The following is a 50835-nucleotide window of genomic DNA, read 5'->3' on the forward strand; positions in this document are numbered from 1 at the left end:
TCAAAAATTTAGACTGGGAAGAAAAAGGTATCAAAATATGTGGACAATACTTGAATCACCTACGATATGCGGATGAAGTTTGCGTTAATAACAGAAAAGAAAGAGGAACTGGTAGAAATGCTGGAAGAACGGAATACAGCAGCTAGAAGAATAGGCCTAAATATGAACTACACTAAAACTAAAATCATAATAAACACAGATGAAAACATAACAACCAGAATAAACCAAGAAAAAATAGAACAAGTTGAAGAGTATATATATATCTGGGACAAATGATTAAACTGAAAAAAGAAAACCAAACAGCTGAAATAAAGAGAGGAGTAAGACTGGCCTGGGCAGCATTTGGAAAATTAAGTTACATATTAAAAAACAAAAGATATCCACAGTACCTCAAAACCAAAGTATATAATCAATGTGTACTGCCTGTACTTACTTACGGATCCCAGACCTGGACACTTACAAAATAAAATATGGATAAGGTAACAAAAGCTCAAAGATCTATGGAAAGACAAATGCTACATGCTACTGGCAGATAGAAAAAGGAATAAGTGGATCAGAGGTAAAACAAAAGTAAGGGATGTTAGAAGTGAAGTAGCAAAATTGAAATGGAAGTTTGCCGGTCACAATGTCAGAGAGAAGGATGTTCCATGGAACAAATGCATCGTAAACTGGAGGCCCTGAGAGAATAGAAGAAATAGAGGAAGACCTCAGATGAGATGGGCGGACGATCTGAGGAAACATGCAGGCACAAGATGGATGAGCACGGCGACAGAGAGGGCAGAGTGGAAGAGATTGGGGGAGGTATATATCCAACGATGGACCGAAGAAGGCTGAATACATAGATAGAATAGATAGATAGACCTTTTGACATTATCTCTCTGCAGTAATAAAATCTATTATTTACCTACGGTGTGATGTCGTTATTTTACAGCTACTCCAGTTTTTAGTACCATATACGAGATGGGATACCAATTTATTGGTTAGCTATAAGCTGCGCTCTGGGTCTACAGTTAATTTTCTCTCGATTTTGCCTCCACTTGACCTCAAAAAACACAAAACACATGTAACAACACGAATCAAAATGCAAAAGCAATTTGCAAATATTTGCCATAATTTGACACAAATTATAACCTATAATTTGGCAAGAGTTTGACAAGTCTCAAAAATCTTAAGTCGAGTTCGTACGCATCTGCATCCGTGCGTCGTTCATCGCTCCGTCACTCCAATCATGTTGAAATATGATATATAATTTTGAAATGAACCTATAAGATTGGTTAAAAACAACAAGAGACGATGCATGACGATGGATTGGTATGGACGTCATCTGCTTTTTCCTGTGATCGTTTGTCAAAATCTTACCTGAGTCTAATAAACAGAGTATAATACCGTATGATCGAAAAAAATGGCGTCCAGTTGGCTTGGAAATGACGATCGATGACATTTCCCATCTTCATTTCATAGCCATCGCTGACGCCGTTTTTATTCGATCATACGGTAAATAAATCAAGAGTGGCACACACTATAAAAAAATATTAAGAAAAGCTATTGTTATAATTATATTGCATTTTGTAAAATTTATTTTCAAGTTGAAATAAGTAAAAAGTAAATAAAACCGCACGTTAAACAACGCAAATCTTTCTTCTATTTTAGTATATAATTTATTAGCAATGAAAGTAGTACGTTACAAAATTTAAATACCAACCAAAAACTATTTCAATGTTACTACGCTATTGCAAAATCTATAATTCATTCACCACAACCAGATCGAAATAATTTAAATATATCCAAATCAAATGGGATAATGTCTAAATTGTTGAGTACCAAATTAAGGAAGAAATTGAAAGTGAAATTTTGTTTTTTGTTTTCACTTTTAAAAACGGTATCTTTGATTAATATACGCTAGTACTGTATATCATTAATATTACGACATAGCCCTGAATTTTCAAGCCCGGCTGGTTAGTCCTGAATATTAATAATGAACGTTGATATGGCTAATTATATTATGGTATTATTAAAATATCATTATCTCGAAACAAATTGATGTAATTTTTAATTAATCGTTTTGCGTTCTCAATGACATTGTTTCGCATTGTACTATAATTTGTAGAAAAAGGTTACTATGAGAATAATTTAATAATCTTTATTTATGTCAATTTTAAGTATTAGTATTATATTTAAGTATTACTGGCGAACAATGGAAGTACAGTACAGAATTTTTCACATGGAAAATTTTACATGGTTTAGCTACAAAACTTTACGTATAGTAAGTGAAAATGCTGTATTATGTTGTCTCATTTTTAAGGTTATAATAAATGTTCTCAAACCACTAAGTTGCAGATCATGTTGATTAATAGAATATTTTAAAGTATGAAATAATGCTGAAAAATACTTTTATTTTAAATTATGAAATCTTACTGTAAACTACAACTACTAACATGTAAAAATGGGGTGTAAATGTCTAAATATACCGCACTTTCATTCGTTCGTTCGTTCGGATAATGAATACGGTACGTATTCATTATCCGTAATGAATACGTACCTTAAAGGTGCGTATTCATTATCCGCACGAACGAACGAACGAACGAATGTTCGCTAGTGGTATGGACGGGGACCGTACGATAGAACCGCACGAGAAGACCGGAGGCATTTGTTGGCGAACGCCTTTGATGTACCGACTCGAAACGGATGGTCGAGCGAACGAACGAACGAACGGCCGCATGCGTTCGGTCCCCGTCTAAATATTTCCGCACTTTCATTCGTTCGTTCGTTCGTTCGTTCGTTCGGATAATGAATACGCACCTTAACGGACAAACAAAGCACTTTTATATACAGGTAAATTGTGTCCAATGAAACTTATTTTGAACCCTAAAATACGTAGTAGTTCTGTATCTACCGAATATTGGGATCACTACAAAGGTTACATTCTTAATATGACAGATATTTTTTATGAAAAAGTAGCTCTCTGTTTATGATTAATACTGGGTGTTTCTCAAATGTGGCTCACCCCTATAACTTTTTATTTTTTTCAGATAAAAAATCCAGATGGGGTATATCAGTGTATGAGGTAAATCAAGATTGATTAACGTATTCAATTGTTTTTGGACACTTCCTGTTTTACCCGAAATTACTACAACTTTTAATTTTTAAATGGCATCCGGGTATTTTCTTACTTTATTCTATAGAAAATGACACTCTGAATAGAATGGCATATCATATGTTAATTTTTGTCATTTTCACTTAAAAGAAATCGTCATTTTTCAATCTAGAGTGCCGTGGCTGTGTTAACTCTAGTTTTTAATCAAGGAGCCTTGAAGAAATAAATTTGATCGTCTGATGTTTTTCGTGTCTTGTCCTGGCCGGTTAAAAGATGCCATGTTACAATTTCAAATAAATCATATGTGAAATTAGAATTGATTGACGTATTCAATTGCCTTTGGTCATTTCCTGTTATAGCGGAAATGACTACAACTTTTGATTTTTAACCGGCGCACTCAGTATATTTCTACTTTATTCGATTGAAAATGACACTCTGAGTAGAATGACATATCATATGTCAACTTAAATGTAAGTTTAAACTTCAACCTAGAGTGCGTTGGTTGTGTTAAAAACATTAATTTTTAATCAAGGAGCCTTGGAAAAATAGATTTGACCGTCTACTGTTTTTTATAATATCTTAATTTTAATTTTATATCTTAATTTTTAATAGATAACGAAGGTGGCTTATTAGCATATTTGAAAAAAATAATTTTTTTACAAATAATTTAGTACCGCATACTATACGGTATTTCGAGTCATATTATCGTTATGAAAATAGCTATTGCACTCTAGATTAAAATTTAAAATACATTTTTTTCGAAAATGTCAAAGGTTGACATTATATGTCATTTTCTATCTATTAAAATAAAAAAAATACAGAGGGTGTCATTTAAAAATCAAAAGTTGTAGTCATTCCCGGTGAAATAGGAAGTTTGGTTTGGCTAGTTCGGTTTGGTTCACACACTACCTAACCTAACCAAATCTCTTTTTTTTAATAATAAATTATAGTGGTGAGCCACTTCTGAGAAACACCCGGTATAAGATTTTTAAATACATAAAAAAGTATGTATTTTGTAAGGTAAAAAATTCAGATATTTTAAAATATCGAGGGTTTCTGTTCTCATGTCCTGTTGATGTCTCTTAAAATTATGTACAAAATTTTGTTTTATTGCTGTCGTATCTCATCCAAATGCACCAACTGCCCATTTAACCTCAAAACACATTTATTTTTATTACACGTATAATAGAAAATATAACCGTTTTCGCCTAAAATATTTTTATGTGATCTAATTAAAGAAATAAAGTGCAATAAAATCGGACACATCAGGTTACATTTACATTTACTGTGCCTTACACCTTAACGGTTCTATATTTAGATATTAGTCACTTTCCTTCAAACGGGTTATTTTATTCGTATATAACGGCTATCAATTATCAAAAATGTTTTTCTGGCATTGTTCGGCAATATGGGCGTATATCCGTTATTAAACCAAAACAAAAAGTTCAGTGATCTTGGATGATGTTTGCAAAACCTTGTGCGTAATTCAGCCTATTTATTTCCGAAATGGGCAAAGAAAGTGATGGCCTTGTATGGCAGTACCCATAAAAATATATTGTTTTATTACTTTTACTACCATGTAATGTTTTATACGATGTGTTTTATGGAATGTAATATAACGCTTGTAGTACTACTATGAAATAACATAGGAGCATAAGATTAATCAAATTTTATAAAATAAGTACCTCTAAAAATTAATTACTAATCGACCCATCAGAGTTCCGAAATAAATTATTTCTATTTTGTTTATTTCAGATTTTTACTGCATTTTTTTTTCGGAAAATATGCGGGTATTGGTAGTGCACAAAAATTATATTTTCATAGATACCTTGGTGATTCAAATACACTTTATACTAAAGTAACAGTTTTTTAAGTGAAATACTATACAGGGTGAGTCTTAAATAAGGATACGATCCGAAAAGAATTGGCTTATGAGTTTTTTTTTTGAGAAAAAAAAATTTAAAAAAAATTGGATTTTTTTTAGTTTTTAGTTAAAAACATAACTTGTTAATGTCATGGCAACGATTAAATTTACAAGAAAGAAATCCGGAAGATATCTAGTAGTTCTCAAAATTTTAGCAAAAAATTAATTTTATTAGAAATTTTCAAAGTAAAATAACTCAGTTATTTTGGATTTATTTGAAAAACGGTGAAGAAAAAATACTTTTCTAACCTAATGGAACTCAAAAACATATTCCGGCAAGACGAGGCACCGCCTCAGAACGCTGAAGTTATCAGCAAATTCTTGCAGCCAATTTCAAGAATAATTGAATAGCTAACCAAGATCCTAGACATTGGCCGTCGAGGCCGCCGGACTTATTGCCTATGGATCTATTCTATGGATATATTTGCGGAATAATAAAGGTTCTTATTTTTAAATTGTCCGGATAATCTAGACAAGAATTAGAAATACTTAGCAGTTATGAGAGGGTACCTTTCACCCTACTGTGTTCAGAAATGTTCAAAAACGGTCCAGTCTGTCCATAACAGAAGACGGTCGATATGTCGAACACCTGTAGCAAAATCTCATATCTTGGTTTGCTATTTATTTTTATTGTTATTAGATATTGTTTAAATGTGTTGATGTTGGTTAAATATAGTTTAAATCGTTATAAAATTCTGCATCTCTCATAGCAAATATTATTTTTGTTTTAATTGATGCTCACAGCTACAATTTTTTTTGCATTACAGACGGCGCCGTTCAAAGCCTACTTATTTAAAGTGGAAGAATTTTTATAAACCCTATATCTCGAAGAGGAATCGGGCAAAATATTAAGTATGCTATATTTTTGGAAAGGAAATTTTAAATTCTTTTCAACGAATTAAAAATATACAGGGTGTCCTATATAAAAAATCAAATTTTCGGTTGATAATTCTTAAAAAAATTATACTTAAATCATTCAATTCTACGTAAAAAGGCGCTTTGGAAATGTTCTTATAAAAATACAAAATTTGTTAAAAATGCATATTTTTAACGGTAGCAGATATCGATGTGCGGTTTTCACCACCATGTTTTTGATAAAAATTGAGACACCGATATTAGTTTTCGTCTATCTCCTATAGAAAAGGGTGTTTCCCTTTAAAAGCGTCCAATTTGACCCACCCTGTACATTTACCTTAAAAGACAACCCTCGTATTACGACGGCTCTATTTTTACTTATTCCTCTCTGGCCTTTACCAATGCGAAAACGTTACAAAGAAGTGTTTTCGAGCGATCTCGAATAGCCGAGAATCGCTGGCACCGAGTGGGTGCAAGAAGGTCGCCAGCTCACCACTATCTGGATCACAGTCTCGCTACTAATATGGTAAGTGATTACGTGCCAGCCGGCCGGAGCAAAGGGACCGTTCGCCGAGATAAGTGAAATTATGTGACTGTTGACCGGCGCGGCCGCTGGCCAAGAAAAAGCGACGTGAGATCGACGACGATCAAGGTTAGGTTGTGGGACTTCTTGTGCATAAAAAAGGCGATATACAGAGCGTTTTACTTATATATTTCTCTTTTAATTTGAACCACTTCTAAAAATTATGCAGGGTTAGTCTTAAGAGTCTATTACGCTGTACTTTCGGGTTGCTCTCAGGGGTCGGGTAAACCGGGTTTGTGGTCGAAGGAAATGCACCGCAAAATCTAGGGATATTTTTTCAAAACTGCCTCTAATGGCTCATTTTTGTTCGATTTCTGCTTTTTATAAAAATTTAGTGTTTTGTGGGATAAAATAAAATAATTTTATACAAAATATTGCTTTTTTCTAATCCAAAACTAAACTTTTGAAAAAAAAATAACTAATTAAGGAGCAAAAACATTATTTATTGTGTCACAAATGTTTATTTATTAAGTTGTATGACCTCCTCTGTTATTCACAACTGCCTGACATCGCCTGGGCATGCTCAAAATCAAGTTATCGATGTCAGGCTGCGGTATCTCATTCCAGGCATTTTGTAGAGTTAAGAAAATATTTCTTCTGTTGTCCCTTGGAATTCCATACGTAAAACCCTTCGTTGCAACATATCCCACACAATAACGTGGGATTTAAATCTGGAGATTGCGGTGGCCATGGTAAAACATCGATATTGTTGTCTTCCAAGAAGTCTATTGCAATCCTAGCTGTATGAGGTCTGGCGTTGTCATGCATGTATAGGAAATTGGAGCCAATAGCTGCCGCATATGGAATGACAACAGGTCCAAGTATCTGATCAACATATGAGCTACCCGTTAAAAAGTTCTCCAACAAAATGAGGTCAGTGCTGCCACCGATGCTTATTCCACCCCAGACCATTATTGTTCCTCCTCTGTAAGAGTGAACCTCCTGAACATTTTGAAGGCGAACCAAATTACAAAAAAATGCCAAAAGTTGACATATTATATGTCATTTAAATCACAGTGTTATTTTCTGTGGAATAAGATAACAAGACACCGAGAGTGTCATTTAAAAATCAAAAGTTATAGTCATTTTCTGTGAAATAGGAAGTGACCGAAAACAATTGAATACGTCAATCAAATCCTCACTTATGTCATATACTAACATATCATATCTCGATTTCTTATCTTAAAAAATAAAAAAGTTATAGAGTTGGGCCACTTTGGAGACACCGGGTATGGCTATTATTTTTATCATGCAGTCAAAAAGATAATTTTGGCAAAGAGATTTTTGAAAAATCTCTAACATTTAGCATTTACCCACAACATTTTCAGTTCTCAATAATATCATAATTTATTTATATTTCGTATTTCTAGACTTGGATGTAACTAATTTTCATACTGATTTGCAAAACTATTACAGGCCTGCATGGGTCAGCCCGTCTAGTTTAGGTTTGGGCCTGATTGATATTACTTATTCCTTCTATACGTTATAGGTAATTCTTAACATAGATGTAGAAATTAACATATTTAAAAAATGAAAACTTTGTTTTTTTCTGAGATTTGTAAATTCTTCTTTTTTTCAAATAAATAGAAGATATTCCAAATCCAAGCATAGATAGTGAACTTAGGTGAATTAAAGGTCATAACTAAAAAATTTTTTTTTTTAATATATTTTCGAAAATATATATTGTTAATAAATTATTCCTAACTCAATGGCATTTTAAAAACATATTTTTTTAATGTTTGATTGTGGTTTCAGTCGCACAACTCAGAATTTTTTCCAGAAAGCGATTCAGCCGCAAAGGTACTAGATAAGGTATTATTTAAATGTTGCTATTTTGTATTCGAAATTATTTTATTTTTTCTCTACTATAGGAATATTAAATAATATATTAAATGTTTTTATTCGTTAGATAACCAGTTATTCACAGAGGGTTTAAATAAAATGTCTAGAAACATTCTTTTATATTCTGTTAAATACAACTGACTTTTCACTACGATACAAGTGTTTTTTAAACTTTATGTAATAACAAAACACTTTTATAAATTAATAAATCTCATTCAATTTTATGATTAAGAAGGCTTTGAATTTAACATTATTTATATGCCACCCAGGAACAATTTGGCTATGGAATATTTTGATCACATTGTATATTGCCGTATTTATACTTATTTTACTTCTTGAAAAAAAAACACTATTTAAATAAAAATAATATTTAATCTTAAAATTTAAACTTATATCGAATTATAGGAATACTGAACTAGTATTATACATACAAATATCATCTTAAAGCTATTTCGTACATTTGTACCTACCAACATACATAATGGGACAAATATGAGAAGTAATGTATGTTATAATATCAAAAATATATATACACAAAATGTGACAGACATGATAAAAATATTATTTTTCTGTATGAATCGGGTACCAAACGAACTCGAAACTCTTGAGTCCAAATTTCTTCTCCGAATCTGGCTTTGGCGTGTCTTCTGATTCCAATCCTAAATTGATTAATTTGACTTTTGGCCTATATCCATTTTCGTCTGCGACATATGTCACTACTCTGCTAATACCATCACGTCCGTTCACGAAATACCTAAAACGGTTTAAGCATATTAGATTATCTTTCAAAAAATAGAGTATGCTCAGAAGTACAGAAATATCACAAATCAAAGATACCCCTATTGGTATACTATTTTTACAACTATACAAAACACCATTTTTAAAGTAAAAATTTTAATTTAAAATAATTTTATGACGCTTCTATTTTCTTTCTAGACAAAATTCAGAATACAAAATCAGAAAACTGAATTTTCTGTTACTAATTGACTTACCCTCCAACTTTGGCTCCATTTTTGTAACCCTTTTCGTAGTGTCCATGGAAACCTACAGTATAGTGGAATTTGTACAATAAGTCTGTTATATCTTTCTCTTCTATTCCTTCAGGAAGTCCATCTTGCATGCCTATAAAATATAATCAATATAAATATCGATATATTAGCGACACCATATTGTCAAGAACTAAAGAGGTAGCTTTTATTTATAAAATAAATTTCTTATTTTAATAGCAATAAATTGTTTACTCAGCTTCATGATATAGATTGAATAATTTCGCATAGAGATACCCCTCTAATTATTTTTGATTAATTTAAATCTAATGTGGTTAAATTTTCAAAATTTTAAAATTACTCTTGACTGAAAACAGTACTGCAGGTACAGATATTAAAAGTATCTTTTGATTTTATAGTGTATATGTCTAAAAATTATCCAGTTTTTGCGTTAAACAATCCCTACAGTACCTACCACTTTTTCAGAATAGCATTTTTAAAAAATTATGAAAAGAACATTTCTGGTAGCTTTTTTTCCAGTCGACTAGACTGCTGGGACTAATGCGCGCCCTTTATCGGCAAATTTAAGGTGACAAAAATGAAAAAAAAATTACAAAAATTTAGAAAAGACGCTATTAGTTCAATAATAAACAAAATATAGTCAATCTAGATATATTGCTAAATTATTTCAAATATTGACGTACTTTCTCATTAATATGAATGTCTTAACTATAATCTGTTCAGCGACAGTTCCCCTGACAGGAAAAGTTGTTCCTGCCATTTTAATTCACAGAAAAATTATATTTTCTGTCATTTTCTGGATGTCTTCTGTCAAAATATTCCCTGATCCGTTGGACAGACTAGAGAATGTCATAAATGACACACTGCCGTAGTTTCTTTTCCAATTTTTAATTTCGGAGATCAAATTTACAAGTATAACACCATCTAAATAACCATGCATATCTGGTTTGAAAAATCTTATAATTTTGAACTTGAATTAAATTTAATTAAATTTCGTAATTTTTCTTTACCCATTATAATCTGGCATTTTTTTCATCATTCCCGAGCCCTTTAATGTCTTAAACTGCCACAACATCTTTGGGCTGTGTAATTTTTTTGCGCTAATGAGTTTATATAACAGATTTATTATAATTATACGATTTTTTTTGTCTTAATCTCATGAAAGGTTTTAATCAAAACGCGCGACTTCTACTTATTTTTAAATAAACTAGTTGAAGCCTGGCGCATTCGCCACAACATCAGGAAAAAAAATACTTTTTATTTTTTGTTTAATTAAATGAAAAACAAAAAATCCGGCGACGACAGTTTTTAGAAGAACCAATAAGCTATCTTTTAGTAAAAAAAGCAACTTTCTAGAGCAAATCGTTACTTCAGTAGAGACGACACAGATAAACATCAGCTTTTTATGTATATAGATACTAGTATACCTTCACCATCAGTCAAGAAAATCAAGTGATGTAAACCAACAGGATTACTTAAAATTCCTAGCCTAACATAAGAGTTAGGAGTTAAAATGTTCTAATATACAGTATGTCCCCGGATTGTCTTTACTAGAGGAAAATTTTTGCTTGTTCAAAAATGGTTAATCCCGTTTATACTTTCCCAAATTTCCATACCGTTTTAGAGAAAATTAAAAAAAACACGAAAATATGATGGAATTTTTCAAGTACTAAAAATCAAAACGCGTTTCTATGGCAATATAATTTCGTTTTCATTCTTTGATCGATTGTTATTGATAGAATTTTAATTTAACGTCACATTTTTTGCTGTAAAGAAACACAAAATTTATTTAGTTCAATGCTACGGAAAGGTGATAATGGTTATCAGAAAATGTGATACTTTAACAACAGCAAATAATATGACATTAATTAAAATTAATAATAACCATCTATCAAAGAGCAAAATCTAATTTATATTTCCATAGAAACGCGGTTTAATTTTCAGGACACAAAAGAAAAAATTCAACCAGATTTTTATGTTTTTTTTTTAATTTTCTCTAAAACGGTAGGAAATTTGGAAAAGTATAAAGGGGATTAACCATTTCAGAATAAGCAAAATTTTTTATAAAAAATTCATTTTTCTCAAAATATCAATAATAAATATTTTTTTCTTGTAAAGACAATCCGGGGACATACTGTATATAGAGGGTGATCTAATAATATTTTACACTAAAGTAGTATTTTTTTAGATGAGATATATTTTTTTAAATTTAGAGCTCAAGAATGGGAAAGAGCAGTAATTATATATTTTGGCAGAGTTTTGCCCACAAAAAGAAACAAAATTTTACAGTTTCTAGTTGAATTGCAAATGCTTACTTTGTGTGAAATGTTATATTTTAATTCCTTTTATTGTTTAAATTTTTTGATAAGACAAGTTACTTATTCTCTTTCTTGTTATCTTTTTTTAATTTCAAATAGTTTACCTGGAAATTTGTCTTTAATAGGAATATGCTGAGGATTGTCTCCTCCCACATGAATTGCTCCATCTGCCACTGACACGGGAGGTAAAGCAGGAGCTCCATCAGCTGGTCCAGGATATTGAAGAGGATTTGCCTCACCACCTGCAAATCATTACTATTATTATTTAAACCACCAACCACCGTTAGACCTAAACCCCGTCACCTTCTGAACCAGGACCTGAAGCTGTATTTCCTAAAACATTATAAGCTTCTGGCTGATTATAACCACTTCCACCACCAAATTGTGCTGATCCAGATTCGGCATTCGATTCGGGTGCGATATTACCTCCAACTTCATTAGCTTGTCCAGATTGTTGAGACCCATAAGTATTGTCATTGTTATAAGCACTGTTACCTCCAAATTCGGATGTACCAGATCCAAAACCATTATTATTAGAATTACCACTAAAACCGTTATCTACTGCACCTCCAACATCGGTTTCACCTTGAACCGCCGACCCTGGTTGTTGTGACTCACCTGGATTTTGATAACTAGTGTACTGAGGTCCGTTGATGGCTTCGTAGGGAGAAATATTGCTTTGTGGTTGACCTCCTGCAGAACTTTGGGATGATTGTACATCTTGAGATACAAATCCTTGGTTTTGATTGTCCTGTTTATAAACTGCATTGTTGTTCGTTTGTTGTTGTTGGTTTTGGTTAAATTGTCCCTGTGGTGGCTGAAGCTGCTTATTTTGTTGATTCTGTTGGTCTTGTGCTTTAAATACGGGATTTTGGAACTGGAAGTTGTTATTTTGACCTAATGCCGGGTTTGGAGTTGTAACGTAACCACATGAGGCTAATTGTAAAGAAAAATAAAGCAATTAAAAGGACTTATCAAATTATCAGTTCTAGGGCAATTGAAAGTTCCAGGGAAAAACATGATAAGTTCCATTTTACTAATTTTACAGGAGAGTACCGGACGGCTGGTGGTTATCAGGTTCTTTCCGTGTATTCTATATTTTTAATAGACATATATCGTAGGATTTAATGACTTATTGCCCTGCAGAGTTCATACGTTTTGTAGGGACCAGTTAGACTAGGGTTGCCAACTTTCAAAACAAAAAACAGAGGGTAAAAGCGCGGGTAAAAAAGAGGCATAGACGAAACATTTTTTGAACCCTCGCCCAAATGTCTAGAATTTACCAAAAAGTTATGACAACGGTATGCGATTCATGGTCTTTCTTACTTCCTTAAAAATATTTATACTAAAAACAACTTAATAAAATAAAACAGACCGTTTTCAACAAAACTTCTTTTTTTCAAAACATAAGCTAACAGTAAGTAAACATAAGATAGGTGTTTAAACATGTTTATCGCTTCCACGAACATTTCTTGTACATAAATATTTATTCATTTTCACAGACTAACAATTTTTTAAAGCATTGTAGAGATAGACGAATATATTTTTTTATATTTTGAGTTTGATATGTAAAAATATATAATCCTCTGGGATAGAGGACGGTTGGCACCCCTAAGTTAGACCCACTATGATATTGTAAAATCATAAAATTAAGAAATTGTTGCTTATCAAGTTATTCTCCTAGACCCTTCAATTGTAATCAATTTATTATATTAATGTCGTAGTTATTTTAGCTATTTCGGAAGAATGGACTCTTTTTGGATATTTGTTAAAACTATACTTACCACAGGCTGGTTTAATTGTAGGTTGCGTGGTAAATCTAAATGGTGGAGCGTTACTTGGAGTAACATCAACTGCAAGGGGGTTGGCAGATTGTTGCACTGGAGCAACACTTGGTGGTGGAGCTGAAGATTGTTGTTTAGGCAGTGGTGCTAAACCTGCTTGTTTCCGATATTTATCGGCTTCTGGGGATAGTTCTCCCCTAAGAGGCGAACCGTCCAGCGCTACAATTTAAATAAAAAAGATACCTAAATAAATATGAAAAAAAATGTATCTAATACACACACATCCAAAAGTAAACGATACTATATAGGTATGAGTAAACAAATTTAAACTTCAGTAGTTTCTTAAAAAATGTAATATTTTGGTGTGACTAAAAGTGCAAGCCTAAAGTATGTACGAGGATGTATTTCAGGAAAATACTTTAACTTCAACAGGGTGGCTCAAAAAAGGGTGAGTGGATCGGGATGCTCTTTTTAAATGGAACACCCTGTATATTATTGCATTTTTGGCTCCCTTTCAGATCACTTTACATAATCCTAGGATATGAGTTCTAGCTCTAAATTTAAACAAAATTCTTAAGTTTTTTATTCTTGGAGTTACTGATGGTCGACGCACTTTTGTCGGATCCTGTATAAGTGACGCCTGGTTAACTGGATCATCTGTGTAATTCAGTCTTCTCATGATATCTTATTCCATTGTCCAAGTATCAGTCGTATGTCGTCGTTGAAACTTATATACTTCAAGACTCTGCTTTAGACGCAGTTGCATTCAAGAGTTAAAAAGAAAATACGGAATTCCACACGAATGCTTTCTATGCAAATTTTATTCTTTTGTTAATCTACAAAATTTGTGAAATGGGATTGTTTATCAATTAACTCAAATATGTAGAGATCTACATTTACTATATCCAGTGTGTTATTATAGGAAATTACAATAGGAAAGCATTCATTCTATTTGATGCCACAAGGTCCATTTAGAAGACTTGTAATGGTCGTTTCATAATTTTAAGAAACACGAATAAGTATGGTTTGGTCTAGTTTTTTTTTAGTTTTAATAGGGCATACATTTACATTATCATTAACTTTTGAACATAATTTTTAAATTTTTTCGATCTTTTATTATTGATGATTAGTTCTTATTTTTTAATACTTACGTGCACTAATTCGTAGATTCCTCATGCTTAAAATTTTGAAATTTCCATTCTCGTCTGTGGCATACACTGTCACGTGATAGATTCCATCTGCGGTTATAAATCCGAATTCGCCCTGAATAATTCCTTTTTCATCTGAAACAAAAGATTTTTTCGTGTTATTTAAGCAGTTGGGGACTTTAAATATTGTTTTTGAAAGTGGAGATTTGTGAGGAATATTAATAAGTCATTACTTAGAACACAGACTTTGTAATTTGCAAGTTAAAAAGGAATACAAGAATTTGCACTTTGAAATGAAAAAAAAACGTACTTTGAATACTAAAGATCCTATTTTGCAATAGTTTTTCACATTTAGTGAGCATTTTCAAATATTTTTTTTTCATTAAACCTAGTTGACAGTCCTTAAGCCATAGTCATTAAGCTTGTTAGACCTACGTCCATAAATTTGCCAGAAAACTATTGTTTTGACTCATTTACTTGCAAACAAAAAATAACATTTGTTTGAAAACCTCCTTATTTACCTTATTAATAATTTCTCACATGAGCTCTTATTTTGGGAAACATTTTATATTACTAGTTTGCATTTTTGTCTGGGTTATAAGATGCTTGTTTGCGGGTATATAAGCATGTTTCTAAACGACTTTTATATGCATGTTTAATTGTAACACTTCATTCAGAACCTCTCAGTTAGTAGAATAAATTAGTGGTTTCAATTACACTTTATACTTTTTAGTTTACGATCATTGACAATGTCTAAAAAACTGTTGTATCCATAGAGAAAGCCTAATAATTAGCTTATAAAACAATCAACTTTTGATTTCTAACCACAATTTCTCTTGACGGAAAATAGTCGAATTCCGAAATTATATTTCTTGCAAATTTTGAAATATAATTAGTGGAAAAGTTAAAAGTTTGATAATTTTTTCTACTAATTGAAAACGTCTACCACTAATTTTGACGTTCTGAATGCTTACATTGAAATTAGAGGAACAAACTTCTACGCTAATTGAAACCACTAATTTATTCCACTAATTGGGAAATTCTGTATGAAGCGTTTGTCTGGATCTGTACTAGGCTTTATAAAATTAAGTCATGCTATAGTATCACTCTTTATTAACAGATATTTATTATAGTGTTTCTAATATTGTGTTTTATTAGAAAAAAATGGAAAATATGGCACATTTTTATACCCTAGTACAATAACAACAGTTTATATCTAATAAATTTATAAAAAGTGTTTTTAAAATATTAAATAAATTAAGATATAATAATTATTCCAGCTGAACTTTAATACAACCTTTAACTCCGGTTTTCATCATTTTCTCCATTTGAAACTGTTTTAATTATTAAAATATCAATCCCAAATGTCACTTATAGTCAATACTACGCGAATATGTCTTATTACATAGATTAAACCCTGAATATACCATATGATAAAAACGGCGTCAAGTTGGCTTGGACTTAACAATTGATAAAATTCATTATAGGTATAAACCTATAGAATTGATAAATATTTTTGAGACGAAAAATGATTCTCAATTGACATTCTTTTTTGACAAATAGTGGTAAATTCTAAACCGATATGCCTGAATGATACTTTATGCTACTTGAATTAGGGATTAACGCAAACTTTTAAGTTTTCATAAAAGGGATCTAGAATATTAGTGGATTTTTACTCATAAACAAATTTACCTAACCAACAAAAAATGGTTGAAATTTTAGGAGGTATATGTCCGTCCCATTATATTATATTCATTGATGCGAATTATAATATTCATTGATATTATATTATATTCATGACCTGGACACTTAAAACGAACATTATGAGAAAACTACATGTCGCACAACGCTCAATGGAACTAAATATGCTAAGAATAACCAAAAAGACCGTAAAAGAATAGAGTGGATACGACAAAAGAGCCGGATAATAGATGTCATCCACAGAATCAAATCCCACAAGTGACAATGGGCAGGACATTTGGCAAGTAGAATGGACAACAAATGGACCATTACTGTATGGTACCAACGAGGAATTAAGAGACCTAGAAGAAGACCAGACCTGAGATGGGACCATGATATTAGAAAATTATCAGGGATAATAGTGCCCAACTGCAAAGAGATTATCTAAATATGGTAGGGAGGCTATATCATACATTTATATTCTCTCTTCAAGAGTATATAAATAATACCTGGTGGAGATGATATAATCCCCATCATGTTATATGGAAGCGAAACCTGGGTGCCATACCGCCGACACATGAACGCATTAAACAAGTTGCAACAGAGATATCTTAGACAACTCTTAAGAATCCGATGGTTCCATCATGTCTCAAACGTATCGGTCCTTATCTCAAACGTATCGGTCCAAAAGCTAACTGCGAGAGTATTGGTTACAAAATCCCACTTATGATGGGCTGGTCACGTATGCTGAATGCAAGAAAACAAGACATTTTTACACGAAAACATAAAGGGGATTAATATGCAGAACGTGTGAGAAGAAACAGCTCACAATAGAACTCCATGGATAGGTATTGTAAACTCAGTTAACAGCGACAACCAAAAGGCAAAGAGGCAACAAAGCAATGAGATTTTTGAATGTCCGGAGTGCGGTAGGCAGATAACATCACGTATCGGGTTTTCAGTCACAGAAAAGCTCATGAAAGAAAACGCCTTGCGTGACTATCTTCTGATGCGTGTCAAATGTCAAATACTCGTCAGCGAGTAAGTTATGTATGTAAGTATAAATAATGCCTAAATAAACAGAAACAAAATCAAAATCCAATATTTTCTCCTACAGTCTTTATTAATTTTCAACAAAAAATAATAGAGACCAACAAAAAACATCATAAACTAACAAAATTATTAGTGTAGGTATAGTATTTTTCTAACAAATATTATATTATAATCTGCCACAAAAATGATACAAAAAAACCGCAAAATAACTGTATCAAAAGCACAACGTCGAAAGCGTATTCAACCCGCTATTATGCCCGACACAAATAACCTACTGAACCCGAACAGATCGAGAAGGGGAAATATTAAAAAGAGCGACAAGAAAGCCTTTTATGATATTTTCCAAATGGAACAATCACTTTACGTGGCGCTTTTATACCGCGTTCCGCAGTCATCGGCGGCCGGCCTTTCTGCATTGAGTTAATATTGATTTTTTAATGCCTTTGTTCGTGGAGCGGCCTGAAAAGATTTCGATGTTTTTCTTTTTAAACGGGAAAAGGGGCCACAATGGGTTTTGGTCTGCGTGCTCGGAAAACTTGATCGGGAAAATGTTTTTACGCCACGGTATAAGTGTGACCTGGTCTTATAAGACAATTAATAACAATTGCTGATTTTTTGATTAATGAATAGCATGATTGAGGTTTTCTTCTTCTTTGTTTGGTGTAAGACAAAAGCAAAATTAATTTTATACCGTATGATCGAAAAAAACGCCGTCAAAGCCACAACGTAGGTAGTAGATTAAATTTACAAAAAATAAAACCCAGAAAAGATCTACACATGAACGCATTAGAGTGTTTCTCAAAATTTTTTTAGAAATTTTCAAAGTAAAATAACTCGGGTATTTTGGATTTATTTAAAAAACGGTAAAGAGAAAATATGTTTATTTAAGATTTTTTATTTTTATTTAAGATTCACCCTGTATATTGTTGTTAAAAACCTTAATTATCATTCGTCTATAGTTTGTGCCAAACAACATTTTCTTTTTATTTACTAACAATAATGAGAGTATACCAGTTAAGTTGACTATGCAACTATGTTAATATACCGGGTGCGTCTCAAAAGTGGCTCACCCCTATAACATTTTTAATTTTTCAGTTAAAAAAACGAAATTTGGTATGTTAGTATACGACATAAATTAAAACTGATTGAAGTATTCAATTGTTTTCGATCACTTCCTGTTTCACCGGAAATGACAACAACTTTTGATTTTTAAAAGGCACCCTCGGTATTTTCTTACTTTATTCGATAGAAAATAACACTCTGAATAGAATGACATATCATATGTCAACTTTTGACAATTTCGCATATAGTTTATTTGAAATTATAACTTGCGGTTCGTAACGAAAAGTAGACTCGAAATACCAAGTGTGTGGTATCAAATTATTCGTAAAAAATGCTTTTTCCAAATATGCTAATGAGCCACCCTCATTCCATTTGAAAAAAATGAGTTATGATTAAAAATACGATTTGAGAATTTTTTAACCGGCCCAGATAAGACACTTAAAACATTAGACGATCAAATCTATTTTTCCAAGGCTCCTTGATTAAGAATTAATGTTTTTAACATAGCCATGGCACTCTAGATTGAAATTTAAAATACAATTTTTTCTTAAACGAAAATGTTAAAAGTTGACATATGATATGTCATTCTATTCAGAATGTTATTTTCTATCGAATAAAGTAAAAAAATGCCGAGGGTGGCATTTAAAAATCAAAAGTTATAGTCGTTTCTGGTGAAACAGGAAGCGACCAAAAACAATTGAATACGTCAATTAATCCTAATTTATGTCATATACTAACATACCAATCTCGTTTTTTTTATCTGAAAAAAATAGTAAAGTTATAGGGGTTGTAACGTTGGTACTTTTGAGACGCACCCGGTATATGTTCTTAAAAGTTTGCATCAAATTGAAAAAAGTGGTATTATCGAAAAAACGTTTCAATTCAGCATGTGAAATAACAGAACATTATTTTGACAGATCTCATGTGACAACTGTCAAGTTGGTAAATTTGAAACAGTCCCCTTTATAACTTTGACTTGCATGTTACATGTCATTAAATGAGAGAAAAAGAGCGCGCTCTTCAGCTTGTTCCGGCACTAAAATCGTAAATTAATATTCAGCCCATAATTATTTTTTATAATATTACTGATATAGTTTTTGTTGTAACGAAATAGATATACCATAAAAATAAACGGAATTGATTAAATTACATTACATTACATTCCTTTTTTGATTAAATTAGAATTTTAGAAAAAGAAATGTTGTATCTAATTTTCGGGGATTTGAAAAACTAAAAAATAATTCACAACCAGATTAGGAACGCTACATTTCTTTGCAGATTGAGTTCTCAATCGAAATAGACCATTGTAATTTAAATAGGAATTAAAAATATCATAAGTATTTTAATGGCCTACTTGATAAAAAAATATAAATATACCAATAATTAAAAAAAATAGTCAAAATTTTATACCGAATATTCACAAAATACGACGGAATAAAAATATTGACAAATTTTAAAACCAAATTAATATTTGTGAACTAATGTTCAATTAAGAAACAAGGGCGACCCCGTACGTCAACCATTGATACTGATTGGTAGCGCCTCTGATAACTCTTCGCAAAATTTAACTTTAATTTCCTTAATGGAAATAAAAGTTAAATTTTGCGATTATTTTTTTATCATTAAGATTTTGTTATTATCATTAAGGAAAATGTTGTAAAGAAGGATGTTTTGTGATTCAAAAGTAGTTCTTTAAGAATATTGAAACTAATAACAAGGTAGAAAGAAAAGAAACTAAGAAACTAGAGAAAAAAAAAGAAATCATGATAAAAAATGTCATGACACTAAATAATTCTAACAAAAATAATAATTGGATACACTGTACATTAACTTATTCCAGTAATAAAAATACCTTTCTTCTCGTGCCTATGCTGTTCTCCATCAATGGTAAATCCAAATTCGTAAGGGCTATCTTCGTCGCTTTTCTTTTGGCTTGAACCTAATGTAACCAAGAAGAATGTAATAACAACCTGAAACAAACATTTTTATATCAATTTTAATTTTAAACTGATAAGATGATATTCCTTGAAAAATTGCGAGGACCGTACCATTCTCATTTACCAGTACTCTTTTAGCATAAGAAAAAATAATTTTATGTGAATTTTTGTAATAAATCGTGATCTATTAGATGAGTACAATAATATCATTAAATAACATCTATAAAATTTATGATCTAAATAAAATTCTTATGTCCATTGTTTCTTTATAGTTACTGTAATTTAATATGACATTTCGAATTCTTCTACAGGTAATATGAGAGTTTTATTGTAATGATTGTCATCTTTATGACTTGATATGCTAATAGTTCAAATAAAAAACATACTTAAAAAACAACTTTATTCAAACTCTATTTAATAGTCTGATATAATGAAAGAGATTAAAAGCATTAATTAAGCATGCTGTTTTCGTACGTTATACAAATGTTTAATCCGATTTCTTATTAGTCGTCTTCACTACCTTATTCATTCAAATTAATAATAATCTTAATGATCTGCTAACACCTGTTTACTTAATTATTTAAATATTCGAATATGTTTGATTTGTTTTCGGAAAATATCGCAAAAATCTTCTTGCGGTTTATTACATAATTCAAAGCAAATCCTTAATTTATTATAATTTTATTCCAAGTTCAATCGCTACTCAAACAGAATTTTTAGTTAAACAAATAAAAGAAAAATGCTTTTGTGATGATAGACTTGAAACTATTTTTTGCTATTAGCACTTTCGGTTTCAGTGTGACGACTTGGCAATTGATGAGTTATTTTTAGATATGGAGAGAGGTTTTTTGAACCAACAGATATACGGATCTGGTCATTGAAACTGCGTGGTCTGGATTTTAACGTGTAAGACGGTGATGTAAACAACTTAATGAAAAATAAAATCTATTAAAAAGAGATTAAAGTTGGGTTGATATATTTCTTCTATGCGGTATTGAAGGATTTTGCATCAAAATTTTTACGAAAGATGTTGCATCTACGGTTGGAACTTTGTTTTTCACAATTAGTTACTCATTTTACTACCGCACTAATAGATTATATTTAGCTTAGATATATTATCATCATTTCAGTAGTATGTATGAAAGTTTTTAAAATAGTATATTTTTGTCTACACACGTAAAAACCGACAATACTGTGTGCCGCTTTTTATCTTGTCTCTCTGTCTATCAACCGGTCATTTATATTTATCTTTGTAGCATGCATTAAAATAGAGACAACGCAGATGAAGTGTCCAGGATGGTATAATATAATTAAACCCAGTATTATACCGGGTGCGTCTCAAAAGTATTTCACACCTATAACTTTTTTATTTTTTCAGACAAAAAAACGAGATTTTGTATATTAGTATATGACACAAATTAGGATTGATTAGCGTATTGAATTATTTACGGTCACACCTGTTTGCCCAAAAATAATTACAACTTTTGACTTCCAAATGACACGAAAAAACCTTTTCAAATGACACCTTCAGTATTTTTTTTGCTTTATTCCTCCTTTTACCTAAACACTCCTTGGAATGACATATCATATGTCAAAGTAATGTACAGGGTGATGACAAACTTTTTTATTATCGCATAAATATTTAAATATCTAAAACATACTAAACCCTTATAATAAAGGTCTTATTTTATGCCCAAGAATCCAAAAATGAAATAAAATACCACGTGTTCCATAAGAAAAGATATATCTTTGGTATGGATCTTATTTCTGACACACCCTGTGCATTTGATAATAATTTTAAAATTATGCACATTGCCTCTCTACATATACCCATAAAAAATTATGTTTCTACTTTCTGTTTTCGTATAATCAACCGAGGCGAATGAGGTGCGCCACCCTGTATTTGTAGCGTGCCAACTACCTCTAATTTTAACAAAAAAAAATAGTTTGCATTATTAATAAATACATTTTAAAATTAGCGGGCATTAACTGTATTATACTTTTTTTTAAATACATTAATTACATAAAAATTAGTCGTTATACCCATCAAACGACAAATAAGCTTCAAAAAATTCATTCCTTGGTAAGTTATGTATGATAATATTACTATTTTATTCTTCCAAAAATAATAAAATTTGTCTTAATTTTTATCCGCAAAAGGATTAGATATAATAAATGGCAGATTTTATTTTTTTTTAACCAAAACAGGTGCAAAAACCTGTTTGGTTTCATATTTAATTAAACACAGGTTATTCGTATGAAAACATAAAATTTTGATAGGTGGCCAAATGAATAACCATTAATTTTACTAAAATAATTTAATTCAAATGATTATAACAAATTATCATGTTTAATGGAATTAAAAATTGAATATTATATTAAAATTTACTTAAGACCTAATAATATTACAAAAAATAATAATATGTTATGAAGTGTTTTTTTTACTCTGCCCGAGTCAGGAAAGGATAATGATTCTTGACATTTATTATTTATTTAATTCTGTCATTAAGTCATTGCTTCATTAATTAAACATATGGTGTAATTTTTAATAAGTAAATATTGACTAAGATAGTGAAGTGTCCTGTATAAGCTGAATGGTATATTATAAAAGATTAAAGTTTATTGGTGATAATTTATTTATACTACAATCAGTTGTTCAAATTTATTTATACACTAACAATCTATTAATCAATTTAAAGAATTTTAAGAATCCGTTTACATTTAATTTATTATTAATTAAAACCAATTTTATATTAAAAACTATTATTATTGATTCTCGTAGAATCTTATTTTATTAAAAAGTTACAAAATCTTATTAGCAATAATATCTCAATTTAATACCATTTTTATTAAAAATTAATTTAATATTGAATATTGGTGCTTTCAGTCGCTTTGCAAAATGCCTAATGAAGACTAGTCAGATTGAACAAAACATTTTACGCGGGATTGGTATAACTACTCTAAATTTATCTAACGACATTTCTTGATCTTCCCTTTCAAAATTTGGAAATAATGGCACAAAAAACGATAATTTTGTTAAATAGAGTATGGTTGTTGTTGAGGAGTTGAGGAGGATTGTTATAAAGATCTAAATTTATTTTATTCTAAAAGAAAGCAAAGTTACCTTATACAGGGTGGGTCAAATTGGACGCTTTTAAAAGAAAACACCCTTTTCTATAGGAGATAGACAAAAACTAATATCGGTGTCTGGAGCTCAATTTTCATCAAAAACATTATGGTGAAAACCGCACATCAATATCTGTTACCGTTTCGGAGTGCATTTTTTACGGTTTTTCAAAAATGTGCATGTTTTACAAATTGCTAATGGAAAATTTTGTATTTCTATGAAAATATTTCCAAAGCACCTTTTTACGCAGAATTTAAAGATTTAAGTATAGTTTTTTTTAAATTAATAATTTAAACACAAAAAAAGTTGAGTTATCAACAGAAAAATTGATTTTTTATTTGGGACACCCTGTATATTTTCAATTAACCGAGAAGAACTTAAAATTACCTTTCCAAAAATATAGCACACTTGATATTTTGTTACAATCCCCTTCGAAATACAGAATTTTTAAAAGTTCGCCACTTTTAACTAGTAGGCTTTGTACCCCTTATTGATGATATATGCCCTTAAATGGAACTCGAAAACGTATTTTTCCAGCAAGACGAGGCACCGCCTCAGAAAGCTGAAGTTATCAGCAAATTTTTGCAGCCAATTTCAAGAATAATTGATTAACTAACCAAGGACCCAGCCGTTGGCCGTCGAGGCCACCGGACTTAGTGCCTATGGATATGGATCTAATCCTATGGATATCTTTGCTGAAGAATAAACGTTTTTATTTTTAAATTGTCCGTATAATCTAGACAAGAACTAGAAATACTTAAAAGTTATGAGAGAGTATCTTTCACCCCCACTGAGTTAATGAATCCGCAAGAAATGTTCAAAAACGACCCCGTCTACATTTCGAACACCTGTAGCAAAATCTTGTCTCGGTTTGCTATTTATTTTTATTGTTATTAGATATAGTTTAAATGTGTTGATGTTGGTTAAATATAGTTTAAATTGTTTTAAAACTCTGCATCTCTCATTGCAAATATTATTTTCGTTTTAATTGATGCACTCAGCTAGAATTTTTTTGCATTACAACCGGCGCCGCGTCGTTCCAAAGCCTACTTATTTAAAGTGGGCGAATTTTTATTTTTCTATATCTCGAAGCGGAATCGAGCAAAATATCAAGTGTGCTATATATTTGGAAAGGTAATTTTAAATTCTTTTCAATAAATTAAAAATATGCAGGGTGTCCCATACAAAAATCAAATTTTCTGTTGATAATTCTGAAATTACTAATTTAAAAAAAATATACTTAAACCATTAAATTCTACGTAAAAAGGTGCTTTGGAAATGTTTTCATAAAAATACAACATTTTCCATAGCAAAAAAGTTACAGCAATTTGTAAAAAATACACATTTTTGAAAAACACCCCGTAACTCTGAAACGGTAACAGATATCCATATGCGGTTTTCACCATCATGTTTTTGACAAAAATTAAGCTCCAGACACCGATATTAGTTTTCATCTATCTCATATAGAAAAGGCTGTAAAAGCGCCCTTTAAAAGCGTCCAATTTGGCCCACCCTGTACTTGGTTGGGTATAGATTTTACAGCATTTACTTTGGATTTTGAGTTGTGAAATATTTGCATCATTCGGCCTGGAAAACTTACTTATAACAGCAGAAACGAAATAAAATTTAATGTTAAAGTGTCCACATTTTAATAGTTTACGACTACAGTTTAGCAACAGAAATTAACTTTCGATAAATAATTTATTCTAAATATGACATATATAGCTATTTAACAGTACATACTTAATTAACGCATGAAGACAAATTTTGTTATTTGTGCTTTATGCAATTATATGTAACATTTACTAAACACCTAATAGTAATATGACACCTTTACTAAAACTATTTTTACTACTATTTAGTTTAAAGATATTTTTGATCACACATTAAAGGTTCTAAAGTATTAATTTTGTTTTTAAGGAAATCATTACATTTGATTTAAAATATTTCACTTGAAATGATAAATTGGCAATTCTAATTCTCTTCCAGATGCATTTAAATATAAAAATTAAAAATGAAATACGATAAGTATTTTTTTTTCTTAAAAATCTAATTTTAGAAAATATTAATTTGTTATTGAACAATTATGTCAATATAAATTTATAATTTAAGAAATACCTGAGTAATCAACTTCATATTTGTGATTAATTAGGCCCAAATATATAATATACTACACTAAACACTGTCACACCAATATGAGATCACAATAAACTTCTAAATTTGTACTTCGGTGGCAGTGATGAACTTTTGGTCTTGTACAGAATTGAGTAAGCTTTTCTGATATTTTTTGCTTTTATCGTGCCTCCCTCCATAGATGAAGATTAGCTCTAAAGTTATGATGACCAACGAGTACGTATGTCTAGAGTGCGTAGTATATTACATATATATGTATTTTTGCAGACTACGTTAGGTTGCTTTTCATACATGTGATGTGAAGATAAGACTGATTTAGTATTATTGAACGGATAATAAATGTGAGATAACATTTTCAGTGAAAATAATCAGAATATTCATACTTTCAATGAAAGTGGGAGCTAGTTTTACTTTTCTTTATTTTGGCTAAATGTTTCCAGATTTTTGAGGCGATATTAAAGAATTGGCTTCCAAAACTAGTTCATTCAATATCAATTAATTAATCACACGTAACACTTTACGAATCTTAATCTGAGGTTAAGGTCAAAATCAGAACAGACAAGTACTTTTCGGAACCTCAATAATGCCTGCCGAGCTTGTTCGATGCGACATTTAATTTCCTTGTCCAATCTTCGGAGAGCCAGATGCCCAAGTACTTAAATTGATCTACTCTTTCTATGGCCTTATATTAAATGATATAATGGAGTTTATAACATATCTGGATTTCTGGATATTATCATAAATTTAGTTTTCTTGATGTTTGTTTATGTTCAAACCCATTGCTACTCTGTTTTCCTACCTTGTTGAGCAGTTGTTGTAGATCGTGTATATTATCTGCAATCAAGACCGTATCGTCGGCGTAGCGGATGTTATTAATCCACACTCCGTTAATTTTGACTCCCATTTCCACGTTCTCTAGAGCCTCTTGGAAAATAGCCTCTGAGTACAAATTGAATAGGAGTGGAGGCAGCACGCAACCCTGCCGCACCGCCCTTCTAACTTGTATGGGATTGGACATGGTATTGGCCAATTTTATTTGTTTTCGATGCATTGTCAATATATTGGTCAACTACTTTTTTTAAATGCGCTGACAGGCAATTTTCAGTAGAACTTTTTCTAGTGTCTTAGACTGTTGGAGAATTCCCATTCCATGCAGATTTATAACTAATGTATTCTTATGGAGCCAAGCTCACATGCAATCAAATAGTCGGCCGATTGGCTCCATAATAATGTATTGTTTTTACTTTTGCAACTAAATAGTTAGCCGACTAAAAATTGCCTGTCATCACAGATCCGTTAATTCCTATTTTTCTTTTATTTATATTCTCATCATTCAATTTATATCATCATGTAGATTAGCAATATATCTGCCCACTCTAATCATAGATCTTCGTTTCCAATAAACAATAGCGGAATATTAACGACAAAGTAGTAAATGCTTTTGCGCTAACCTTGACAACATAGTAAGTTAGCTTATCGTTCTTGAATTAGTAGAATGTGTTAAATGATAACACCGAGCTAATGATGTCCTGCAATTTTTTCCCGATTTTTAATTTACACCTTACACCTTCATGCGATCTATTAATGCATCTTCGGCATATTTTTTTCAATAGTAATATAAATATACTCTATACCATTGTATCGGGTTCATTTATTGAAAATAATCTTACTCTTTAGGAGGAGAATTCTTCAAAATAAAAAAAAATGTACACCAATGCATTGAATCCAAACGGAACCAGCTTGTCAGTAGCTTTTTACTAGTAAAACAGATTTCCCTAACCGAGAAAAATACTTCCCTTCGGTAGAAGAAAAAAATCAAAAAGGAAAAAGAAAGAACTCTTCAAAATATCTCAATGAAACTATTTAAGAGCATTTTATAGATATAGAAGATACATTTATTATAAAATGTCGACATTCTCTTTCGTTGTTTCTCTTCCAGTGGGAAAAATTCCCGATTTTTTTGAAGAAATAATAATACATAAATATAAATATAATTTTGCTATTTTTAATCAGTTTAATAAATAAATTATACTGTTGCCGGTTGTCAAATATATGCAGGTATTTTCTCAACTATTTTTAAAATACTTTGCTCCATAAAAATAAATTCAGTATTTAAAACTCAAATTTCATATTTGTGTTTTTTAAACTTATTCCAAAAGTGTTAATGTGGATTATTAAACATTTGACATTGATTTGTTTACAAATATACCAAAAAATATTCATGACGATTTTTAGGATATTTATTTGCATTATCATCTAATAATTGTTTTATCACGTTACTATATATTTTGGGTTATCCCATTTTTAACTGATTTAAAAGCAGAAATTAGACAACTAATGTCATGCCGGATTTACCTAATCTAATCATGGAAAAAATCTAACTCATGTCTAAAATAAAACATAAGTCAGAAGTGGCAGTATTATTATAATTAGTTAAGCATATAAATAACAACTATGAATAAAAATTAACTAATATGTAAAAAATGCTTTATTAAATGAAATAGTAAAAAATCAATAATAAAATATTTTAAAAACATTTTTGAAATGTGCTCAGCTCTCTTTTTAAGAGTGACACTCAGTGATTAGTAGTGGCTAAATAGCAAATGGGTATAATAAAGAAATTTGGGTATATGTATACCTGGTATATACCCAGAATTTTCAAAAAGTAGGAACTAAAGAACTTTTTTATCAGAAAGTTGGCTGGAAAAGAGTTTTCTTGGTTTTTAATTTTAATTAAAGTGAAACTGAAAATTATAGACAATCAGAAATTAAAAATATAGTTTATTGAGGACTTTTTTCTGGTCACGGCATTTGTCCTATTTTTGGGATATTTATGATTAATATAATTTAATATATAATTTAAAATATATCCTACAGCCGGCAGTTCAGCAGCCGACTATTTTTAATAAAATAGTTTGGGTACCTAGGTCGACTAGGCTTTAACTGAGTACTTAGGATTCATAATCCTGAGGTAATAGAAGACGGTTAAAGCGTATAGTACTAGCCACATTACCTTTCCTTGTATACCGAACGGCTCTAGCATGGCAAGCTGTACCTTGCCACTCCAAAGGCGTTAAACGCTATATACCGGAGCTATTATATTTATAAAATATGGACAATAATATAGTCGAAATCTTCCCTGAATCGTTTCACAGACTATATACTGTTATTAATATTAATTTATTAAAATTCAAGAAAAATATACCTATTTTATATGTTCTTATATGTTAAAACTTAAATTTTTATTACTTTTGTTTATCATAAAATATTAAATATATTGCATGAAAGAAGTCAATAAATTAGAAAATTTATATGGCAAATTTCGCCAAAGACAACGTAATATCAAATGTCCATCTAATATTTTTTTTGGTTTTTAACTTTTGACTTATATTCATTTCAATCCAGGGTCTTCAGTTTCAAATACAGGGTGTTCAATTTAAAATAGCTGAGAAAATATTACGTCAGGATTAAGGTAAGGTTTAGTTTTGTAAACAACTCTGCGTTAAATCCAAAGGGAAAGCACCTTGTCAGTGATTTGTCCAGACACACAAATATATTTCCAAAAAATTGTTTTTTCTCGAATTTTAAACTAGTCAAGTATACTCTGTTTTTTTTTCTCAGGTAAGATTTCGACAGACGATGACAGAACAAAAGCAGATGACGTCCCATACCAATCTATTTATTTTACTAAAAAAAGTTTCTAATATTTTTTAAGTTAACTATGGATGGGTTTAAATATAAATCCGTCATACGTCGCCTCTTGTTGTTTTTAACCAGTTTTATTGGTTTATTTCAAAAATGACAGATCATATTTCAATTTTATTGGTTTGGCGGAGCCTTTGGACGGAACGATGAACGACAAACGGACGCCGATACGTATGACCTCGCCTTTAGATTTTTGAGACTTGTCAAAGTCTTGCCAAATTATAAGTTATAATTTTCTGTCAACTTATGTCAAATATGTATCTGCGTTTTGGAAGATATCTTTCAATTTTATTGGTTTGACGGAACGATGATATGATATGATAAACGACAAACGGACGCCGATACGTATGAACTCGCCTTTAGATTTTTGACGTTTGTCAAAGTCTTGCCAAATTATAGGTTATAATTTATAATTTTGTGACAACTTTTGTCAAATACCCTGCGTTTTGGAAGATGATGCATTTTGATTCGTGTTATTACGTGTGTTTTGTGTCTTTTGAAGTCAAGTGGAGGAAAAATCGTAGGAAAATTAACTGTAGATCCAGAGCACAGTTTATAGTTAATACTCGCTGCCCAGGCAGAAAGTCTTATGCACCAATAAAGTTATCTTCAATAAAGTTTGTATACCATCTCGTCGAAGATAAGTGCATCTCGTATATGCTACAAGGATCGTACTAAACGTATACTACTGGAGTAGCTCTGTAAAATATCGACATAACACGATAGGATAGGTCAATAATGGATTTTAGTACTGCAGAAAAATAATGTCAAAAGGCACTGGTTTCATAAAATTAAGATTAAAGTTAATTAATCAACCTTTAAAGGTATAAAATTTGGTTAGTATTATTATTAATAAAATAGTTTGTTTTATTTATGTTGTTTTATTTATTCCTGTAGAATATTACAAATATGTATTTGTACATAAGTTATATTGATAAGTTTTTTGAAGCTTGAAGGTAAGAAATACCTAGTTCTTTTTTATATTTTTTTTGGTAAGTGGTGTTTTGTTCTTGTTTGTTTTGTATTAACACATACCGTTTTTTTTAATAAAACAACTCGATTACATTTTTTCAGTTTTATACAGTTTTTTTTCACATTATTTTGAAGTAATCACTTATCAGTCAAATTTTAAATATATTAATTTTCTGCTATGCGTTCCAGTTGTACCAACTTTTTTTTTGTAAAATAAAATAAACTACTTTGAAATTAAAATGAGAGACACATCTATCACTGTCAAGGATCTTGTCGTTGGACAGACTATAAGTTTTAATCTAGTGTGCTATTTAAAAATCATTTTTACTCAACAGAAAAATAAATTTTCTCTCAACCCTCTTAAGACCAGCTGGGAGTAAGCGCCATTAAAAATTAAAGAAGAGTACGGGCAAAGTAATGACGCCTAGTACGGTGTTTGTGTGAATTAAATCATAAACATTATACACCGCACAAAATCTGGTTGTTTTAGAATACGTCATTAAAAGCTGACGTTGTTGGTCTTGAAGATACACCTATATTAATTAACAAGCTTATCTCATAACAATAGTCGTGCCAAAGATTTTTTTTTAATTTCATTGCTGAGCGTGAGCGTTAATCGTACATCAGCATTAATTCTACGCAACACAGTTGTAGTATTTCATTGAAGTATCGTAAATTTTTACCTTTAGGCACATTCACCAAAAAAGGAAATAACCATTAATTGACGATATGGTTTGAATTTTCTACTTAGATACTTACGTCATTACACGTATTTATCAAGTGTTTCTCAGCAAGCTCTAACAATCTATACTAATATATAAAATCCTTAAGTGACTGACTCACTGATTAATCCCGATCCTGGTCAAACCACTCAACGTAAGAAGCTCAATTTTGGCATACAGGTTGATTCTAGGGTGTAGAGGTTCGATAAGAAGGGATGTTTCGAAATTCAAGTTTCAAGGGGGTGAAACCACCCCTCAAATATTACAATATTTTTTATTTAAAAAACGGTCAAGTTTCCGAAAAAACGCTTAAACACGTATATTTTATTTTGTTTTTTTTATTTATTTTAAGACTTTTTAAAAATGTATACAGGGTGTTTCGAAAATTCTGGTCATTGATTGATGCTTTCATATGCATCTAATTGCCTGTAATTTGAGACTTGTTTAATTAATTTTAAATTATTAAGATCTATACAATGCTCTTTATCTCTGATGCATATGAAAGCATCAGAATTAATAAATGTAAAGATAGTATGAACAGAGTCAACGGTCCAATTCCTTCAAGTTCTTTATTCCAACTACTCTAGTGGCGGAAATCTAACTGTTACGCTCAGTAGGCTCTGACTCGGTTGGCTAGATTTTGCCACGCCCACTCGGTGCCCACTGAGCGAGTATATAAACGCTCAACTTGTAGATTGTACTTTAGTTTATAATCATCTGCTGATGATGCTAACATGGTTAAAAGATGCTAACACGGTTAGCGAAACGCGCGTCCAGTGTAAAAGTAAAAGTGTTTTGGTGTATTGTGGTGATTTAGTGTTTTCATTTTGCTTTGTTCTAGTTGTTTTAGTTTTAGTTGATAGTTTACTAATTTTGTTTTCATCTTTTTATTTTTATATAATTATTTATAAATTTCCAATGTTTTTTTTTACATTAACGCAAAAAGGCATAAAATTTTCTTTCAAAATCCGATGGGCACATAACATTTTCCATTTAAGAAAAAACGTTGCACCAGTGCTGTCCCGATTTTTCAAATACAAAAGGTAGCAACCCTGGTGTAGATACCAGAAAAAAAACAAAAATGGTTTTTACCAAACAAATAAGATATATCTTCTGTGGATATATACGCTAACAGTTTTAATAATTACGTAGATCTATCTATCATAATCGGAAAATATTCTTTTAATTATCGCACACTTTAGTAATATTTAATTTTCATCGTAAGGTCACAGCTAATATTTTTATGAAGTGACTTAATTATCATATATATATTTTTGCGTTAGCTAAATAAATATCTGATTTTATTTACTAAATAAATTTATGCGTCAAAATTAAATAGGAAGCGAAGATGCGCATTTTTGAATGAAAAAAAAATACAAGGAAGTAACTCGTCATATTTATAAGTAATGGCTATAAACAAACACTTGAGGATGAAGAAAAATATTCTTTTTTATTTATGCCACTGGGCCAAATTTGTCCAGTATTTTTTATAAGATAAATTTTGGTAATCATTTAAATCAAAGTAGTACGGATAAAATTGATGTTATGGCTGATTTTAAACTAACCAGCTATCTTAAAAACAAACTGAAAGCGCTAAACTTTTTATAACTAGTAGTTATGTTGAACTAATTTGACAGCTATGTTGAAGTATCGTCATGCATATCACAGCCACCTAAACTTTATCAAATAATAAAGATCTACTGACACTAAATCATAAAAATGAAAATATCTTTGAAAATCTTTGTTTGACGGATAGGCAACCTTAATAGTATTTTGAAGAGCCATGAATTCCCCATTGAATATTGGAATAATATACTGGGTGTACCATTTAAAATAAAAGATTAACTTGATTTTAAAAGATGCCAATGTGCAATATTAATTTTGTCTCACCCTATATAACTTTTTGGGTCAAGTTTTAATTTGATTTAATGTACAATAGTTATTTTAAGTACATATTAGGTTATAACGGGTAAATTCCAATTTAAGTAGCCTTTATCCAAATTTAAAATTTGTTCTTCATTTTTGGAAAATTTTATCAGATATACATAAATTATTCCAAATAAAATCAATAAACATAAACATTCCATTAGTCATCAATTTTATAATTAAGCAGGTTTGTTGTAGATGCTGTAACCAGACATGTCTCCTTTTTTCAATTAGAGTTAACTACAAGGATGAAAGTCTTAATAAACTAAGGTAATCAAATTGCACTTGATCATTAGTCAATACTAGAAAACATGAAACAAAACACTATAATCTGAAAAAATTAAACTGCCATTTACAAAAATAATTATTAAGTTTAACCTTGCCAGAAAGAAATATATACTATAAATATTATCCATTCTTATTAAGTTCTTATTAACAATTATCAGAAACCTTTATAAAAAAATGTACTGAAATCAAAAGTTTAATAACGATTCCCATAAATAACTTACGGGAACGGTAGATAATTACAGTAAATTTATTAGTTTTTCAGTAAAAAATAAATTAGCAACAATAAGGTAGGGTACATGAGAAAAAATTAAACGTCATTATTAAAATGTGAAACTTTTAAATCAATGTTTTTTTTGAAAGGTTGATAATATTCACGAATTACATGATCTGTGAAAGAAACAGCCTTTTATTCTTGATAATTGAAATTGAGTGTAGCGGCTTTATGATATTTCAAATCGAAACAGAAACACCGTAGGTAAATTGGAACGGAAATTTTAGTTTAGGCCCAGATATACATATAAAGAATATTCTGTGATTTATCTTGTATAAAAGCCATTTAATAAAATAACTTAGGGTATTTGGTTAAGTGTCCATTTATAGAAAACATCCTGTAGATCAGAAACGAATTACTTTACGCCCTATGTTTCTATAAAAGTTTTTATTCTTAAAAACGTATGAGGAGTCACATCCTGAAATTTTTATACGACTTATAAAATACCCTGTATACAGCGTATTCCATTAAAAGAAACGAAAAAATTACTTTACATTTTAAAATTACATCTTAAACACCCTGTACGATTTACGATTACGATATAATCTGTATTAAAGTAAGTATAACGGGTGGCTAACTAAGAATGGACGCCGGCTGTATCTCAGAAACTTGGGAAAAAAATTGTAATAAGTAAATCGGCCAAGAGAAATTCCTGAAAATTAGTTTCAAATTCGAAAAATGTCCGCTAGAGGACGTATCTGTGATGGCCAATCAGAAAACAGGATTTTTCTCAAAAATTTGCACGTGAAGAGGAATTATTATATTAAATATTACTATTTTAATCATCAAGAAATTTGAAATTTTTGTGGTATACCGTATTTTGATCTGAATAAAGTGGTGGGGGAAGGTTAAACTTGCTTTTATTAAAATAAGGATAACTCTGGTTTAGGTGAGCCGATTTAAACAAACTTTAGCCCACGGCCACACAGGAAGCGTTTTAGCGTTTAGCGTTTTTTGCGTCTAAAGCGCTTTTTGCGATTTGACCGTTTGAAGCGTTTTTTTCGATTTGTGTCCATTACAAACACGCAAAAGAGGCGGCAGGTCTGCAGTTTCTATCAAGATGTCAATTAGTAACGTCGCAAGCTCGCGGATTCCCGGCCCGATCAACAATCAATCCTGTGAGAAAGAGAGGGGCGAGAAGGTTGAAGGTTGAAGAGACGAAGATAAAAGATGCTGGGATTGAATTATGGACGGGCCGTGTTGTGTGTAAAAATAATAATTATTATTTGCCATTTATTTTACGAATTTTTGGCCGGCTATGTTTTTTTTGCACAGGTAAATAGAGCACACATAGTATTTTTCTTCAGCCTTCCAGCTGAAGTAATGCGCAAGCGGTTTCCAACTGGATAGAGCGTTGGAATGCGAGAAGGGTTTTTTTAGTCGGGTAGGAATCCGACACTACCCAACGGTGTTTTATGCAAGATTTTTCCCCTCCTCAAAAGCAAATGTATTTTTCTTCACTTTTAAAAATGTAACTCCCTATATTTTACTGTTATAAAATACTTGAAATAAATAAAAAGGCATAAATATTTTTACGAAGGTACATATACGCAATATTAAATGTTGTTCCTTTTCAAATTGGCACCCTGTATATTTATCAAGTTATTCATATTTAGTGATGAGCATAACTGGTCTTTGTCTTGGTCTTGACTAAATTTTTGATATTTATGAAATGAAAATCGCTGTCATTTTATATGCAAATTTATATGGGAAATATCATTGATCCTCATTTCCTAGCCAACTGGACGCCGTTTTTTTTTCGACCATACGGTACCTTAAGGCAATCAAATTTATTATAAACGCTAGACCACAGAATAGCGTATATGTATATTCTGTGGCTAGACGCTAGGTGATTTTTTTTTTCATTTAAGATTGTTTTCTTACAAAAAGAAGTCGCCACCATAATGTCAAGAAATTATTACAATCCCTCTAATTTTTTCATATTCCATGCAAACACAATTATTTTGAATTATTATGTTAATATATATATATAATTACTAAATATTTTTATATACTTTTAAGATATATGTATATTCTGTAGAACCCAATTTGTAATTTGTAATTAGAGACAGACAACTAAAAAAAAATTTATTAAGTTTGACTGGCAAAGCCATCTATTATCACCTCCCCAAACTAAGCATAAGAACGTAAGCTCTGTGTAGATTTTTACTCTGAAATTGGAATTAATGTGCCATCGGCTTAGTAGAGAGCGGCAATTACGTTAAATCAAATATCTTTTTAAAGTGTAAGTTACTTGACATTATTAATAATTATTACCAGCGTTTGATTTATTTTATAGGACAGGCCATCCATAGATAAAGGAAATAAACTTAGATTAGAATGCCCGTCAAAATTTTCGGTCGCGAAATTGTTTTGGGTCGCGACCGTTGTACGCGATCTGGCGCGGCTATAGCGGTTGCTAAGAACAACCGCAAACAAAAACGGAAATAATTTTCTCTTGTCCATATCTCTTGTCGAAGTCAGAATCTTTAAAAATTATAAAATCTTTCAAAATCTAAACCGCTCTCATTGAAAAAATTCCGAAAAGTGTTTAAAGCGTCCATTTTCAAAGTAATTATTAGTATTGCTGTGTGTCTTGTGAGTTTAATTTAAGTTTTATTTACTCAAAGCCGTGATAATTGTGAAAAAGTGGCATTAAAAACTTAAAAAGCTGTGATGTGAACTGCAAAAACCATCGTGGATCGTGGCATAACGTCGGTTTCCAATGTTTCATAGGTATTTCATACATGTCCTTAAATAAAATAAAGTTTCTTGTATGCAACACACCGTATTTTATTTATAAAATTAAATAAAAATTAAAGGAAAATAATAATAAATTTGAATTAATAACATTTGGCGATATAATTCCGGAAAAAGCCTAACCGCTCTGAATTTTCAAAAGCTTTGGGTCGCGACCGTTGCAAGAATAACGCCAAATAGTGTTTAAATTTACATTGTCCTTATGGGCACTTTCCATTCTAAACTTGTTGCATTTATCTATGGGACAACATATTATGTTATATGTGGTTATAGGGTGGTAAATGTTCAGGATAGCACATTTCTGGAACAAAGATATTTGTAAGTGATGCAAAAAAATAGATTTTCTGATTTTTATTATAAAAAATGTTTATGTTTGTCTTGAAATAGTTTACAAATTAAAGTAAATCAAAAAAAAAAAATCTGAGTTGTGAATTTTCCCTAGACACACATTTTAAACTACAAAAAACAACTATGTATTACAAACATACTTACCTATATAAATAATGAATATTTTATGTAGAATTTAAGTAATAGACGGTATTTTTACGGCGCCTCTGGGCGCTATGTTCTTAATAACTTTATTTCGTAAAAAAATAAGAAAATTTCCTAAAACATATTTTTATAGCTTTATTTACAAGATATACAGTATACATAGAAAATTATTTAGGAAAATGTGCTCCTTTTGGTTGGAACCCGTTTTCATCAGCTATAAATTCGATGGTGTAAGGAGTACCGTCAGCTCCAATCCAAGAAATGGTACCGCGCATGACTAGAGCCTCATTGTCAGTTCCTGCGTTCTTTAATTCGCCAGTTTCCGATCTGGATACTCCATCGGATGTTTCAAAGCTAAAACAAAAAACAATTGTGTTGAATCTGTTATTTAGTTTAGCAAAATAGGCCATTAATAGTTATTTTTTATATAAGACGATAAAACGGTATTTCATCGTCGACCGAAGAGATTAATTCACGAGCGATGAAATCGCGAGTGAATTAATTTTGGGAGACAATAATGCAATTTTATCGTCGTGTACAAAACAATATTTTTTTCCTTAGCGAGTTACGTTTTAAAAAATATTCAGAAATTATTATTTCAAGGAATTTATTACGAGTTTTGCTGATGATGCTAACATGGTTAGCGAAACACACGTCCAATGTTTAAAAGTAAAGTGTTTTGGTGTATTATGGTGAATTAGTGTTTTATTTTATTAATTCTTATGCTGATTTTGGTCAAAATAATAATTATTGTTACATATAACATAGTGTATACTACTTACTATGATATCTGTGTCACTATATTTGTTATTTTCATATATTATTGATTACTGAACTGTTTGATGAACAACTGGCAATTCATAAATAAAAATCGATTTTTTTTTCGTAAAAGGCAAGGTGCTCCATTTTATAGTGAAGAAAAATTAAACGGCTAGTTTTGGTTTATGTTGTCTCACATTTCCTTGGCAGTCGCTGGCAGTCGTTGGCATCAGTCGACTATAATTATATGACAGACATAGGCAGTCTTCTTTGTAGTCATTGGCAGTCACTTGTCAGTAAAATTATATTTTGGCAGCACACGTACTTTTGCGTAGTGAATTTGGAATTAAATGGACTCACTTTTGAAACATTTTAGTAGAGCTTTAAAGGCCCAAAAAAAGTTTAAAATTAATCATTTCAAAAACTACTTGATATGTATTCTCGGAACACTAGATCGCCCTGTGTGCAAGTATTTAATAGAGTCTTTTAACAAAGTTAAATTTTATGAAGAATATTGTTTGTTGCCTATTACTTTCTTTATAAGCTATTTTTATAATATTATCAAATCAGAAACAATTATTACAATAATAACAAAAGTATGCTTGAGTATCAGAAATGTTTGTAGATATTTTAAGTTAGATTAGGTTAATCTAGTGGCGTGACAGGCCATAGGAACGAGCATAGGAATTAGCATCTTCTTGTAGGTAAATATATTTTATGAATGTTATTAGGGACTTGAATCTTTTTATGTAATCTTATGCAAATACTTAAAGAGATATCTACGCATCCGTGTGTTGATTATGCATGTTCAGAAGACTTATGTCACTGCAATATATTTGTTTCTATTAAAACAGTGAATAAATATAGACGGATAGTTATTGGCTGTTGTCATTTTATTCTAGCAGTCGACTTAGATTCCATTTACATGGCAAAAACTTTTGTTTTTAAATGGACCACTCTCGGTTTTTTTTACTTTATTTGATAGAAAAAGATATTCTGAATAGAATGACAGATATATCATATGTCATATGTCAACATTTGACATTTTCCCTTAAGTAAATTGCAAACTAAATTTTAAACTAGGGTATCACGATAATAAATATAATGACACTTTGAGTTCAAATACCAAGTATTTACCAAATTATTCTTGAAAAATATGCTTTTCCCAAATAAACTAATAAGCCACCCTAGTTCCATTTGAAAAAATAGAGTTATGCTTAAAAACGTAGACAATCAAATATGTTTTTTCAAGTCTCCTTCATTAAAAATTAGTGATTTTGACACAACCATGACACTCTAGATTGAAATTTAAGATATTATTTTTCTATAAATTGAGAATGTCAAAAATTGACATATGATGTAATTTTCTATCCAGTCAAGTAAAAAATACGAGTGTACCGTTTAAAAGTTGTAGTTATTTCCGGTGAAACAGGAAGTGACCGAAAATAATTGAATACGTCAATCATTTTTTCTAAAAAATAAAAAAGTTCTATCGGTATCTATCCATTACTATGACAGGATCATCAGGATCCCTCCTCATAACGTGACCGAAATATTTAAGCCTGACTGTATAGAAGTTGAGAGACGTTCTGTGATGGTCAGTTCTTGGATTATAGATTCATTGGTTCGTCGTGCAGTCCAGGGAATTCTGAGCATTACGTACATTTCAGTTGCGTCATTTTTTTTATTTCTGATTGTCTCATCGTCGGAAGGAGCCATACATTAGTATAGGAAGTAGGTACTAGACTAGGCAGTGAACTAGCCTCTTTTTAAAGTGTTTTGATATGTTTTTGTCTTGCCATATTTTTCGAACTTTCGAGAGTAAAATAAACTTTATTTTTTAAAATAATCAGGAAACGTAATGTACTGTTAATATTTTTATTCTATTTTAAACCATCTTGACTATCAAGGCACATATTAGATATAAACAAAATACATATAAATATGATTATAAAATAGAAGAATTTTTAAGATGGTTGATAGCAGAAACGTACAGATGCTAGAAAGCGATAAAACGCATTGGAAGATGAGTATTAAATACATGCCCTCCTCTAGTATATTCTAAAAGAGTAATAAACAGTGTTATGCAATAATGTATGTAAATCTCTCGTCCCGAATAGGAATTGCTGTATTTTTCTCTACGTATGTTAATTACGCAATAGACACGTTTCATATAATAATATGATTTTGCCACAGACTTCATTACATGCCTGTCGACTTAGCTAGTTTTTGAGTACCCGCGATACAATCGATAAGTACCCGCGATTAAAAAAAAACATGAAAATATGGTTGAATTTTTTCAAAGTCCTAAAAATCGAAAGGCGTTTCTATGGTAATATCATTGGAGATGGAGAACTACCCTCTATAAAACCATCCCAGATACTGGCTTTTGTCAAAGCCCTGGGACTGTATGATGAGTTATGATTCAAGAAAGGGGGACACAATGGATCTGTAAGGTCGAAGTGATTAACCCCCCTCCCACTCATTCTAAATTCTAATTCTAAAAAATGGTAATATCATGGTTCTTATTAATTTTGATTAATGTCATATTTTTTTCTGATGTTAAACTATTACATTTTCCGATAACTACAATGACCCTTTCCGTAGCATTGAACTAAATAAATTTTGTGCTTCTTTAACATATTAAAACAGCAAAAAATATTATGTGAATTAAAATTCTAATAATAACAATCTATCAAAGAATGAATTCGGAATGGTATAACATTAGGAACGCCTTTTAAATTTTAGAAAAGTCAAGTACATTTTCATGTTTTTTAAATTTTCTCTAAAAAGGTATGGAAAAGTATAAACCAGATTAGCCATTTTAGAACAAGCTAAAAATTTTACGAAAATGCATTTTTCTCAAAATGTAAATAATAAAAAAGTTTTTCCTCTTGTAAAGTCAATCCGGGGACAAAGTGTATATTAAAGATTAAAGACATCATAATATTTTAAGCATTTTTTGTTCATAAAGACAACTTAGGTTCCCTTCAAAACACTTTATTGTAGATTCTAAAAGTGTATTTCACTATTAGCAGAATATTAGAACTAATCATAACGTCAAAATGATTAAACTTATCATATCAGTTTTAATCATCGTCTTCTAACGGTTTTAACATTCAAAAATCATCTAAAGTCTACAATTCAAAATAAAGTGTTTTCCCCAAATAATCCTCAAAAACATGGATAACATAATATCTTGCTTAATTTTTAGAATATTATAGCATGATGAAGCAAGTACTGAATTAATTATTAAACTATGCTTATTTATATTTAAAATAAAATAAAACTTAAGTTAATGTAGAATTTTTAACATGTTTAGCGCCATCTCATTAGTAAACATTATTGAATTTATCTGATGATTTTATTTATGTCAAGGATAATCAATCTATCTTGTCTCTTTCTATATTTATAAATAAAATACAAGAACCTGTAGTTTTAAAGATTTAAATTTATATAAATGTGTTTCTGTCGCCTGTGTTAATTTTGAAAATGACAAAATGTCAAAAGTTGACATATGATATGGTATACTATTCAGAGTGTCACTTTCTTGTCATTCAAAAATTGTAACCAGTCCAAAAACAATTGAATACATCAATCAATCCTAATTGATGTCATATACTAACTGAAGTTATAAGGGTGAGTCACTTTTGAGACGCACCCGGTATACTCAATGAGAAATATTTTAAATATATTCCTGATATATACTGGATTGTGTTTTCCAGATTTTAAAAAGGAAAGTCCAAATATGATACAAAAATAATAAAAACAGATAAAAAGATACATGCTTTAGTATTTATTGGCAGCAAAGGGAGCAGATATAGTTAATGGTAGCAACACGATTAACAATAATGGAATATACAAAAATTATAAAAAAATCCTTATTTATTTCTGCTAGGAGATCTGTCTGGGCAGCGACCGTTATCTAATGAAAGCGAAAGTGAAGATGAACCGCAGTAGTGGAATCAAGGTAACTAGGATGTGACCTTGAAACCACTTTCGTTTGTTCATCCACGGCAGGCGCTCCGTTACAGGATGTGCCAATGACATATAACCGTTAGCGGAAAATAACACGCCGATAGTGATGATATTATAAGATAGGATCTAACAATAGAAGAAAGTTCAGATGGGTGCGAGATAATGCGAATGATCTAGGGTCTGCGAAAAGTTTACGAACTTATTAATGTGATCTGAATAATGACAATGCATATTTAAAAGGAACTTGGGTTGGGTACGGTATTATATATACTTTCTTTAGTGCAGTATCTTAAAGTTGTACAAGAAATTTTAAACAATACAGAGCTGTTACTATGACTGATGCTTTTTGCAGCTAGATATAAAGTATTGCAGTAATCCTAAATCTGAAGTACTGTAATTATGTTGATACTATCCCATGCAGCACACCAAATCAAATTTACTATGCAAGCACAGGATGACACCCCAATGTAAATATATTACGGTTACTATTGATGGGCATTACGATTGTTTTTCGTGAATTGAATCACGCAATTCAATTTCTCATAATGAATCAACTCTTACGATTCGTTCATTAAAATTTCCGGTGAAACCGGAAGTGACCGAAAACAATTGAATACGTCAATCCATCCCAATTTATGTCATATACTAACATACCAAATATCGTTGTTTTATCTGAAGAAATAAAAAAGCTATAGGGGTGAGCCACTTTTGAGACGCACCCGGTAGACACCAAAAATCTTTGATATTTATTTTTTCTTCCAGAACTCGTGTTACTTATGCAAGGTATTTCCCAAAATTATAATTTGAGTTAAATAACTATATCTACTCAACGTGTATTTTTGTCAATAATAACATCGTTTTATGGCTCAACAAATATACAAGGTATCTCGCCTAGTGATGAAAAAATACCGGTAATTTATAAATCGGTAATATTACCAGTAATATTACGTAATTTGTAAAAAACAGCTTTATAAATAACATTATTTTTCTTATTTCAAACTGTAAGTAATCAACCTGATTTGCTAAGCCATATTCCTCCTTCTGATGCACAAAAATGTCTTGTAGCTTTGACAAACAAGAACCTTCGTTCATTAAAGTTTTAGGTCTAAAATGGTGTCCAAAATCTGACGAGTTTACTTATTCTTTTAATCCAGTTGATCGCCAATGTACTAAACGGAATATACTTTCCGAAATTAGTAGAATATATGACCCTATTATAATTTCCCCAGTTATTCTATTAGCAAAATGTCTTCTACAAAAACTCTGGGAATCTAATATATCTTGGGATGAAACTCCTTCTACAGAAATATTGCAGGTCTGGAATAGGTATAAATCCGAACTATCTCAACTAGCTGGAATTAGAATACCTCGACGTGTAATTTCTGATAATGTTTCTTGTATCGAACTGCACGGTTTCTGTGATGCATTAACTGTAAGACATTAAAGATAAGAACGTTTTTTAAGGAAATGGTAAATCATTCTCAATTTTATCATATGGTTCTCCTTTCTCTTTCCGTTAATTGGGTCAAGTTTATTACTTCAAAATCGATATCTTCTTCTTCTATTTCTTTCTCAATAGCATCGCCCATTCTTGGATGTTCTTCTTCATTTAGTAAATTATAATTATGGGCAATAAAAATAAGAGAGATGAGCAGGTTTTAAACATTTACTGACCCCTTTTTCCAGAATTGCACACCATTCCTTGTTTTTCGACCTAGCAACGGATTAATCTGATACTTTGCTACATATCATAGACCTTATTTCAAAAAAGCAGATAAAAACTTTTGAGATTGTTGGCCCATTAGCTTCAAAAATCATTATCCACTTAGAGATTGGCTTAACCAAATCATAAGTTGCTTGTTCAAGCAAAAAATTCGTTACAAAGCAGAGGGCTTACTGTGTTTGATGAAATAACATCAGAAATAGCTGGGCTAACATCGACTGCTTAGCCTTTTAATGAGTGTTTGGTGTCCAAAAAGCTTCTTAAACAAGAAACAAAGCAGCCCCATCTTGATTTCACCAAAAAAGGGAAAGAGTAGAGCGGAAAAAAACAAAATATTTCCAAAGTTATCAATCTTGCGGTTATATTGTGTAATATTACCAAAATTACCGGTAATATTACCCTTTACATCACTAATCTCGCCATTCCAATTATTATAAACCAGATATTGAAGAAGTACGATTTAGGAGGCGTTACGATAAAGGCGATTTTTCCTAGGATTCAAGACATAAAATGTATAGGTGGTTCTATTTAAAAAAATTACAAATTGGTAGCAACTTTTTGTTAAAATGGAATTGATAGAAAGTGCATCACGATGTGCCTTTAAACTGAAATATATGGATTTGTTTTTAACTTGGAGTTTAAAAAGTCTTAGTGAACGGCTTGTGTAAAACCCTATAAAATATCAATATGTATTACAAGAAAATATCACATCCTGTATCGACCATTACACATAATTAACCACATTTATTTATATTCAATATACTTGGTGTTTGACATTAAGAATTAGAATGTTATTAAAGCTGTGTTTTATAATCCGAGCTTCGAATTATTTCAATGATTATTATCGGAAAATGTCAGTGAGAAATAGGATGTAAATTATATTGTTCTCTCGGTTCATCCTGTCACGGAAAACAATATGGAGAACTGACAATTTTTTCTCCTGGGTATTCGATTAAGAAAAGAATTTCACGAATGTTTGGAGACTCCCTGATATGTTTACTTGAAATGTCAACGACATTAAGATATACAGGGAGGTCCGAACTGTATGCCGGAAACTTGGACAGCATATTCTGCAGATAAAAGTAAGTAAAAAAGTTCGTGTAAATATATGTCCTAAAATGCTTAGTTTCGGAGATACAGAGTTGAGAAGTTTCATTTTTATTTAGATGTCTTCCAAATGGTTTATGAAGTAACGTCAATATTTGGATGGAAATTGGTGACTGAATAAAAACAATAATTAATATTGTTTAAATTTCCATTTCAGCGGCAGAAAACCAGCCTTTTTGTGAAAATTATTGTTTTAGAATTTGTCTCATGTTAACTTTGTTTTATGTAATTAAACATAACCAAAACAAATATATTTTTTGAAAGCATATACATTTTTAAAACCTGTAAAATGCTTTTCGATAACTCAAATAGGTATACAAAAAAGTTTTTGGTTTATGGGTCATAGTTACTTCCTTTTTGTTTTCTTTAGGTATTAGTTAAAATATGTGTCATGTATTCTCGGAAGCACAAATTGCTAAAGCACTTGGATTATTTAGAAATGGATTGTAAAATATTGTCGATTATGGCTGATGGCGTGTCTTCGGCTTAAAATACTAGCTATCTTCTTTTATAAAGTATGATCTTAAGGGAACAATGGCTTTAATAATTTTGCGTAATGGTATATCGTCAAAATACAATACTTGCTTTGTGTCATTCAATAAATTATCTACTTTAAACATGGGTAATATAAAATAATGTAATAAATTTACTAAAGCGTCACTTTAATCCATTACATAAGATTGAAATCTTTGACAGGGTATAATAAGTCTACCTATAATAACCCAATAGCGGTATCACATAAGTTTTAATAATTCAGCAGAATTTCTCTATTTTACAGAATGTAGGGAAAATACGAGTAAATAGTTATTTTTTTATCTAGTGCGCGAAGTGCTACTTTGGCGATCAATACTTGAATTTTTTAACGAGGCGTAGCCGAACATCCTCAAAAAAGAAATTTTGTCGAGATCACCAAAGTAGTTCGCGCACGAGTTGCAAAGAACATTTTTTCTACAAACATTAAAATCGGCATATCCCTAAAAATTAGTATTATTATATTATTGTTTCGAAAAAAAAAGCGTGATTAACATGTCACTGTAACTATGGAAATAAATTGGAAACAGTAATAATAATTACTCCTTTCAAAATTATACGTTTGTGCTCGTTAGTTTCGGAGGATGGAAATCTTCGACAGTAGGCGAGGGATACGTCGAGGATTTTATCAACAATAAAACTCAAATATCAAATAAAATTTTAGAGAGCCAAATACCGGGATCAAGTACCTCTACATCAAAACTGGATAGTGTCTCAAATTCCAAAACCCCCATATCTCAGGCAAAATCAGAACTATCCAGTTTGGGATTAAATATTGGTTCCTGTACTGGTTGTACTATTAATGTTAATATTGTAAATAATAACTAGAATATGTATTAGTGTTAAGTTTGATATTTGTTATTCGTTTATAAACTAATATTCGATTCTATTAATATATCTAGAAATTCATTTACCCACTAGTAGTTATATCGGACCTTTTTAAAAAAATTAATTTTATTTTTCAGAAACTATTAGAGACAGAGTTTACCAAAAATGCTTTTTATAACTACTAGTGGGTAAATGAATTTCTAGATATATTACGAATTTTTTTGAAACTTTAGTTTCGGAGATATTCATTTAATCGGACATTTTTAAAAAAATTAATTTTATTTTTCAGAAACTATTAGAGACAGAGTTTACCAAAAATGCTTTTTATAACTACTAGCGGGTAAATGAATTTGTAGATTTATTACGAATTTTTTCGGAACTTTACTTTCGGAGATATACATTTAATCGGACCTTTTTAAAAAAATTAATTTTATTTTTCAGAAACTATTAGAGACAGAGTTTACCAAAAATGCTTTTTATAATTACTAGTGGGTAAATGAATTTCTAGATATATTACGAATTTTTTTGGAACTTTAGTTTCGGTGATATTCATTTAATCGGACCTTTTTAAAAAAAATAATTTTATTTTTCAGAAAGTATTAGAGACAGAATTTACCAAAAATGCTTTTTATAACTACTAGTGGGTAAATGAATTTCTAGATATATTACGAATTTTTTTGGAACTTTAGTTTCGGTGATATTCATTTAATCGGACCTTTTTAAAAAAATTAATTTTATTTTTCAGAAACTATTAGAGACAGAATTTACCAAAAATGCTTTTTATAACTACTAGTGGGTAAATGAATTTCTAGATATATTACGAATTTTTTGGAACTTTAGTTTCGGTGATATTCATTTAATCGGACATTTTTAAAAAAATTATTTAGTTAATTATCGAAATAAATAATTAATTATGATTTAGTTCTTCATTTTCCAAAAATCAAAATTCCCAAATCCCATATAATTTACAAGCAGTGTGCGAAATAGGCATTTCGCGCATTACTTCACGTACCGTGTCATGGTAACGTAGGAACATGAAAAAAGGGTCACTTCGCACATTGCTATCAATTCGCGAACCTTGTCATTTTTTGACGTTTGTAGAAAAAAGTACATTTCAATGCCTTTCCGAATAAAATGATGAATTAATTTAACAAGTTTAAGTTTAAATGTGTACATTGGGAACCTTATTTGTGGACAGCTACAATATCAGATGTGTCTAGTTTAATTTGGAGGAACATCATCAAAAAACTATACGATTTATGATTTAAACCAAAAATGTCTGCCAAAACCAGATGGCTGTGGTTAATTTTAATTGTTAGATTTTAATTTAAGCTACTGACAAAATAATATGTTGTTTTGAATTATTGTTAATAAAATTTAAAAAAAAATAGAAATGCTATAAAAACACATCTTTTTAAAGTTTGCATTTTTTTAAAGCAGATATTGACATATAAACCGAAATCTACTAAAGCTACTTTTTTACCATTCACTTTTACTACAGGGTGTTTAGTTTTTAATGGTAAAAAGTAGTTTGTGTTTTCCCATATTATACATCAAGCAATCAGGTTTTTTGAGAAGTGGAGTTCAGAATAATAGTGCAAGACACATTTCTCCACATCACAAATTGTTTGACCAATATCTATAAATATACACGGCTGTCATTCTGACGAAAGTTAACTAAGTGTACAATTGATTGTCAAAAAGTGTTTTTATAGATAACGAAAGAAATGTGTAATATGTTAATACTTCACTAGTTTATGTTGATAATAATACTGATATACACAACCAATCTTGTACTTACTTAAACTTATATCCGCTAAATCCATCATTATCGGCTTCATATTTCACAATCGTTGCATCCCTCGAGCTTTGCTGAGGAGCAGCAAACACAGCTGTCAATCCCAATGCAAGTAATACAATCTTAAAATAATACAAAATATGTCAATGTTTTCAGCAAAAATAACTAATTTAAATTTTAGCAAATTGATTTATTGATTTTTAAAAACCTGCAATGCACTTACAAATTTCATTGTGATTATTTGCACAACCGCTTGCAATGACGTATAAAAAGATGTGACATTTTCTTCCTCAGTTGACTATTTATACAATTATTAATAAGTGTCTTCCTCTCTCCCACTATAAAACTCTATAAATATCGCCGATAAAGTGTTCATTATTCACGAAAAAATGTGTTTCTTGGCATATTTAAATGGTACTCTCCTATAGCCGTTTTCTTTGAGTAAAGGTGAGCTTCATGATATGTTGGCCACGATTAAGTCTGTCTTCGCGTCCTTGCCGTTGCGCAATGTGCCATCTCGGAAAATGATATTCGAAGGAAAATGTCCCAGGGCTTACCTTGACATCTTCATTGATAAACTTAATTGGGTATATGATGCTAATATGATTACTTTTTATTATTGTCTTTTTTACAATTATTTTTTTTTAATTATCGAAATTAAATATAGCGAATATACAGGGTGTTTTAGAAAACTAAAGGAACGTACAAGGGAAAACCTGTGCAAAATTCAGAGACTGGCAACTGCATCACAAGGGCCTTGAGAATCTGCCTAACAGCAGCAGTGGAGGTTATTCTAGACCTAAAACCACTGCGCCTTGTTATTGCTAGATATGCCAATGCGATAATGATTATTAGAAAGGTCATTGACGGAAATAGTACTGGGTGAATTGTCAGCTCAGGAGCTTGGAACATCCTCAAAAAGAAAATTCCACTTCTCTAACTCCCAGTGGATTGACCATCAATGGAACGGTGGAACGGTATACCATAACTTGGTATAACGATACAAGAAACACATATACCTGGGCATACGAGGCTTTGAGCTTTAAGCTGAAGCTGAACAGCTGAAGCTGAAACTTTAAGCTGAGCATTTGAGAAGAACTATTGGAATATGTAGCGGAATTTGATTACCTCGGCGCGGCAGTTTGATTTCGCAAAAGGCCAATGTCGACTCTGAAACTCAGCACAGAATTATCATCGCCTTAAGAGCATTCTGAAAATTAAAAGAGGGGTTTTCTACAATCATGACTTAGCGAAACCTGGGTGCCTTACCGCCGACACACGAACGCATTAAACAAGTTGCAACAGAGACACCTAAGACAATAATTGTTAAGAGTTGAATGGTACTACCATGTCTCAAACGTATCAGTCCTTGAAAAAGCCTGCTGCGAGAGCGCTGAGGTAGTGGTTACTAAATCCCGCTTAAGATGGGCTGGCCACGTATGCAGGATGCAAGAAAACCACCTACCGAAATATCTACTTTACGGTGAACTTGTAGAGGGTCAATGGAAACTGGGTGGATAACTCAAAAGGTACAAGGATATTTTCCATGAAAACTTAAAGGGGATAAACATGCAGAATCGGTGGGAAGAAACATCGGCGCACAATAGAACGCAATGGAGAAGCATCGTATGCTCAGTCAACAACGACAACCAAAAAGTAAAGAGACAACAAAGTAATGAGATTTTTGAATTTCCGGCGTGCGCAAGAGAGATAACATCACGTATCGGACTATTCAGTCACAGAAAAGGTTATGAAAGAAAACGCCTTGCGAAACCATCTTCTGATGCGTGTCAAATACTCGTCAGCGAGTAATGGCAGTAAGTGAGTATACCGATGCTTCCAAAACCAAAACAAGAACAGGGATAGGAATATTTGGGCCGAAAACTAAATACTCAGAACCAATGTATACCTACCCCTGCATCCTTCAGGGAGAAATCTACGGTATCGAAAAATGCGTATAACTTATCTTAGATCGGAAATATGAAATAGCCATCTTATCAGATAGTCAAGCAGCCATAAGAGCGACTGACTCAATAACCATCAATTCGAAGTTGTCCAAAGACTGCCTAGAGAAGATGTTTTTTAGAGGAAGGGACAATAGAGAAACACAAATGCAGTAGCTCTCAAAATTTAAACAAAATAAATTTTATTTAATTTTCGAAGTGATATAATTCGATTATTTTGAAATTGTTTAAAAAACGGTAAGAAGAAAATACAGGGTCGCTGAAATATATGGGAACGGTCGATTATTAGATAAAATATAGAAGGTACCGCAATAAGTTAAATACGAAAGTTATAGGGTTTTTAACTGTCTAGTAGCTAGTAGTAAATTTAAGTATACAGGGTCGGTCATAAAGTTGTGGCTCATTAAAATTTAGTTTTTTTTTAAATACAACCCCCTGTATATTATTGCATATTTCAATTTTTCCTTCAATTTTAAACAATAATCGTAATACACATAAATTCAACCATTTCCGAATTATAAAGTTTTGATTATCAAATATTAAACGAAAATTTTGTAATTTCCAGACTTGATATAATCTCAATTTATACGTCTATAAATGCTAACTTGTAAACTAATGTCAAATATAATTAAGTATCACAGTTTTCGCAGAATCGCATCGTTAAATGAAACCGAACACATCGAAATTAATTAAATCGAATTGTTCAAAAGTCAATAACTCGGAAACCGTTTGTTTGAGGTACATTGTATGTCTCTGAGTGAGTTTTTGCTTAGAAAAATATATAAACTTTGATGTGCCACTACTTTATGACCAACCCTGTATACTTAACTTTATTACACGCTAATAGACATTTAAAAATCCTATAATTTTTTTATTTAACTTTTTGCTGTACCTCGTATATTTTACCCTTGTTTATAAAGCTTTTACCTAATAATCGACCGTTCCCATACATATCAGCGACCCTGTATATCTATTTCTTGTATCGAGATCTACCAGCTCTGAATATAGGTGCACTTGGGTGGGTTTTTACCACCGTGGTATTTTTTAAAAATATTTACCACCCTGTATCTCAAAACTGAAGGTATTTAGGACATACATTCATATGTTCATATACAGGGCGAGTCTTAAATAAGTTCAAAATTCAAAATAACCTAGTTACACAGATAACATAAATATTATTTGTGCTAGTTATTTTACTTTGAATATTTCCAAAAGAAATGATTTTTTGCTTAAATTTTGAGAACCATCTTTTCTGGGTTTTCTTTCTTGGAAATTTAATCTACTACCTATGTTATCAAGAAATTCTGTTCTAAAAACTAAAAAAAAATCCAAAATTTTTTTCAAAAAATTCCAAATTTTTTTTCGCGAAATAAACTTTATAATCGTAATCGTGTTTCTGGGCTCGAGATATACTACCACTAAAAATATTTGCACTTATTTAAGACTCACCCTGTATATTTCATA

The 50835-nt window shown here is 30.9% G+C and overlaps 2 protein-coding genes across 3 annotated transcripts; both read right to left on the reverse strand.

The window, feature by feature from the left end:
* Nucleotides 1–8697: 8697 nt before the first annotated feature.
* On the reverse strand, nucleotides 8698–25676 carry LOC115875451 (protein lethal(3)malignant blood neoplasm 1). 2 transcript variants are annotated; one of them, XM_030890914.1, is made up of 8 exons: nucleotides 25533–25676; nucleotides 20203–20320; nucleotides 14559–14690; nucleotides 13408–13626; nucleotides 12242–12559; nucleotides 11728–11865; nucleotides 9291–9420; nucleotides 8698–9052 (listed from the first exon to the last, which is right to left on the reverse strand). In XM_030890914.1, exons 1-8 carry the CDS (start codon nucleotides 25548–25550, stop codon nucleotides 8860–8862), a joined length of 1266 nt encoding a protein of 421 aa, XP_030746774.1. In that variant the 5' UTR covers nucleotides 25551–25676; the 3' UTR covers nucleotides 8698–8859. The 2 variants fall into 2 exon arrangements, with proteins under 2 accessions (XP_030746774.1, XP_030746773.1); XM_030890913.1 differs by having other exon boundaries at nucleotides 11927–12559.
* Nucleotides 25677–36801: 11125 nt separating this feature from the next.
* Nucleotides 36802–47697, reverse strand: LOC115875432 (endocuticle structural protein SgAbd-6-like). Its single transcript, XM_030890888.1, has 3 exons — nucleotides 47631–47697; nucleotides 47411–47529; nucleotides 36802–37037 (listed from the first exon to the last, which is right to left on the reverse strand). Exons 1-3 carry the CDS (start codon nucleotides 47637–47639, stop codon nucleotides 36851–36853), a joined length of 315 nt encoding a protein of 104 aa, XP_030746748.1. The 5' UTR covers nucleotides 47640–47697; the 3' UTR covers nucleotides 36802–36850.
* Between the last annotated feature and the right edge of the window lie 3138 nt (nucleotides 47698–50835).

The sequence above is a fragment of the Sitophilus oryzae genome, unplaced genomic scaffold, assembly GCF_002938485.1.
Source record: "Sitophilus oryzae breed Bouriz unplaced genomic scaffold, Soryzae_2.0 scaffold_1387_pilon_pilon, whole genome shotgun sequence".
In the NCBI taxonomy this organism is placed as follows: Eukaryota; Metazoa; Arthropoda; class Insecta; order Coleoptera; family Curculionidae; genus Sitophilus; species Sitophilus oryzae.

Excerpts from the sequence above, each read along its gene's own strand:
- LOC115875451 (XM_030890913.1), bottom strand. Across the intron at positions 13,627-14,558 it reads GAATCTACGAATTAGTGCAC|CGCTGGACGGTTCGCCTCTT; the intron begins GTAAGTATTAAA and ends TTTAAATTGTAG. Across the intron at positions 9,421-11,727 it reads TATTAAAGACAAATTTCCAG|GCATGCAAGATGGACTTCCT; the intron begins GTAAACTATTTG and ends TATATTTTATAG.
- LOC115875432 (XM_030890888.1), bottom strand. Across the intron at positions 37,038-47,410 it reads TTTAGCGGATATAAGTTTAA|CTTTGAAACATCCGATGGAG; the intron begins GTAAGTACAAGA and ends TTTTTGTTTTAG.